Source organism: Dipteris shenzhenensis, chromosome 15, assembly GCF_047967505.1.
Source record: "Dipteris shenzhenensis isolate YYH24624 ecotype China chromosome 15, Dip_SZ_1.0, whole genome shotgun sequence".
In the NCBI taxonomy this organism is placed as follows: Eukaryota; Viridiplantae; Streptophyta; class Polypodiopsida; order Gleicheniales; family Dipteridaceae; genus Dipteris; species Dipteris shenzhenensis.
The window spans coordinates 52,151,064-52,223,152 of record NC_141610.1 but is presented as its reverse complement, the minus strand read 5'-3'; the positions used below and the strand labels follow the sequence as shown (position 1 = coordinate 52,223,152).

Sequence of the window (72,089 nt, the reverse complement as noted above, 5' to 3'; positions counted from 1 at the left end):
CATACCTAAAGTAAGAAGAAAGAGAGGGAGAAAGTGGGAAAGGCCAAGACGTGCTAATTTCTTTATGAGCTTGAATTCAAAAGAAGTGAGGTAAAGGTGGCACCAAAGAGGTGAACAAGAGAGGCCCGTGGGGATACCTCTTGATTGGGTCCAGCAATGAGAGCTAGCTTGAATAACACATGAATCAAGTAGAAGGTGGTTGTAGCTAAGAAAAGTATCAAAGCAGTAAAGGGATTTTACATCATCCCTTTTAGTGGAAGAAGGCTCCTCCATTGATCATCCAGTATGATTCCTACCTTTTCAATGATTCCTTTCTTTCACTTCATTTTGATGCAAAAAGATCACTGATACAGGCATTTTTTCATGAGCCACAAAGGGGGATTCTTTAAATGATTATACCTAGGCCATTATCAATTCAAATTACTACTTTGCTATAGTACTAATCCTCTGAGTAGTTCATCAAACATTAATCCCTAATAGATTGTTAATCCATCTCATAGGATAGCACAAAATATCTTTTTCCTTATTAAGCCATGTCTTGCAAACTACAGAGGTAAAATCAAAGTGAACTAGTCCAAAAGACTATCCATATTTTCAAAAATTACTTTTAATCCCAATGTTTGCATAGTGTAGAGTAATTCATATGCCAAAGGCACTCCTTGTTCCAAATTTCCAAATAAGTTCCTAGAACTCCAATAGAAACTGAACGTTTGTCAAAATGGAAGCTGTCTCCCAATCTAGCATTAGAACATCCTATATTAAGGGTATTCACATAACATTAAGTAAGAAATGGAGAGGTCCATCAAAGTATTCTAGCTACTTATTCTCTTGTATTTCTCCAAAGTGACATCAACGAGCTCCATTAGAAGTGTGCCTCCAAAAACCGTGAGGAGAAGTATAGGGACTCATGTGCCACCATCCAAGGAAAACAACAATAATTAGGTTCCCATGGGAAAGTAGGCTTCATAGCCCCTAGATAGTTGTTATCTAGGTCACCCCTCCAGATTCACAAAACACACTTAACCAACTCTTATGCCCATATTTAAACTATCCAATATATCAAACAATTCCAACGATGTAGTTTGAGCTCTAGAGAACCCATGCCATACACTACTTGTAACCATATTATTTTCATATTCATGTTGGTAGACTTTTGCTAAATATAGGTAGAAGTATACGTAGTGTCTAACTTCACAACTTGTTTCTGAGCTTAGTCAGAACAATGAAAACTGAAGTACATAGAACTTTAAACATTACCATCGAAACTGAATTCCATCACAAGTATTGGACACTCTTACTCTTGCTATACACAGTCCCATTACTAGCAACTACCCTTCGATCTACCTCTCTCCAAAGGGAGTCAAAAGATAACTGGGACATGTAGCCATCCTATAGTGGTAGCTAGGGTGGATATCCATTAACCCATAGCACTACCAAGGAGGATGTTTTTCTAGTGTGAAAGTCACATAATCTATAGTAGTTATATTCTATAGAGTTCAAAGGAAAACCGTCAGACAGGTAGTCACGGGCAGGATCTTCATATACGCCAGTCCCCGTGGCCAAGGCGAGGGACTCATTCTTATTATATGCTATGTTTCGTTCCAAGTCTTATGTTATCTAATGCATGTGTAGGAGGATCATAGCCCACCATCTCTGTCTTCCATCGGCATTGTAGTCCTGGACTCGTAGTACTACCCCGATTGAAGTCAATTATTGTGTTACAAACCTTAACCATATCCATACCTCTATTTAAATGAACTCCCAAGATCCATGTCCCTAAGCCATGGTCGTCCCTCCTCATAGCAATGGTTCTACACTACGTTCATGCAATAAAACCAGGGGGGACGAGTGCAGTCTTGTTCTTGCATGCTGTTAACCTTTCGCCGATCAAACATAGCTCCTTCATATGGTCCCGATACGAGGCCTACAGCTTCTCTGTTCATGTCGTGGATGTTGGCTATTAGACCTCAATCACACTGTAAACCATTTAATTGTGCTAGGACTAGTAGGAGCGATTTGATCAATTCTACAAATGCTACTACCATGCAACATTTTGTAATTACGATTCTAGCTCCGTATTGTAACATGTATTACCATAACAATGTAGCCTTTCTCTACCCCCTTATGCTTTGTACCAACAAAATCTACAAGTCTCAGTTTATGCAACACTTGTGCCCAAGATCTATGCACACTTGTTACACTATATGACTGGGGCATCCCATAGTCCCGATGTTCCCATAGCCTTTAGGGGTCGCCCTATAGAAGCGTTCCCCAATTGCATAGTACAGTGGTGAGAAGGGGTTGTTACCATGCATCTCCATGTGGGGGAAGTCCTAAGTTCATAGCCACATCGTGCTCGGCGATCCAAGCACTCGCTTGACAGAGCATATCCTTCGATTAATAGCAATATAGATACAAGCAACGAAAGAGGTAAACCTGAGACTTCTACTGGACTCGCAGTTCCAAGAATCTTCATGTATGTTGGTGTCTCGCCATGGTGCACAACTGCGTAAGCCTTTCCCAGACCTTTGTTTCTACGTGTTTTGAAACCATGTCCTACTCTCTGTAGAGCTCAGGGACTTAGATAGTCTCGGTGGTGGATGAGAAGCTTATCTGTCAACTCCCTGCCCGTCATGGGCTCCCATTACCTCGAGCATTTAGCAAGACACCAAGGGGGTAGCAAGAGAGCCACGTTCGGCCCATCCTATTGTGGTATTCTCGTGTCAATAAAGCAAGAGGAGGTGGAGGTTCAGACTGCAAGAACCTCACCTAGATCTCCTCCATATCAACCAAGGGGAGCTGGCCTTCGATGTGTCTCGCCGCGTAACACCAGACTTCAAGTCCCATCAGGCTCCTTAGTCGAGGCTATCAGTTGCACCACTCTTGGGCTCAGCTGTTTCCATTGGACTGTTCTCCACAAGCTCTAGCCTCTCTCTCCTAGTGTCAGCTCTTCAATGCTCTATCCACCCCTAAGGCCTCCCAAGTGCTTTCGGTAGGCATGTTGGAGCTAATGCCATGCCTGGCTTGATCTTTTTGGGCTTTGCACATTGAAACCTTTGTCTTCACCCAAATCTTGGCACTGAAATGTTGTACCTTCCCTTCATGCCTACCTTTAATGATGCAGGCTTAGCATTAGCCTAAAACTTGTCATGTTAAATCTCCAACAGGAACATCCTTATTGCTCAGGTGTCCTCTAGTATCCTTCGGATCATTCGCATATCTTCGTTTGTCCTTATCCTCGGTTGTCCTCGTTGGGTACCCATGTGCATGGGCTAGACACTCACATGAGTCATAACCAATGATGGTCAATTGTGCGTTTTATAATTTACACAACGTACCCATTCACTACTAGGGTGTCCTTCCCCTATGGTGTTGTAAGTTCTATGTGACTTTTTGGTTCATACAAGGGTCCATTAGGGATGCTTAAACACACACATTTTTGTACCTCCTCCCTAATCCCATATATCGGAAGCCACGGTCCCCAATATTCTAATGGTAGACTTTGTAAGAAAACAATACAATGTCTATGCTCAACAGATAACAGGATCTCTACGCAAGAGAGAAAAGCAGATAGTATGGAGAATCAAAAATTTGATTACTGTAGAACTGATACAATAGATGGCGTTGCCTCCCAGCCATGTGCTCTTGTGAAAGAAGCTTCGATGGCATGCTGGAAACAGTAGAGGATGGAGGCTGGATGCTAAGGAATCAGGGTTGCTGTAGCCAGTGATGAAATGGGCTTCACGGTCTTGCTCTTATATAGCCACCACTAGTAGTCAGTTCGACCCAATTGGGTGACCGACCCAGTCCGCCCAAAACGGCCGACTGGGGGTCGGTCCCGAAATAGGCCACTGACCACACAATAGAACCGGTGCAAAAAATACAACAACTAGCCTACAGTCCTCGTTCGGCCCACAGCCATCCGGGATCATCTGGGGCTCCAAACGGGCCCCACAACCTGAAAGTGGACTGCCCCAGGAAATGCTCTATCTACCCTCAGTGCAGTCAGTCATGGGATGCCTTCCCGCACTTGCATGTAGCCTAGTTGGTAGTGTGCCAACTCTATCTGAAGCCGTCCAGCCATCAGGCCACACATGGCCCCCATCTGGTGTCCAAACTAGGACCTACCGGATAACCGAGCTACTCAAATGCCTTCTCATATGGGGGGCTTACAAGTAGAGTTAGATGGTTCTTGCATAGTTACACGAGAGTGGAGCATTGATATCTAACACCCCCCCTCAATGTCCACCCACAAGTGAACTTACTTTTTTGGCCCAATGCTAAGTCGATGAAGATGCCTCTCTAGCAAGTCTCTTCCAAGAGGCTTCATGAAGATGTCTGCAGCATTCTCTGTAGTAAGACAGTACACCAAGTCGACCTCTCCCTCCATGATGAGCTCACATACAAAGTGATATTGAATCTCAATGTGTTTTGTGCAAGCATGGAACACAAGGTTCTTTGCAATCACCATGCAACTTTGATTGTCACATGATAACTGCATAGGCTTGTTCTACACTGCACCCATGTCCCCTAAAATCCTCCTCAACCACACTGCCTCACAAGAAGCAAAACATGCTGATTTGTACTCAGCCTCGGTAGAAGAAAGAGCAACTATGGGTTGCTTCTTATTGACCCATGACACAGCTCCAGAGCCAAGTGAGAAATAGTAACCTGTCATTGATCTCCTGCTATCCATGTCTCCTGCCCAATCCGAGTCACAGAATCTGGTCAAGATGTTGCCCTGGTATAGGTGATGCCAGGTATTTCAGCACCCGCATTCCTGCCCTCCAATGGTTCTCCTGGGGCTTATTGGAAAACCTACTTAGTACACCACTCACAAAACTGATGTTCGGCCGCGTGTTGCACAAGTAAATCAAACTGCCCACAAGCCTTTTGTACTTTGCTTTGTCCACTAGTGGTGATGAATCCTCGTTTGAGAGCTTCACATCAACCTCCATAGGGGTGCCATCTATCTTGCACTCAGCCATGCCAAATGCCTTCAGTATCTCTCCAGCATACTTCAGCTGTGAGGTGAAGATCTATTTTGGCTCTTGCCAAACTTCAATCCCCAAACAGAAATGCATCAGTCTGAGGTCTATCATTTCAAACTCTCTTCCTAGCAAATGCTTTGTCTGCGAGATCTTCTCTTCATGGTTTCTTGTTATGACAAGGTCGTCCACATAAAGGACCACGATCATACACTTGCCTCCTTCTCTAAAGATATACAAAGTTGCATCAAATGGGCTCCTCCTGAACTTGTTTTGTAGAAAGTAGGCATCAATCCGCTGGTACCATGCTCATGGGGCCTGTTTGAGCCCGTAAAGTGCCTTCTTCAGTTTATAGACTTTACCTTCTGAACTAGGGATCACAAAACCTGGTGGTTGTTCCACGTATACCTCCTCCTTGAGATCTCCATTCAGAAAAGAGGATTTTACATCCATCTGGAACATGGGCCAACTTCCCTAGGCTGCTAAAGCCAAAACACTGCGAATTGTGGTTAGTCGAGCTGTGGGAGCAAAAGTACTCTGATAATCAAAACCATGTACTTGTGTGAATCCTTTTGCCATGAGCCGAGCCTTGTACTTATCCAACGTGTCGTCGGACTTGTACTTGGTCTTGTACACCCACTTGGTGCCGATTAGCTTGCATTTTGGTCGACGATCCACAAGGTCCCAAGTGTTGTTCTTCATTATGGAGCCATACTCTGACTACATAGCCTCCATCCACCTATCATCACCTTGTGCCTCTTCAAGACACTTGGGTTCTTTAGCACGAATCACCTCTGTCATCAAAGCGTAGTTGACCAAGTGGTCCTACGCCCTTCTTTGCCCCCCTAATCTCTTGGACCAGTGGTGTTCGGATGGTTCCTCCTCAATGGTTGGAGGTTCTCTATCATCCAAAAGCTACTTTACCCACTTTGGGAATGGCCGTTGCCAATGCGGTTCTGCAAGCTCTTCTTCCTCTTCTTTATCTTGAATCCTCCCAAGCACTATTGGGGGAGTTCGATCAGCTGTTGGTGGTGGTACTGGATGGATATCCTGGTCCTTGTTGTCTGGGAAGGAAGCATCCTCCTCCAATTGATGCGGCTGTTCTGAGAACACCACATCGTGACTTACTATTACCTTCTTAATAATAGGGTTATAGAGATGGTAACCCTTCGCCTCTTCACTATAGCCCAAGAAAATACACTTCTGGCTCTTCGATTCCCATTTGGTCCTATTAGCATCAGGGACATGCACAAAACAATCACATCCAAAAACTCTGAAATGTGCAGCTGAAGGTTTCCTACCAGAAAAGGCCTACAGTGGAGTCATCCCATTCACAGCCTTTGTGTAGCTACGATTCAGAATGTAAACTACCGTGTTACATGCTTCAGCCCATAAAGTCTTTGACAAAACTTTCCCTTCCATCATACTCCTTCCCATTTTGCAGATGATGCGCATCTTGCATTCTGCTACTCCATTTTGTTGTGATGTATGTGGTGGGGGTTTTTGCCTCTTGATCCCGTGACTTTTGCAATAACTTTCAAATTTACTTAATGTGAACTCTCCACCTCTGTCTGATCTCAACTTCTTCACCTTCCTCCCCATTTCTTTCTCGACCATTACATGCCATTCTTTGAACTTACTAAAAGCCTCATCTTTAGTCTTCAGGAAGTATATCCATATCCTTCTACTGTAGTCGTCGATCAGCGTCATGAATTAGTAGGAACCACCCAAATCTTCCGTCTCCATCTTTCCATAGAGGTCCATGTGAACGAGCTCTAGAGGAGCCTTTGCCCTACTAGCCTCTTCAGGAAAGGGCTGCCAATGCTGCTTGCCCATCATGCAAGCTTCACATACATCAGGCATATCTGTAATTTCTGGTAGGTCTACAATCATTCCACTTTTATGCATCTCCTTTAAAGAACTAAGGTTTAGATGACCAAACCTCTCATGCCACAGCTTAGTGTTCTTCACATCGACTTGAGCACTGAAAGTTGAGAGTTCATAGATGTTGTTGCACCATGTACCTTTACCAATGACCTTCCCTTGAAGATCCAAAATCTGTGCGCCATTCTTATCGAATTGAACTTTGAGGTCCCGATCCGTGATCACAGAAATGGACAACAAGTTCCTCTTTATATCTAGCACATAAAGAACATTGGACAACTGTTTTACAACTCCATCTGACTTGAGAGCAATCGTACCTTTTCCTTTTCTAGACATTTTGCATCATTGCCGACTGCTACCAGGATGTTATTTCCTACCAAATTTAGAGAGGTATACCAATCCCTTCGACTAGTCATGTGGCGTGATGCACCACTGTCATTAATCCAAGGTTCATCCGTAGGTACATGAACTTCCTCCATGCAAATCTCCTCAATTAATACGAACAGCTCTACTGGTACTACCTGCGCACTGTTGCTAGACTCTTTCTTTACTCCGTTCTTCTCATTTGCAATATTCTTTTGACACTCATTCTGCTTGTGGCCTGCCTTGTTGCAATAGAAGCACTTGATCTTTTTCTTTCTCTTTTTATCATTAGAAGAAGATGGGTTACTAGAGTCCTTACCCTTACCTTTCTTTGATCTAGCATAGAAAGCCGAATCTTCTCCAATCCTCGTCTTTTGACGCATCTCCTCCTCCAGAAGCATTGCACTGAAATCCTCAAAGTTGAGGGGCAGATTTTTGTTCTATGTATTCAGTGCCATAACAAGACCGTCGTACTCTGGTGAGAGAATCCGTATGCACCTTCGTGCTAGATTCTCGCTGATGATGGTGATGCCAATCGCAGTCATCTGATCGCGCAAATTCTTCACCCTAGTGATGAACTTCTCTACTGATTTAGACTTAGATAGTTTCTCGTTCGCAAGTTGAGTCTCCAGATTTTGAATTCGCATCTGATTCGTGGTCTCATACTAATTTTTCAAGACTGTCCATGCCTCCTCCACTTTGGTGACATGTTGAATTAACACCATGAAAGAGTCACTTACACTGCAGATAATAGAACACAATGCATCTGCATTTCTTCTTGTCCACGCGAGAATCTCATCCGCAGTTGGTACTATCTATTGTCCTGCATTGGCTGGATCCCCGATCTCGCAACCGGCTTCATGTCCACCCCAGTAGCAGTGTCCCAAAGCTCATATGCACTTAGGATGGTCTTTATCTTGAACTTCCAAAGTGGATAGTTAGTGCCGTCCAACTTTTCGCTTTCGTCGAACGGTGGGATACGTAGTCTTACGGGCTGGGCCATCTCTCACAATCTGCTCACAAACAGAAACACACTACCAAATCTTCTTGCTAGAGTCCAGGCTATGATACCATGTAAGAAAACAATACAACGTCTGTGCTCAACAGATAACAAGATCTCGTATGCAAGAGAGAAAAGTAGATAGTATGGAGAATCAAAAATTTGATTACTGTAGAACTGATACAATAGATGGCACTACCTCCCAACCATGCACTCCTATGAAAGAAGCTTCGATGGCATGCTGGAAACAGTAGAGGACGGAGGTTAGATGCTAAGGAATCAAGGTTGCTATAGCCAATGATGAAATAGGCTTCACGGGCTTGCTCTTATATAGCCACCACTAGTAGTCGGCTCGACCCAATTGGGTGACCAACCGAGTTCACCCAAAACGGCTGACTAGGGATCGGTCCCGAAATAGGCCATCGACCACACGATAGAACCGATGCGCAAAATAGAGCAACTAACCTACGGACTCCATTCGGCCCATAGCCATCAGCCATCCAGGATCATCTGGGGCTCCAAACGGGCCCCGCAACCCGAGAGTGGGTTGCCCCGGGAAATGCTCCATCTACCCTCAGTGCAGTCAGTCATGGGATGCCTTCCTACACTTGCATGTAGCCTAGTTGACATTGTGCCAACTCTATCTGAAGCCATCCAGCCATCAAGCCACACATGGCCCCCATCTGGTGTCCAAACCAGGATCTACTGGATAACTGAGCTACTCAAAGGCCTTCTCCTCATATGGGGGGCTTACAAGTAGAGTTAGTTGGTTCCCTCGTAGTTACACGAGAGTGGAGCCAAGCCATCATGTATCCACTACCAGCCCCTCCATCACATATTCCTTACTTATCCCTTGGGGGCTATGGTTTACCTTGTATTTCATAGATTCCATGGTATTATACACTTGAAAATGTGATAGCCTATGTATTTATAAAATCAATGCTACCCTCAAGAGAGGCACTTCTCTCACACTCACCTTCACCACCCTCTACTGTCTCCATACGATATGGCGTTTCCTTGAATTTGCTTATTCTTTTTCTTGCAATGCCTTGTAACTTATCCCCACAAAACTCAAGGAAAAATGGTTCCATTATTTGGAAAGGGATACCCACATCATATCCTAAGGCCTCCACTCTTTGCCAAGCCTGATGTAAGGCTTGTATGGACCCATCAATGCTGTAATTCTCTCTTACTATATGTCCTAGTCCTTTTTGTAATTATGTTTTTAGTGCTTCGTTTACTATAATATTTGTATCCAAAGTCACCACGTGGCCCTATCCATTATGCATGAACTTTTCAAATTCTGTGTTCCTGCATTTGCATACATTACCTGTATAATCCTTGAATGTTTTTTTAGGTCTACAAAGGATGGCTGATAAATATTTTTTAAATGACCATCCAAATGACAAATTTTCATTTAATTCATAGCCCAATACACAGTTCCAATTACTAAAAATTCCTTGAATAGTGTTTTAATGGAAAAAAACTCCAACATGGGGTTATCAAATAAGACATGAACGAAAGTGTTATGGGTATCCCTATTACATTCCAACATCGATCTCCCATGAGGCATTAAGGAAACATATCTCTGCAGACAGACACATACCTATTAATACTTATTCCTTCTCATCATACAATAAGTGTCGAACTAGAAAACTATGGCCGCTCGAGCTCGTGTAGGAGACTATTTTGCTTCCTCTCAAAGCTTTATTGGTTCATACCTGAGACTCCGAGCTGTCCAGATGGACTGAACATTATATGGATGGTTGCCAATCAATGAGTCTACCACTAGTTTGGGCACATTGTGGGTATGGGGTGTTATGAATGTGCCCTTTGTTCATGCCTGTGTGTCCTACAAATCTTGCCTTTCTATTTGGGCCATAATCCCTCAATGGTTGGGCTTCCAGGGATCTGAGCATTAGTTCTCCATATGAGACAATGCCAGGAGAAGGCTAAGGTAATAGTGGTGCTTGGGGGTTCTTTTCCGAATTTTTCACTGCTGTCAAGACCAAGTCTCTCATATAATAGAAACTCATGGATGCTTTGCAAAATAAGACCATGTCATTTGTTTTCATGAATAAGAGGAAGGAATTGAATGCTACCTTTAGTGGATGATTAGGGGAAAAAATGTTATGTGCAATAAACCATATTGCATGGTCATACCATAGTGGCTGCGCCCGACATTTTATTCTCTCTTCCACACATCTACATTTCACATAAGGGCATCCCACATTGAAGATATCATTGAGGTACTTCAGCGTCCTCTTCTCCATCTCTGAGATTCTACTTTTACATCTTTCGAACACCCCTACCAGAGAAGTGCATCTTCCTGTAGCAAAGGCAGACATCAGGAAGGAGGCAAGTGGATAATTGTGTACAATGCTAATCTGAAAGTTCTAGGCTACTCTCCTTGCTCAGCCTTTACATTCTTTTCTGTGCTTATTAGATCTGCAAAAAATAGCCAGGTGTGCAAAGGGTGCCAATAGGTTCATGTCACTTAATTCAGCTTCCAAGACCCGAGGGGGGAAGAAAGGGTTCGTGTATGTTCTAGTGGAACTCTTCTTCGGAGTAACAGTAGTGGTCATCAACTGGTCAAAGTAAATGGCCTCCTTGTCCTCCTTGGACAGACCTTCCATATCACAAAAACTATGCTATGCAACACTAGTAGAGGACTCGGGCAGATAGAAACATTTCAAGCCCAAGCATTCTGGGGATAATGGGCCTGTAGGAGGCAGTAGATTAGAGTAGATAAACAAGTTCCTCATAGTGTCAGGGGTCTTTTCAGCAAAGGCTAGCAATGTAGTATTGTCGTGCTCCATCAATTGTTATAGATTGTTTGCCAATTGTTTCACTAGTGAAAGAGTTTTCTCCACACTTCCTTTGCCAAGCACTAGAATGTGGCACTAGTCATTGAAGGATAGTTGTAGGAGTAGCAACTTCATGGAATCTGGTTTTCTTTTAATTCTTGGGAGTCTAATTCAATGATGGTATCATGCACCGATTTGTTGAACATAGTTGATACAGCTTGACACCCAAGGGAAGGGGCTAGGAGGGGCTTTGAATAAACCCAACCCTCTCAAATCATGATGCCACGCTGAGAATTGCTGCAATCAACATGGCATCGAGCCTTCCATTAGTAACAAAGATTTTTGCTATCTCCAAATGGAAATGCTTGTGTGTGTGTTTAGCCCTACCTACCACTTGCAATGGTAAATACAAACAATGGACATTGCTTCCCTTAGGTTATACTTTTAGTCCAACAGTCATTCCAATCATGCCAAGCTAGTTAATGCAGGTGCAAGACCATCCATTTACTGTCTCTAATACCAGATATACCAAGGGCTCCTTTTTTATCCAAAAAATGCAAAAATACCTATTATTTATCTCATAAATGAAGGCTCCTCCATTGATCATCCAATATAATTCCTACTTTTTCAAGGATTCCTTTTTTTCACTTCATTCTGATGCAAAAAGATCACTAATATAGGCATTTTTTCATGAGCCACAAAGGGGGATTCTTTTAAATGATTATACCTAGGCCATTATCAATTCAAATTACTGCTCTGCTGCAGTACTAATCCTCTGAGTAGTTCATCAAACATTAATCCCAAACAGATTGTTAATCCATCTCATAGGATAGCATAGAATATATTTTTCCTTAGTAAGCCATGTCTTGCAAACTATAGAGGTAAAATGTGTGGGGTTAAAGGTCACTGTGCCTTAACCCCAGTTATGTACAATACTCAAACACATATATAAATGAATGAAAAAGAAGATTAGGGTGGTTCTGCACCCACCAAAACTTGTGTGGCTCTCTGTCTCTCTCCCTCTTCCGTTCTTGCTTCCGTTGAGAGCACTCTCAACTGGTATCAGAGCCCGGGTGATCTAGCTGAGCGTGCGTGAATGCTTGAAGCTCAGCAGCTCTGTGGGAGGAAGGAGAAGCTTTGTGGGAAGCTTTGTGGGTGACTTTACTTGCATCCGAGTGTGCAGAGACCTTGGAGGAACCTTTGGAAAAGTCACTTTGGCTTTGCGAAGTGGTTTTGAGAGCCTGTTAAGAGCTTTCAAAGAAAAAGTCGTTTTTGAGCTTTTCCCTGTTCCGTTCGATGACAGAGACTCCGTATTGACTTGTGGAGGCAACTATTGCTTGCTTTTGGTGTCCACATTACTTCAGGAGCTTGGAAACACCTTCATTCTTGAATCTGAGATCATTTCAGTGGATTTCTGACTCACTGTGTCAATTCTTGCGTTTTTTGCCCGGGTGTTGGAACTCAAGTTTGGAGCAACCATTTGTAGATCTGTCAGTTCCGGTGGACTCAGGAGGTCCTAAAACTTCTATGTTGCTCATCATTCGCACTTCGGTGGAGTTTACAGATAGCTCTGTTTCCAAAAACGTTTTTCAGTCCGTGTGTTGGACCCAGTGATTGAGACCACGGTTTCCAAAACCGTCTGTCCCATTGCGTTCCGGACGCCCAAAAACCCCTACCTATCAGTTCTTGCGTGATTCGGTGGAGGATTTTCAGAGTTATAAATCTCTGTGTATTCGATTTCGTCTCTCTGTTATGCATTTTTCATGCTAAGGTTTTGAAACCTTAGATTTATGCCACATGGCAGTGGATAAGTGTTGACTCCCATTTCTCATTCATCGGTTGGGATTTTGGAGTTCTGGCAGAAGAGAGATATTTGCAGATTTTCTTGCTGAGTCCGATTATGCAATGGCGCCCATGTTTTGAAGCATCTCAGGTTCTATTTTCAGTAGCGCTCATTACCGTGGGACTATGATTTCTTGAGCATACCTTATGCAGATCACTCTGGTTGCAGTTTGAGCAGTGTGCGCTCATTCGTGGTATGCATTGGGTTGCAGTGGATGATTTATAGGCCATTTGGATGCATTGCGGTCCTTGTTGGATGCACTGATAGGCCCAAATTGCCTTGTGGGATGCTATTTTTATGGACGCCTTGCACATGGATGATTAAGCTGAGGGATAGCTTTGAAACATTGCAGGTGATGCAGTGATAGTGCTATGCTCTCTTGGATGAGACATTATTGATTCATATGCCAGTGGACAGTGTTTATGCTTGAGTCATTTGGCACTTATTGGCATTTTCTTTTGGGCCAGATTTGCTCATATGGATGCATAGTATATGCACATGAGTCAGATGCATCTTTTGATGCTTTGAGTTTTGAGTTTTGGTGATATTTCACTCTATTGTGGCATACACATTTGGATGCACCTAGTATTTGGTGTGATTCTCTCTTGCAGGGACTAGCATTTGGGATTTTGTTTTATTTGCATCATGGCATCCTCTTCCATGCCTGAAAAGGAGTTTTTCAGCATTAAAAAGTTTGATGGGACAAACTTTTCTTTGTGGAAAGAACAGATAAGGGATGTGCTTATTCAAAAGAAGCAGATTAAACCCTTGGCAGGGATTGAAGCTAAGCCTGCAAATATGTCTGAGGATGATTGGAATGAGTTGGATGCATTAGCAAAGTCTACTATTAGACTTCATCTTGCAGAGTCAGTTTATTTCACAATAGTAAATGAGCAGACTACGGAAGATTTGTGGAAGAAATTGTGTGCCACTTATGAAAAGGAAACTGCCTCTAATAAAGTTTACCTCATGAAAAGGTTGTTTGAGCTGCAGATGAAGGAAGGGGTCTCCATTGCTTCTCACTTGAATGAATTCAATATTATTTTCAGCCAGCTTCAGGCTCAGAAAATGAATTTTGATGCGGAGACTAAGGCAATATTTCTCTTATGTTCATTGCCATCCTCATGGGATACCTTCCGTACAGCTGTCAGTAACTCTGCACCTGGTGGAGTACTGAAATTTGATGATGTTGTGGGTAGCTTGTTGGCCGAGGAGATTAGACGGAAGTCTATGGATGGCAACAAGCAGGATGCAGCCTTAAATGTGCAAAGGGGCAGATCACAGTTCAGGGGGAAGTCCCAAGAAAGAGGGAAGTCTCGTAGCAAATCCAAGGCACGGAACATTGAGTGTTACCATTGTGGCAAGAAGGGCCATATGAAAAAGGATTGCTACAAGCTGAAAAGAGAGCAAAAGGATAAGAAAAAGAATGCAAATTGGGGTGCAAATCAAAAGGAAGAGAGTCCAAGGGAGGACAAAGGAAAAGTGAAGATCGAGGAGATCAATGCAGTCACACATGATAGTGACAATGATGTTCTCTTCATGTCTACTTTATCTGCAGAGTTGCTTACCACTTCAGATGATGCATATTCCCAGGATTGGATTTTGGATTCTGGTGCTTCATTCCATGTTACTCCCCATAGGGAATGGTTCTCCACTTATGATAGTGGAAAGACAGGTTGTGTGCATCTTGGAAATGACTATGCATGTGACATAGTGGGAGCAGGTGACATAAAGTTTTCTTTTGCAAATGGGTCTGCATTTGTTTTGAAACATGTGAGACATGTGCCTAAGCTGACCAAGAGTCTTATTTCAGTGGGTCAGCTAGATGATGCTGGTTTTCACACCACTTTTGGCTTTCAGAGTTGGAAAATTCAGAAGGGCTCTATGCTTTTGGCTAGGGGTGCCAAGTGTGGGACTTTGTATCCGTTACATGTATCAGGGGTATTTGATCATGTTGTTGCAATAACTGAGCAGCCAAGCACTTCTTTGTGGCATTGCAGGTTGGGGCACATGAGCCAGAATGGAATGAAACTCTTATGCCGTTTGGGTTATGTACCGCATTTGAGTTTCTCTGATTTTGAATTTTGTGAGCACTGTCTCTATGGGAAGCAGACTAAATCAGCCCATAAAAGAAGGGGAAAGAAAGAGTTTGAAATGCTTGATTTGGTGCATTCAGACGTATGTGGTCCCATGCCTACGCGGTCATTAGGCGGGGCCGAATACTATGTGACATTCATTGATGATGCAACTAGGAAAGTGTGGGCTTATGCTATAGCTCGGAAGAGTGATGTATTCCAAGTATTTCAGAAATGGCTGGCCTTGGTTGAGAATCAGTCAGGTAGAATGCTTAAATGCCTACGGACTGACAATGGTGGAGAGTATCTCTCTCATGACTTTCAGCATTTCTGTGATACACGTGGGATTAAGAGGGGGCTCACATCCCCTTGTACTCCAGAGCAAAATCCAGTTGCAGAAAAGATGAATCGTACCATTCAAGAAAGGTTGCAATGCATGCTTTCCAATGCAAGTCTTTCTGGTGGTTTTTGGGCTGAGGCAATGAAGACTGCAGTGCATGTGATCAATAGATCACCTAGTAAGAGTTTGGATGGTGGTATTCCTGAAGAGGCATGGAGTGGCAAGAAGCCCTCTTACTCTCATTTGCGTATATTTGGGTGTGAGGCATATGCACATGTGCCAAAAGAGCTTCGAAAGAAGCTAGATCCTAAGTCTAGGAAATGCATCTTTCTGGGTTATGGTGAAAGTGGAGAGATGGGCTATCGTCTCTGGGATCCAGAAGCAAAGAAGATCATACGCAGCCATGATGTGGTCTTCAATGAGAAGAAGATGCATAAGGCACCCATGAGGGATGTGGAAATGAGGAGAATCACTTTCCAGGATGTGAATCCACCTGCATATGTTGATAGACAGCAAGCTGTCCATGCACCAAATGTGCAAGAAATGGTGCCACCAAGTACTCCCACAGGTATACAATCAAGGGTAGATGATGGATCATCTATTGGTGGAAATGATGAGCCAAATGTGGCTGATATGCAAGTGGGACAGCAAGCTGAAATGCCCTTGAGAAGATCATCTAGAGTGTCTAGACCACCTGATAGGTTTGTTCCAGGGGTAGACTATGTGATGCTTACTGATTGCGGGGAGCCTTCTTGCTACAGAGAGGCTATGATGCGTGAGGATCAACGCAAGTGGGAGTATGCTATGCAATCAGAGATGAGTTCACTTATGAAGAATAAGACTTGGGACTTGGTTTCTTTGCCACATGGAAAGAAAGCATTGCCATGTAAATGGGTCTACAAAATGAAGGTCACAGGTGATGATGTGCCTAGATACAAGGCCCGTTTGGTTGCTAAAGGGTTCAAGCAAGAGAAGGGTGTGGACTTTGATGAGATATTCTCTCCAGTTGTGAAGATGACCACACTTAGATGCATGCTTGGACTAGTGGCAGCAGAGGATATGGAGCTTATGCAAATGGATGTCAAGACAGCTTTCTTGCATGGGGATTTGCATGAGGAAATTTACATGGTGCAGCCGGAAGGCTTTGAAGAAAAGGGCAAAGAGCATTTAGTTTGCAAGCTGAAGAAGAGTCTCTATGGTCTTAAGCAAGCACCTAGAGAATGGTATCAGAAGTTTGATGCTTTCATTCGGTCCCAGGGTTTTAGAAGGAGTGAAATTGATCACTGCCTCTACACTAAAAGGGCTAAGGATAGTAGCCTGATAATCCTGGCACTATATGTGGATGATATGCTATTGGCTAGCAAGAATACTTATGAGCTAGATGCATTAAAGGCCAAGTTGCATGAGGCCTTTGATATAAAGGATTTGGGATTTGCAGGTCATATTCTTGGTATGCGCATCATGCGTGATCGGAGTAGGAAACTCCTTTGGCTTTCACAAAAAGAGTATGTTACAAAAGTATTACAGCGTTTCAATATGGAGGGGGGGAAGGCAGTGAGTACTCCATTGCCTCCATATGTGAAACTGAGTCATACAGATAGTCCCAAATCAGATGAGGAGAGGGCCATGATGGCCAAGGTTCCTTATGCATCAGCAGTTGGGAGTCTTATGTATGCTATGATAGCTACTAGACCAGACATTGCATTTGCAGTGGGAGTTGTTAGCCGGTATATGGCTAATCCAGGAAAGAGGCATTGGGAGGCAGTTAAGTGCATCATGAGGTACATGAAGGGTACCAAGGAGATGTGCATTTGCTTTGGTAAAGGAGACATGCGTGTACTTGGGTACACAGATTCAGACTATGCAGGGCATGTGGATAGTAGGAGATCCACTTCCGGTTATGTGTTCACCTTTGCAGGTGGTGCAGTGTCGTGGATGTCTCGTGCACAGAAGTGCATTGCTTTGTCTACCACAGAGGCTGAGTATGTTGCAGCCACAGAGGGTTGCAAGGAGGCTATATGGCTTGATCGGCTAGTGGGAGATTTGGGGATTCATACAGGTGTACCGACATTGCATAGTGATTCCATGAGTGCTATTCAGCTAGCACGGAATCCGGTCTTTCATGCAAAGACCAAACACATTGAGGTCAGGTATCATTTCATCAGGGAGGTACTTGAGGACAAGCGCATAGAGCTTGTCAAGGTTCATACAGATGATAACCCTGCAGATATGCTGACGAAGAGTCTACCTAGTCAGCGGTTTAAGTATTGTTGTGTATTGATGGGCATTGGATAGTATGCTCACTAGTTGTTCTCCCTTAAAGGCACATTGTCCTTTAAGTGGGAGATTGTGGGGTTAAAGGTCACTGTGCCTTAACCCCAGTTATGTACAATACTCAAACACATATATAAATGAATGAAAAAGAAGATTAGGGTGGTTCTGCACCCACCAAAACTTGTGTGGCTCTCTGTCTCTCTCTCTCGCTCTCTCTCCCTCTTCCGTTCTTGCTTCCGTTGAGAGCACTCTCAAAATGTTCCAAAAGACTATCCATATTTTCAAAATTTTCTTTTAATCCCAATGTTTGCATAGTGTAGATTAATCCATATGCCAAAGGCACTCCTTGTTCCACAATTTCAAATAAGTGCCTGGAACTCAAATAAAAACTGAACTTGTGTCAAAATGGAAGCTGTCTCCCAATCTAGCATTAGGACATCCTATATTAAGGGTATTCACATAACATTAAGTAAGAAATAGAGAAGTCCGTCAAAGTATTCCAGCTGCTTATTCTCTTGTATTTCTCCAAAGTTACATCAACGAGCTCCATTAGAAGTGTGCCTCCAAAAATTATGAGGAGAAGTATAGGGACTCACCTGCCACTATCCAAGGAAAACAACAATAGTTAGGTTCCCATGGGAAAGCAGGTGTCATAGCCCCTAGACAGTTGTTATCTAGGTCACCCCTCAAGATTAAGAAAACACACTTAACTAGCTCTTATGCCCATATTTAAACTATCAAATATATCAAACAATTCCAACAATGTAGTATGAGCTCTAGAGAACCCATGCTATACACTACTTGTAACCATATTATTTTCATATTCATGTTAGTAGACTTTTGCTAAATATAGGTAGAAGTATACGCAGTGTCTCACTTCACAACTGGTTTCCGAGCTTAGTGAAAACAATGCAAACTAAAGTAAGTAGAACTTTAAACATTACCATCGAAATTGAATTCCATTACAAGTATTGGACACTCTTACTCTTGTTGTACACGGTCCCATTACTAGCAACTGCCCTTCTATCTACCTCTCGCCAAAGGGAGTCAGAAGATAACTGGGACATGTAGCCATTCTACAATGATAGCTAGAGTGGATATATGTTAACCCATTGCACTACCAAGGAGGATGCTTTTTCTGTTGTGGAAGTCATGTGATCTGTAGTAGTTATATTAGAGTTCAAAGGAAAACCGTCGGACAGGTAGTCATGGGCGGTATCATCATATATGCCAGTCCATATTCCGTGGCCAAGGCGAGGGACTCATTCTGATTATATGCTATGTTTTGTTCCAAGGCTTACATTATCTAATGCGTGTGTAGGAGGATCATAGCCGACTAGCTCTATCTTCCGTTGGCATTGTAGTCTCAAACTCATAGTACTACCTCGATTGAAGTCGATTATTGTGTTACAAGCCTTTACCGTATCCATACCTCTATTTAAATGAACTCCCAAGATCCATGTCCCTAAGCCATGGTCGGGGCCCTCCTCATAGCAATGTGTAGGAACAAAGTGGAGACAGGTTGTGAACACAAGTGAGAAAGAGTGCACACACAAGAAAGCTCCAATAGAAATGTTCAAATGAAACAATACAAGTACTTGGTATATATAGTACCCAAGTACTATTGGTCAACCTATGGTTGACTTTATGCCTACAACACCATATCTTTGTATTCTCTTACAAATCCCCCCTCAAAGATATGGCTGAAAGTACCCTGGAAACATCTCAAGTGTAAAGTACCATGGTTGCACAAATTCATGCAGATGGATATGCAACCTATGGGAGTACATGAAAACAATGTCATTGTGAAGCACTTCACAACCCCCCTTGACATTGTGAGAATGTCTCTCATCCCCAAGCCATGTAGATGTCGTAAGAAAAGATCTGTTGACAGGGCTTTGGTGAAGATATCCTCCACATTGTCCTCAGATGGACAATAGATGAGATCAATGAAGCCATCAGAAATACAATCCCATACATGATGATAATGATTTTCAATGTGTTTCATGCGAGCATGAAAGACAGGATTGTTGGCTATGGCAATGCAACTCTGTCTATCACAAAAGATAGAGTTTGCTTCACCAATGCAAGTCATGCAAAAGCTTCCTTAACCACATTAACTCCGTAGTGGCTGAATTTGCAACTTTGTACTCTGCTTCACTGGAGGAAAGAGAGACTCGCTCTTGCTTCTTATTGAGCCATGAGATACAGGCTTAACCCAATGAGAAGCAATAGCCAGTAGTGGACCATCTGTCATCAATGTCCCTTGACCAATCTGAGTCGGTGAAATCACTCAGCTTTAGATCACAATCTGAAGCATAATGCAAGCCAAGAGAGAGAGTGCCATGGACATATCTGAGAACCCTCTTTGCTGCATTCCAATGTGTGATCGTGGGACAATGCATGAACTAGATCAAAAGCCCTGTGGCGTAGGCAATATCAAGCCGTGTGGAGCATAGATATATCAAACTACCAAACCAACTGCCATAGCAGCATCATGCTTACTCAATTTGAGTCCCTTTTCTAATGGAGTAGCCACAGACTTACAGTTCTCCATTTTAAATTTCTGCAACAACCCCTTTGAATACTTTGTCTGTGACATCGACATCCCATCATGGGTCTGCCAAAACTCAATTCCAAGACAATAGTGCAATAGGCCCGAATCTATCATGTCAAAGTTGTGACATAAAGCGGACTGCACTGCTGTAATTTGCTCCAAATCACTGCCAGTGAGTATGATGTCATCCACATATAGTACCAACATGACCAATTCTGATTTTTGCTCCAAAACATACAGATTTGGCTCTGTATGACAGCAAATACTGATGTATCTTCTGATACCATGCATGAAGTGCTTGCTTCAACCCATATAGAGTCTTCCTAAGCTTGCATACCTTGTGCTCTTGTCCCTTCACCTCAAAACCTTGGGGCTAATGTACATAGACCTCCTATTTAAGACCTCCATTGAGGAAAGCAGTCTTAAGATCCATCTGGTACACTCACCAACCATAAAATGCAGCAAGAGAGATGACAGAATGAATGGTGGTCATCTTGGCCACTGGAGCAAAAGTCTCCTCATAATCTATCCTGTCCTCTTGTGCATACCCCTTGGCAACCAAACGGGCTTTGTATTTCTCAACCATGCCATCTGAATGGTATTTCACCTTATAAATCCATTTTGTGCCAACCACATTTTTCCCAATGGGTGCATCAACTAAGTCCCATGTGGCATTCTTCTCAATGGATTTAATCTTAGCTTCCATAGCTTTCTACCATGTTGGATTATGCTGCTCTGAGGCTCATTTTTAGCTTCCATCACTGACAATTGAACTTTTTCTAATTTTTATGAATGTTGGCCTTGGTTTTCCCCAAAGTAGGCTGATCCTTAGCATCTTGAATGGTCAACCTTGCCCAACGTGGAATAGATTTCTCTATTGCACCAGTCGGGGCTGCATCAACATCTTTAGTGGTCTCACGACGTTGATAATGCCTCCAAACATGAGGCTATCTATTCTCATTAATTGGCTGCAAATCTGAAACATTTGAGGGAGAGCCATCCTCAACATGTGCCAAGCCTGAACTATGAGAAGTAGAAGGGGAAGTATCAAGAGACTTCATCTCATCATCCGTAAACTGGATGATGTCCAAAGGGCTGTCATCGTATGGTGGCAAGTTTGCACTAGCAGGCTACATGCACTCATTCTCAGCAAAGAGAACATCTCTGCTGATTATTACCTTCCTGGCAACGAGATTATAAATCCTAAATCCCCTGCTTTCAGTTCTATACCCCACGAAAATGCATTTGACACTCTTGTCTCATCAAGCTTTGTCCGATGTGCATCTGGAACCAAAGCATATGCCACTAAGCCAAAAACTCTAAAATGATTAACCTTTGGCTTAAAGCCATACAAAGCCTCAAATGGAGTCACATTAACCAAAGCTTTGGTAGGGCATCTGTTCTGAATATAAGTGGCTATCACAATTGCTTCTCCCCCCAAAAAGCCTTTGACACTCTCTTGAATTTCAGCATGCATCTCGTCATTTCCATGACAGTACGATTCTTCCTCTCAAAAATTGGATCATGCTGTGGTGTGTAAGGGCATGTCAAGTGATGTTTAATCCCATGTTGCTTCAAAAATCCATGGAATGCATGTGACATGTACTCTCCCCCTCTATTTGAGTTGTGTTCCAATTCTAGAATTGGTTTGGTTCTCAGCCATAGCTTTGAACTCTTGAAACCAATAGAACACCTCAGATTTTTCCTTCATGAGAAAAAGCCATGTGAACCTGGAGAAGCCATCTATAAAGGTCACAAAGTACCTTGCTCCTCTATGCATAGGAATAGTCATGGGGCCACATACATCACTATGCACTATCTGCAACACTCTGGTTGCCTTAACCCAATTCTTGCCTTATTTACAGAATGGCAAGCAATGCAATTTGCCAAGTGCATACCCCTCACACACTTCATTTGCTGGTTGTTGTAATTTTGGCATTCCCTGAGTAATATTATTGTTGTACAAGTAGGACAATGCCCTGTGATGGACATGTCCAAACCTAGCATGCCATAAATCAGCCTGGGAAGTGTTTGCTATAGCCAATACCTTCTGATCATAAGGCTGAGCATCAAGCTTGTATAAGCCTCTCGACTTCTAGATGTCCCACACATGGGCTATCATGGCATTGTTGAATGACTCTCTGCCTGAGATAGAACATACCAAACATCTCGGATATACTTAACTTTCCCATTATCGAGCTGAATGGGAATGTGACCAACTCCAATGATGTCTTGAGAAGCATCATTGGCACATGTAACCTATCTGCCGTGAACAAGTGTGATGCTCTCAATCCAATTCTGGCGAGGAGTCATGTGCTTAGTAGCACCATTGTCGATATACCATGTATCACTTGCAACAAGGGAAGCATCCCCTGATTGATTTTCAGCATTCAAATCCCCCCTGGCATCCATCTTCTCATTAAATGCAGCAAACACAAAATCTCTATCACCTTGGGCAAGATGAGCTTCACCATGTACATCTGAAGCACGAGTTTCAGTGGGGGCAACAAAATTACTGCTAAAGGTGTCCCTTTGCCTCTTCTTTTCATTGGCAATCCTTTTCTGACACTCTATAATGTAATGCCCTGGCTTCTTGCAATAATTGCATTTGCCCTTTTTCTGATTTTTGCTTGAACTGCTTGCATTCCCCTCCTTGGGCTGAGTTGTATGGCTATGTTTTGGCTCAAACTTTTTCTGAAATTTGCCCTTTCCACCCATGGCAAGCGCTTGCTCACCCTGACGAGAGGCTTTGGCAAAATTTGAGCATCTCTCCTTTTCCTATAACAAAAGCCCAACTAACTTATCAAACGAGAGTGGGGCTGCCCTGAGAACAATGGTCAATGAAGTGACAAATGTGCCATATGAGGGCGCTAAGCTATTGAGAGTAATAGAGATGAGCTTCTTGTCTTCTATTTCCTCATCAATACTTGCGAGCTGATCACGTAGATTAGTGATCCTAGCAATATCATCAATGATGGCCTGGCCTTCCTGCATCTCGAGATCCTTAAGCTAATTTGTCAAGGCAATGGCCCTTGACTCATTCTTAACATGATACATGTTTGCCAATCTTTCCCATGCTGCCTTTGCATCCTTGCACGACTTGATAGTTGTCATAATGTGCCTCTTCACATTTGTGGCAATCAAAAACATTGCTTGGGCACTACGGCGGTCAAACTTCTTCTACTCCTCTGTCGATGCTATGGGACTAGCAGGAGGGGCTGTAGCAGTCTGCTATCTACTTGTAGTCTGACCCAAAGAAGTTGTGCTAGATGTAGATGAGCGTGCTAGCCTCACCTCATCCCCACTAACAATATCCCACGAGCCCTTACCAACCAAGATGTTCTTAAGCATGAATGACCACAAGGCATAGTTTGCTCCATCCAGCTTGTCACCCTCAGACAAATCACCAAAACTGTCTAAAAGAGTCGACATGATGCAAAATGGGCTGCATATGTACCTGCAAAAAGAATTGCAAGTCCCAAAAGTGCAATTGGCTACAAATGTGTAGCAAATCCCAAACTAATACTGGCTGCAAATGCAAAGTACAACTGGCTGCTCTGAAATCCCAGTGACTGCACAATGCAATCACTGTAAAAATGGCATCAACCAATCACTGCATTGTGCTACAATCTAAAGTCCAATCCCAAACTAAAAATGCACAACCCAAATCTAAAATAGCGCACCCATGAGGCTCAAATGCATCCACCGGAGCTCAAAGGCATCCACAACTGTAAAGTAATAGCAAATACACCCAACAATGCAGAGTATCCGCAAATGCACCTAAGAGTGCAAGAGTATGAGCTACAAAAATATTCCTGAAGCAAAATACACAGCTCAAAGCACTTACAGAAAGTGCACCTTGGCCTAAAACACTTGCAAAACAATCCACTAACTGTGTGGGCAAGTTGGAGATGACAAATGAGCTAAAGTGAGTTGCTTGGAGCTGAATGAAGCTGTCGAGAGTACTTCTAAACATAATATACATGTAGAGAAGATCTTGGAGCTGCTGGAACACCCACGAGAGGCTAGAGCTTTAAAAGGTCTAGATCTAAGAAAAAACACCAAAAAACAGTTGAAAACTACTCGAAGCGCCTTCTAACAAGTCGTACGGACTCGAAATCAGGTTTTGACAAGTTGTACAGACTCGCGGCATTGTTGCGCAACTGTCCGGACCTGTCTGTATGGATTGTATGGACGTCTATACAACTGTACAAAAAAAACAAAAAAATTCACCTGAAATGCTGCGTGGCAGATTTATCTAAATGCAGGCAACTCCGAAATTTTGAAAAACGTCGAAAACGGACCTCAAAAGGTCAAAAAATAGCCACTGGACTATTGGAGCTACCTCAAACGAAAGCTGGAGAGCTGAATGTGAGAACCAGGAATGCGCACTGGAGCACCAAGCTTGCAGGAGTCTGGAAGCAAGCGCGAGAATGGGCTTTAGAGATGAAAACACTCTGATATTAAATGTAGGAACAAAGTGGAGAGAGGTTGTGAACACAAGTGAGCAAGAGTGCACACACAAGAAAGCTCCAATAGAAATGTTCAAATGAAACAATACAAGTACTTGGTATATATAGTACCCAAGTACTATTGGTCAACCATAAGGTTGACTTTATGCCTACAACACCATATCTTTGTAATCTCTTACATAATGGTTCTACACTTCGTTCATGCAATAAAACTAGGGAACGGGCACAGTCTTGTTCTCGCATGCACTTAACCACTTGCCGATCAGACATAGCTCCTTCATATGGTCTTGATACGAGGCCTACAGCATCTCCGTTCATGTAGTGGACGTTGGCTATTAGACCTCAATCACACTGTACATCGTTTACTCGTGCTAGGACCAGTGGGAGTGATTCGATCAATTCTACAAATGTTACTACCATGCAACATTTCGTAATAACGATTCTAGCCTCGTATTCTAACATTTATTACGATAACAAGGTAGCCTTTCTTTGCCCGCTTATGCTTGTACTGACAAAATCTACAAGTCTTAGCCTATGCAACACTTGTGCCCAAGATCTATGCACACTTGTTACACTATAGGACTGGGGCATCCTGAAGTCCCGATGTTCCCATACCCTTTAGGGGTTGCGCTATAGAAGCATTCCCCAACCGCATAGTACAGTGGTGAGAAGGGGTTGTTACCATGCATCTCCATGTGGGGGAAGTTTGAAGTTCACAGCCACATTGTGCTCAGCGACCTAGGCACTCGGCTGACGTAGCATATCCTTCGATCAATAGCCATATACATACAAGCAATGAAAGATGTAAACCCGAGACTTCTACTGGACTCGCAATTCCAAGAATGTTCACGTACGTTGGTGTCTCGCCATGGTGCACAGCTACGTAATGCCTTTCCCAGACCTTCGTTTCTACATGTTTTGAAACCACATCCTACTCTTTGTAGAGCTCAGGGACTTAGATAGTCTCGGTGGTGGACAACAGGCTTGTCTGTCGACTCCTTGCCCATCATGGGCTCCTATTACCTCGAGCATATAGCAAGACACCAAGGGGGTATCAAGAGAGCCACATTCGGCCCTTTCTACTCCGGTAGTCTCGTGTTGATAAAGCAAGAGGAGGCGGAGGTTCAATCTGCGGGCACCTCACCTGGATCTCCTCCATATCAACCAAGGGGAGCTGGCCTTCGATGTGTATTGCCGTAACACCAGACTTCAAGTCTCGTCAGGGCTCCTCAGTCAAGGCTATCAGTTGCACTGCTCTTGGACTCAGCTGTATCCGTTGGACTGTTCTCCATAGAGGCTCTGGCCTCTCTCTCCCAGTTTCAGCTCTTTAATGCTCTATCCACCCCCAAGGCCTCCCAAGTGCTTTCAATAGTCGTGTTGGAGCTAATGCCACGCTTGGCTTGATCTTTTTGGGCTTTGCGCACCGAAACCTTCGTCTTCACCCAACTCTTGGCGCTAAAATGTTGTACCTTCCCTTCGTGCCTACCTTTACTGATACAGGCTTAGTATTAGCCTAAAACCTATTGTCTTAAATCTCCAACGGGACCATCATTATCCTAGGGTGTCCTCTGGTATCCTCCAGATCATTCGCATATCCTGCCAGTCTCAAGGTTGTCCCCGTTGGGTACCCATGTGCATGGGCTAGGCACTCACATGAATCGTAACCAATGCTGGTCAATTGTACATTTTATTATTTACACAACGTACCCATTCACTACTAGGGTGTTCTTCCCCTATGGTGTTGTAAGTTCTATGTGACTTTTCAGTTCATCCAAGGGTCCATTAGGGGTGCTTAAACACACACATTTTTGTACCTCCTCCCTAATCCTGTATATCGAAAGCCGTGGTCCCCAATATTCTAATGGTAGGCTTGCCAAGCCATCATGTATCCACTACAGGCCCCTCCATCACATATTCCTTACTTATCCCTTGGGGGCTATGGTTTACCTTGTATTTCATAGATTCCATGGTATTATACACTAAATGTGATGGTCTATGTATCTATAAAATCAATGCTGCCTTCAAGAGGGGCATTTCTCTCACACTCACCTTCATCACCCTCCCATAGGAACGGGACGGTTGTGTGTGTGTGTGTGTGTGTGTGTGTGAAATTCCAATAGACAATTATACACCACATATAGCTTGAAAGTGCATGATTTTTAAATCATGACATTGAAAGCTACTTGAAAAAATCTATAACTTTGAGCAAGAGCCTAGTGCTAAAAGGGTCTTCTTAGCATAAGTTTCATATAGTATAACAAAAGTAAAAAGGATTTCTAAAATAGCCCTACTATTTTCAACCACATATAAACTAAGTGTAACTTCTCAAGTACCTTTACTAGCCCCCCTATAACACTATAGTAGATACCCACTATGTTGCAAAGTTTAATTATTTTATTCTGAGAGGAAAACACAATTTGAAATAAAATAAATCCAAGAAATTCCTTTGATTTTGATTCTAAATATAAGCTTTTCTCTCAATATCATAGACCTAGACTTGCAGTGCTGGGCTTTACTTTGTAAGTTTTTGGTAGGGGGGCTTTTGCTTGGGCAAGAGCCTTGGAAGGATTTCTTTATTCGATGCATACAAGCATGTACCCCTTCTTCGAACGGAGATTGGGTGGGTAGCACTGTGGATGTTTACTTCAACCCCCCTCAAGTCTCCTTCCTCTCCTCTTAAGGCTACCAATCCAAAAGCTTGGAGTAGCTTCACAAATACTCTTCAAAGAATTCCCCCAATTTCCTTGGAAGAGATTAATAGGAAGCCTGTCATGTGGAATGGAAGTGCACTCGATGAGCATTGCAGAGCGCTAGGCTATTCATAGTATATGCAGTGGTCAAGATGGGAGAGAGGCCCTACCTCCTCTATAGGATCCTAGAAAGCTTTCCAAAAGCTTGCAGAGGGCCGTAGAATGCAAGTAGTAAGTCATATAAGAGGAAGTGCAGGGAGGATTCAGAAAATTGATGTAGCTATTCTAGTGGGTTGGATTGAGACGGATGATATGGGTATTTCTTGCTCCACTTGGATGGAAGCCTTCTTAGGCTTGGGCATTCAACTTTAGGTTATTACTTTGCCACAATCACATGAATATGCCTTGGTTTTGGATGTCCAGATGGGAGGCAGGCTGTCTAGATCTTCAGACAATGTTCTTCTAGAGATTGCATTCCAATCTATCAAGGTCATTGTTATTGTAGAGTATGGCTCAGATTCTCAATCGTACCTAGACCCTAACCCATTTCTCTTGGCCTTGGGTTCATGGAGATTGTGACTCTATGGTGGGGTACCAATAAAGTATTTGCAATGGGACCCAAGGGAGTGGGAATGGATTGATGAAGGGCATCAAGAGAATGTCTTCCCCTTCTTTTGTTACATTGTAGGTAATGCTAAGAGGTTTCATATTAGATGCAGAGGTTGAAGGCCCTCGAGATCTCCCCATTGGGAGAATTTTCCAAATTTTGCTGATTTGCAAAAAGTTTTTTGGAAGAGGCTCTAGAAATCCCACAGGAATAGAAAAATCACTCTATTCTTTTAGCTTTCTATTCATGGTGGGTTTGCAGTGAACTTGTCGAGGTCCAGATTTGGGACGAACTCTATGTGTCCTCCTTGTCGCCCTACGATGGAATCAGTTCAACATTGCTTAAGGGACTACAGACAGGTGAGGATTATCTTGAAAGGGATTGCTAGGATTTTCAACACTATTGCCCTCCATCCTTTCTTCATAACTTGGGAGAGGCATGACTCTTCTTATGTCTTCTCAATTCAACGACACTTAGTTGAGTCATTCCCTCTGGATGATGTACCAGCTTTACCTTTTAGAGCGGTTACATGCTTCGGTGGATTCCTCTTGGGATGTTCTGGCTAGTATTTCAGTGTGGCATATCAGAATAGCCAGATGCACAGAGGCCTTAGACCATTCCCAAGTCCACCCTTCTTATACTTTGGCCAATATTTGGAGAAATACTTTACATACTTTGATGGGCCTCTGCTAGCACGACTGCTTTCCTTGGGGAATGGAGAGGCTTCCCTTTCTTCTCGAAGTCTCTATGAGGTTACAGTGGCATTTTCAACCTGAGCCTTGGATTTTTTCTACCTCTTTTTGAGAAGTTTTTAACATCTTGAGGCCTTATTTCATGCACTGCATGTACTTCTTCTTTGAGCTTGCTATGTGTGTGTGTGTGTGTGTGTGTGTAATTCCACACAAAAAAAAAGTGTGAGGAAAATTTGGGAAAATTTAAGAAAAGTAGAGTAAAATAGGAAAAATTTAGGGTGAAATTAGGAAGAAAGGGGAGGGAAATTAGAGTAAAGTTAGGTGAAATTAAGTAAAAAGGGAGAGTTTTAATTAATAAAAAGAAAATTTAAGGGAAATAGATACTAGAAAATTAGGAGAAAAAGACGAAATTTTTATTTAATAAATTTTAAAGGAAAAAGAAAATGAGGGGAGTAGAAAAGGGAAAAATTAAGGAAAATAAAAAGGAAACCAAGGGATATAAAGGGAGTATGGAAGGGAGGTGAGATAAGGATAGAAGTTAAGGGAAATGTTAAGGGGAACATTAATGATAAAAAGGGGAAATGGGGGGAGGGGCAGGAAGGGAAAAATGTAAAGGGGGAATGAATAGGAAGTGTGCGCACGTGCCTACACACACACACACACACACACACACACACACACATATATATATATATATAAGCTTTGCAACTGAATGAAATAATGAGAGATGAGAGAAGAAAAGAGTGGCTAACATAGGAATCACAAAAATATGAGCCAAAAGTGTGGGCATTGTAGATTTGGACTGAGCAAAACCAAAATCTAGAAATATGCCCAAATCATGTACAAAATTACATTATCCTTTGATTAAAAAGATGCCAATTAAGATGTTATGTAAGCTGATAAGCTCTCATTATTATAGGCAAAAGTACGCTACTACTCTACACATACATGCTACATACACATGCACTCGTAAATCTATCGATTGCTCCTTGTCTATTGCTAAGTCCAATGCACACAAAACGTTAATACTAGCTCCATCCTAATGCACCTAGACTAGAGAATCTACGGGTGTGGGTCATTAGTGCAACTACGTTTGTCTTGTTCTAGATTGACCGTCACAAGACCAACTAGAAGCAACCCCCACTTGTGTGCTAGTCCATTTATAAACAAGGTAGCCCTTTACACCCAAGTTCAGAGAACCCTTTACACACTCATGCACACAAGGACACAAAGTTGACAAGGCATTTAACATTGACAAGCAAAAGGGTGAAGAAGGGTGGGGGAGGCTAACACAGTTCTCAACTCTCACCAGGGCCACAAGAACAATGCAAGTGCATAAGATAATAAAAGTACAAAGTCTATCGAAAACATGGGTTGGATTGGAGCAGATATGTGATGGGATGCACATACACATAGGGGAGTGTTACTCTAGTTTTAAAGTCTAGGATTTTATTTTTTGGGCTAAATAAATGAATTCATTGATGTTGATGAACAATCATGACAAAAGACTTATTGCTTGTAGTTTTTTATCTTTTTGGATTAATAGGGCCCCAGTTTGAAAAAGCGGTTATTATTTAATTAGTTGTGGTGGAGGCGGGGGGGGGGGGGGTGGTGGCTTCATGCGAACGACTAAGGCAATGTAAAAATTAAACATTCTGGAAGGTTCTTTCGAAGGCACTGTCTCGAAGGTTCATCAGTGTCTCAAATTTGATGTAATACTGAGGGGAGGCTGAAGCAGGGTGAGCGGAGGGAGAGGGAAGAGAGGACGGAAAGGAGAAAGGGGGGCAAACAGCCGTCTCGACTGAGGCCTGCGATTGCGGGTCGTCCTTCTCGAGAGGTTGTGGACCTGTAATTCAGACGGAACTTCTTCTAGGAAGAAGTGGTTTTGCTTCGAACATGAATGGTGGTTATGAGAGCGTCGACTATGCCCCTGCTGTAGATGGAAATGCTACTGCAGGAGGGAATGGTGGGACTGCAAGTACAGCATTGACCGCCCCACCGATAGCAAGGGCGTTAGCGGCTGTAATTAGCTTTCAGTTGATGAAACCGTTTTCTGCTGTCAATGGCAGATCTGGAGATGGTGCTCGAGCGGGTGGCTGAAGAGAAGGGGAGAGGCGAAGGAGAGAGGGAGACAAACGAGTAGAGTGGGAGGGAGAGAGATGAGTATAGTGGAGGGTCAGTCGCTGAAGGGTGCGAGGGAAGGAGACGCAAAGGCGAGGCAGCGAGGCGAAGCGGAGGGCGTAAGGAGTCACGTTAATTGCATAAATTAGATGCCGGGAGGCTTAGATTAATTTGGCAGATTTGGCGACATGACTAAATAATTACTTAAAGGAAGCGAGGAGCCATTAGGAAGTGGTGTTGCACGAGAGGAGCTTAATGGAATGAAGTAGATAGATAGGTGGGTTGCCCAATAGGCATAGATGTGTAATCTCAGGAACGATTCAAATGGCTATAAGAAAAGATTTAGTGCAGAAGTTAAAACATAGAGAAAGATTGTGCTTTAACTTCCGAAGGTATTTGGTCTTGATAATAGCCTTGCTAAAAGAGGGAAGCTCCCTCTTGACGATTTACACTACTAAGCCAAGAATAGCAGGCAATTTTTCGCCACCATTAAGGTATCAACCACAATATTTGCGATAATAGGTCGATAGCCCAGTGCCAATGTAGATGACCTGTAGGTCTGAATCAAGTTGTTCTTTAAATTAAATCTCCCTCGGTTTGCAGTTGAATTCTTGCAAATCTTCCATTTGCATATAAGAGCGTGCAATTCCAGTTTGATCCATGCATTATTACGAGCATGTTTCGTACCATTTCCATCATGATATATGTAGAAAACAGATGCACACAACAAATGACAATTTTCTGCCAGGTATTTGAAGCCTCATTCAAGGCTATTACTTGGCAGTTTGCAGCCTTGACTGAAAAAAAATCGACAATATAAAAAATAGGAGGAACACCCTTACTCTCTGATATCGGCAGCATCATGCAAAACTGACGACTTTAAAGTTATCATGCAAGTAGCTCTTTGGTCTTTGACCAAATCATATTAAACTATAATGATACGAAGTTACAAAAAATAAAGGTGTAGCACACCCTCTGCAAAAACATTTGTTTCATTTGTTACAACACCCAGCCCTCAAGTGTCACGTAAGAAATCAACTGGGCTTGCACCCAGTCCTCCACTTAAGGTCACGTAAGTGGTCACGTTACGTAAACAAAGGCAGCATACTTCTCACATTTTCCTTTAGTTTTCTCTAAATCCACTGCAGCATAAATTCAATACGTTCCTAGCAGTCATTATAGCTTGGTCAATCCAGTTGATGCCAATAACAGCTCCAGATCTGGCTGATTCAAAATGAAGCGGAACAAAGTAGGCCCTCCCTTACATTTAAAAGAATGGCAAAATCAGAAAATCTGAATAGAGCATCAGTTTCTAAAACCCACCATTTTCTAAGACCAATATTTGGCCCAACTGCAATGTGCAAACAGATAAGATCAAGAAGCCTTATTTGCATACCATAGCTTAATCTTGATACAAACCTCAACACTCTTCAACTGTAAACAGTAAAAACATGCATTCTTTCAAGGTTTGGCTACACAAGCCAGACTCAAACATAATTTATGTCGACATTCAAATATAATCCACACTCCCTTTCAGGATCTGGATGACATATTTCGTAATTGAGGCCATGACAGGAGACTAAGAGATGCTGCCTTGAGTAATAGTTCACATAGCTTCCCTACAAGTCAAAACAATAAACGGAGTTAGGTCAAGCCTGATTACAAAAACTGATATGTGATTAGCATGCAAACTCAATTCAGCTTAGTAGCACTCACCTGCACCCACCGAGGTAATAAGACAAAATGATGCACTTTTTACAGAACCACCCGCTATCTGCAGCTGTTTCAAAGCTATTTGCATCAAGAAAACCAGCTATCTACTTCTGTGCCGCTTGTTGTAAGCTGCACAATCTGGGCAGTACCATTTGCCTTTGGGCCTTTCCTTGATGCCCACACATTCAAAGTGAAACCACTCAATTTTACACTGCAGCAAGACGGAAACAGTTAGAGGAAACAATACAGAATGCTCACATAGGAAGGCAGATAATGAGTGTCATTAAAAATCCTTGCAATCCTGAGTCTCTTTCCATTCCTTTGTGGTTTCTTTCTTGGACTAACATGGCGCACTCTCCTCTGGAGGATTAATAAAAACTTGGGAGGGGAACCAATCTTACATCAGGATTGTCACATGCAACCATCTCGCCAAAAGAGACCTGGTTGCAGTAGCAATAGGTAGGTTCATTTGGATCTATTGGCAGATCAAGGTCCATGCTGACAGGTTGCTCCACCACCTGCCCTCTGCAAAATAGTCATGTCAGGTATAAACAGATATGGATCAGCCATGCTCATAATCCTACCCATTCTAGGCAGACACAGTAACCAACAAGAACATCAGGCAAAGGCCATGATTCATGAATTGTAATCTTTAAGTGTAGAGAAGACTAATGAGGTTAAAGATAACCGTACTTTTTGCGTGTGGCTTTGGTATCACCCTCCTTTCCAACCCTACCAGAAGCATCAACCCTCTGTTCCAGAGCAGCTGGACCTCCTAGGAGCTCACTCTCTGAAACCGACAGTTACCAAACCAAGAAAAATCAGCTCATTCTTCTAGAAGACGGACCTCGTTTTTGTAAAATGATTAATTACCAAAACTTGACAGTATAGTCACACAAACTGGACATTGGATTGTGTCCATGATGCGTGTGCCCATGGGCATAGGCATAGGCATAGGCATAGGCATGGGCATGCAACATGTGCGTGTGTGCGCGCGCGTGTGTGTGTGTGTGTCTTTTCACCCCCAAAAAAATATGTGTGTGTGTGTGTTTTTTTGATGGGGGGGTTGGGGGCGGGCAGGCAAACTGACAGACCACGTCTTAGTTCTTCATCAAACTTCTTGAGGTACTTATCCAGCCGTTGTATATGGCTATCCACCTGCAATTTTACAAAACCAACACCATTGTGAAGCTTGACGTATTATAAGATTCATAGTATGATAACAGATTAGAATGAAATAAAGTCCTCACTGCGCTAACTCACAAATTGCAGGTTCAGATTGAAGTCCCAAAGTAACTCTCTACTTCTCAAAATCTGCAGCCCAGTATAAGGCACCCTTAAGTCCAAAATCCAATGTCGGATATGAGGATGTGAAATACATACCATGCTATAGGTTTGTTGGGCCAATGCTATCTTCTCATTGGCAATATCTTCACAGGACTTATTTGCCACAACTACTTTGTTAGAGAACCTCAAGGCAGAGCCATCTTGCAACATGTTGTCAGACTCCAATGCATTTTTAGCATCCTCCAGTTCCTGCTTGCATTGCTCCTCTAGCTGCTTCTGGCATTCTATTGACCACAAAAACATGTAAGTTGCTGCTAGTCGTAGCAAATAACAGAATCTCATAAGCATGTGAAAACCAGAAATCAAGATTTGCATTGCCTCTGACAAAGAAAGATGCTTTATGGAGTTTTCAGGGGCTTATGTGTAGGATAAGAAGGAATGAAACAATTGGAAAACGATGCAAAAAAGTGGACTCTGGCCTTTTTTAAAATGTCAGCTGCAATAATCAGCAGTCACAGGTTTTGAAATATTAGGAAATCCATACGCGTGTAAGTCCAACATTAAAAGTTCTAAAGGTCAGAATTTTGATAAATCCAGGCAACAGGCTGTACTTAGTGCTTCCTTTATACGGATCCATACAGACTCAGAATGAAACAAGCGATCTATAAGAACTTGAGTTTCTAGAATTTGAAAACAATAGCCATGGAGAATTTGTGATCTTGCATAGAATGCAAATACCCATCACAAGGGTTGTGATGAGATCCTTAAGAGCAAGTACTCTATCCTCCACAAAAACTACGGCTGTGCCTGACATGCTAACATCTGAACTAAAAAGACCTATGACGAAATTTAGGTATCAAGCCACACCTTCCCTGCTAAAACGATACACCAGTGTGTCGCACTCCGTTAGCATAGAGAATCTCCAACGAAACAAAAAGTACACTGCTCGTAAATTTAGTTATTGTGAACTATGCTGCAACCCTCCTTCCTTTTTGCTATTGTCCATCCCACTCCTCACTTTCAAGAGGTCCAAGGTTTTTGAACGTAAATTCAATTACGTTAGAATTCACGTCCTCCTGACAAGAACGGAAAGGACACATGAGTCTTAAGTCTAGAAACACCCTACAAACACAGAAGGATTAAAAGAGCAAGTTCTTCCTTAGCACTTCTCAACAAGTACCATCATCCAATAAGATCCAACACAACTCAAGGCTGGCTCTAATACCAATGTAAAAGGTCTCTGCTTTCTCTCCTTCGTGTTGCACTAGGCACGGAAGATTGGCATAGAGCCGGCGTCCTCCCTGGTACACTGTCGCACGGACACGGACTACTCCCCCCCAAACCCCCCTCAAAGTCACAAAGGCAATTTTTTTGGAACAAGCACCTCAGCCGCAGTACTTGATTCTTTGGCAAGAGTTGCAAAGGTCGGTACCTAATCCTTCGACAGCAGTTGCAAAGAATAGTGGTAGGGCGAGTAGTGGATTTCCTTTTGATACAAGAGCACATGTTCTCAACATCAAACATCCTGCGTGCCATCTCCTTCTTCCCGGGAGAGGCCCCGGAGGTGTGTCTCCTACCATAGGACGGAGCAGAGGGGTTTGCATCTTAGTCTCCTAGGCGATGGCCCCAGAGTTTACGATCAAGATGAGCTTATCCCAGGGCGGGCAATTTGAATGGGAGTCAGGATGGGAGAGTCCAGGATCGGGATCGTGAATGTGTATGCCAAAGGCTGACAAAGTGTCTGCCAGATGTTGACTCCTAGATCATTGGAGGAGACTTCAACGTGGAGTTCAGGGAGGAAGCAGGGGGGTGCCTCCTTTTCCGAGATGCCAACATCAAAGCGGAGCGCATGGGAGCAATTCATCTTCACAATCAATGGTAGAGACATGTGGAGACAGCCAGAGTTCAGCAAGATACCTGGCAGCCTTTGCTTCTCATTCAGCCAGAGGAGACATGATGGACTGCTTGAGAGGCTGGATCACTTCTACATTGGGGACTGGGCATTCCACAGAGGCGGCTCTACTGGGATTCTAGCAGGCACCATGATGTCAAACCACTCTTCGGTAGTACTCTACTTAGAGCAGCCCTGTCGGGGTCCTCCTCAAAAGGGGGTCCGCATTCTAGAGGACCTCTGCAAGATGAGGAGATTCAACAGGTTATGGCAGAGATTTGGCAGCAAGCAAAGTCAGCATCTCACGAAGGCTAGGGGCTTCGTGGGTGGCAATTGCGATTCAGATGAGCAGTGAGGAGTTGCAATCTCACGCCCTTAGACGCACGAGGGCTCTTCAGGAGCACAAGCGTGCACTGCAACCAGACCTCGCCTCCATAGAGAGGGTCAGGGAGTAGGACCCAGGATCCCAGTGGCGTAGTAACAGATATGAGAGCGCGCACCTTGAGCTCCAGGACAAGGATGTTCAGCGGGCTGAGTTCTCCTACCACTCCACCCGGGCCCGTAGGGTACAGCAGGGGAACAGGATGACGAAGCAGTTCTTTCACACCACTGGACCTCAATCGGCAGGCACGCAGTTGTAGCATTTACGGGATCAGTAGGGCATTATGTACACCGATCCACATGAGATTCTAGAGCTGACCACGGTTTTCTACAGCCGGCTCTTTTAGGCAAAGAGAATGACTCTAGCATGCCTTGTTTCCTGTGAGACAGTTTGGGACCACGTTCCGACGGTAGGAGTCCCGAGGAGCCTTTCACAGATGAGGAGCTCTGGGAATCCCTCAAGGCCCTCCCGACCTAAAAGTGTCCTAGCGAAGATGGCTTCCTTCTTCCGAAACTTCTGGAAGATCTTTTTCACCCCTTTTCACTTACCTTTCCAGAGGATCTTCGACAAGGGCTCCCTTCCTCAGTCCCTAAGCATGGGGTGGATATGTTTGAACCCGAAAGGGGGAGACAAGTCAAACATTCAGCACTAGAGACCGATCAACCTACTTGACACCGCATACAAGATCCTAGCCAAGGTCTTGAGTTTGCGATTACAGCCTCATCTCACCGACATCATCCATGACATGTAGACTGGCTTTGTTCAAGAGCGCAGCATTCTGGACAACATTTTCACGTTCTGGGAGGCAATGGATTGGGCCCGCGAGTAGTCGTAGTCTTTGGCCATCCTTCTGTTGGACTTTGAGAAGGCAACGTGGAGTGGTCTTTTCTGGAGGGCACTATGCAGAGGTTGGGTTTCTCAGATAAATGAATTAGAGGAGTCGGCACTTTACGCGGGCAAGGCCTTTCCTCTCTCGCTCGGTCCGTCAAGGCTGTCTCCTAGCTCTCTTTCTTTTCCTTTTTGTGGTGGAGGCATTGGGCTACTACTTGAGATCACAGGTAACGGGCCTCACAGGGTTGAGGCTCCCAATCAGACAGGAGGAGGAGCTGCTAGACTTAGAGTTTGCAGATGACACAGCCTTACTGTGAGGCCAAGTCATCCTCTAAACTGACCTCATGGTAGTCTCATGAGAGGGAAGATAAGAGGGAGAAGTACAAGGGGGAGAGAGTGAGAGAGAGTGGTGACACAAAAGATGCGGGTGTGAAGTGATGAGCCACACCACATGTCACCACAATGTAAATATCCTAAGTCAAAGTACAGTTGACCATTTATTTGATCTTAATTAAAGAATGTTATATGTGTTAATTACGGTCAAAGAGTCATTTTAATGGTCAAAGGATTGACTACGGTCAAAGATACTTGACTCCAGTCAAGTAAACCTGACTACGGTCAGAGAATGTTGACTTTGGTCAACAAGACTTGGCATGCGCCAAGAGGGTTAACCCCGGTTAACCAAGATGTGCCAACTCCGGTTGGAGAGACTTGGCTATAATTAAGGCGCCTTGACCTTTGGTCGAAGCTCTTTAATTATAATCAAGAGTGTTGACCTCGGTCAACCAGAGAAAATATATATATATTTTTATTTATATATATATTTGTCTAGATGTGCACATGTGTTCAGTGGGGACGCCCACCGTGACTAGGATTAGTCCACAGTGTGTTATTTTGCATGCAAAGCGCTAACAATTAATGGGTACCATGGTGGTGCGCTTTAATTAATTGTTGCAGGTACTAGGAAGGATTATTTTCCTAAGCGAGATGGGAGCCTGACAAGCACCTAGGAAGCGGTTCGTGTGACCGAGAGCCTGGAAGACTCCAGAATGGCCCTAAGTGGCTTGTAATAAGAGTTAGTCTAGATTGTAGACAAGTGGCATGTTGCCAATTTGAATGGGGTTTGAAGCCCTTGTAAAGAAGGATTTTCTTTTCACGTAAGAGAGAGAGACTTACGAGACAGCTTGAAGCTGAACTTTTGTAACAGTTTTTCTAAAAGTAATAAAGACCTTCGGGGGGGTCCAGCCCGACAATTTGTCCTGGGCCCTAGTGTTTGTCCAGAGAGAGAGAGAGCTTTGGAGAAGGGAGAGCTGTAGACAGTTTTAAATTCAGTTTTTAGAGCTGTGGACAGTTTTAAATTCAGTTTTCGGTTGTATTGGTATCAGAGCGAAGGTTCATAACCTTCTCAGGTTGTGACGATTCAGCACGAGAGAGAAGATCCAACGTTGCCCCGAAGAAAGGATGGCGTTGCCCAGAGAGGTGGCAGTTGGCAGGCTTGGGGCTTCAAATTGGACGGGGCAAGACCAGACATCGATGAACGGATTACAGGGACTGATCTCTGTACATCGACTTTCACGCAAAGCATGAAGGTGGACACGCCTTTGCGATGGGGGATTCCGAGTTTGTGATGAATGTGTACGCCTCTATTGCGCCACTATCGGGGGTCCCGTGAATATCCGACGGACGGACAACGTGAGGTATCATCCGCTGTCTAACAGAGCTGTCGACGAAGACCTTCAGCGCATATTCGTGAAGGCTTAGATCAATCAACAAGGCGCGACGCGCGATGATTCCTGCCTAGCCAAGGTTTGAAACCTTTGGCTGAGCTGACGTGGCCAAGGTGCCACCTAGGCAGACACGTGGCATACACAGAGCTGACGTGGCAGGCACGCGTGGGTGCTGACGTGGCAGCATGTGCAGGCTGATGACGTGGCAGTACACGTGGCATCCAGCTCAGAGCTGACGTGGCGTGGGACACGTGGTGCAGGACACGTGGCAGAGGTCTTGCAAGATGCTGACATAGCAGCCAGCCTGGCAGACCAGTGGTTAAGTTAACCCTGGTACAGTTAAACCCTGGTTGGTTGACCTGTGGTTAGTGAAACCCTGGTTAAGTCAACTGCAGTCAGTTAACTCTGGTTAGTTGAACCAGTGTCCAGTCAGTTCAACTCTGGTCCAGTTAATCTGGCCTAACCAGATCAGTTTGGTTGGTGTAACCAGAACCAGTTAGTCTGGTTAGACTAACTAACAGTCACTCCATCTGGTTACTGTTTTCACCCAAAAAAAAAAAAAAAAAAAAAAAAGAGCCTGTCAGGTTTTTACTGTCAGAAAAGTAGCAGAAAACCAGAGAAAAGCAGAGAAAACAGAGATTTGCAGAAAAAGGAGAATGCATGCCTTTGAGCAGTAAAAAGAGGGAAAAACAGATGCCTTTTGAAGCCATCTGCAGCAGCCAGAAAAGGGCAACATAGTTGATGATGCTTTGGCAACTGTGTGGGTACATGCCTTGAACTGACAGCCAGTACTGGCATAGATTGTGAATGCAAAACACCTCTTGTTGAGGTACCTTTTCTGTTGGAAAAGCAAAGGTAGTGTGCATCAGTTACCCGCACTGTGTGAGAAATCTGCAGATCTCAGAATATGGATCAATCACCTATCCAGTGGGATTCTCAAGATAGGGATGAGCATCCAAGACAGAGGAATGTGCCACAAACTCAACAAGAATTTGAACAAATGGTACGCACTCGTATACAAGAGCTGGAAAATCTTAAAAGGGATCCCAGGGCTCAGCATTTGTTTCCAGCAGAGGCTATGCCTAATCCAGTATATGACGTGCCAATGCCAGAGGCACACTCCCGTGTACAGTCTGAGAGAGAGAGATCTCATAGATCTCATAGGAGACGGTCCCATAGTAAAAAGAGATCGAGGCATCGTCACCGATCTCCTAGTCCATCACCGTCTACCTCGAGTTCGACTTCTGTGTCTTCTTCTTCCTTATCAGATAAACCATCCAGGAAAAGAAGGAAACACGAGAAGTCTGGGAAGAGAAAGTCTTCCAAAGCGACCAAGGAATTTAAAGAGGGAGGAAAATCTGTCAAGTTTATGACCTACAATGGACAGTATGGTCATACAGACAAAGCATTGCAGTTTATCAGACAGTTTGATGCTGCATTTGGTACAGAGAAATTTTCAGAATCCTCCAAATTAAGAATGGTCAGCTTACACTTAACAGCAACGGCTAGTGCATGGTGGAGTGCACTGACTACAGATGGGTCAGCCCCAAGAAAGTGGAAGGGCTTCAAGAAAGCCTTCTACCAGCAGTTCATGCCTAAACAGTTCAGAGACCATGTTCTTCAAGACTGGGACAGCTTGCACATGGATGCAGGAGATACAGTGGATGGGTACAACCAAAAGTTCTGGGATGCTTATTTGCAGGTTGCACCGTTCAAAAAGATCTCCAAAGGTACCCAGATGAGGAAGTACAGAGCAGGTCTCACTCCAAGAATTCAGGCAGTAGTGAATGCTTTGGGGGCAAAGAATATTCAAGATCTTATGCATTCAGCCTCAGTAGCGAGTCTTGTACCGCTACAAGATCCATCTACAGTGCCATCCTTGCATGCAGGACGTGCTGATAAAAAGAAATCTGATTTTCAAAAATCAGAAAAGAAAGAGTCCCCTAAGGCTGAAAAGAAAGGGTTTCAGTCTCAGAAGCCGAGGGGTACTCAGTTCTCAAAGACCTATAAAGGCAAATCTAATTTTACCCCTGAACAGATAGCGGAATTCCGTAGAGATGGGAAATGCTTCAGGTGCGGTAAAGAGGGGCATGTGGCTGCCCAGTGCCCAGAAAAGCCTTCATCATCGAAGGGAAAAGAGGCAGAGAAGCCACGAGGACCGCAAAAGCCAATGGCGGGGGGTATTCCTGATATACTGGGTCATGCTTTGAACCCAGAAGAACGAGAATTGCTGCTATCATGGGGCAAAGTTAGAGACCAGCAAGCGCTGATTTTATTTGATCCAGGGGCTACTGATAATTTCATATCAGAGGATCTAGCCCTGAGGCTGGGAATAAAGACGGAAGAGCTAGGCAGGGCTTTGGATGCCGATCAAATGTTTTGTGGGAATCCTGTGCCAGTTACTCCCTTGATAGGGAAGCTCCGTCTTCATATTCAGAGTTATGTGGATCAGGAAGACTTCTTCATTTCTCCACTGAAACATTATGATGTAGTTTTGGGGATGCCTTGGTTTCATCGTAAGGCAGTGAAGTTGACTCTTCCTGAAAGAGTGCTGGAATTTGTACATAGGGGGAAAAATCAGCGTGTAATTGCCAGGAATAAAGGGGATACTATTCCCATTGTATCTGATGTTTCATGCGGTAAAGCAATAAAGTCTGCAATTTCTGCGTACATGGTTTTTGTAAAAGAAAAAGAGACTGATATGCATGCTGAAATGAATGATGCAGACAAAGATAAGTTTCAGTTTTTGGTAAACTTTAAAGATTGCTTTTCTGATGTTTTGCCAGGGGAGTTACCCCCAGAGAGACCAGAAGATCATCAGATAGAGTTAATGCCTGGTAGTGAGCCACCAAACAGACCCCCCTTATAGAGTCAGTGCGACTCAGAGAGAGGAGATTATGGCTCAAGTACAGGACTTGCTGTCCAAAGGCTTGATTCAGCCCAGCTCGTCTCCTTTTTGTTCCCCTGTACTGTTAGTACAGAAGAAAGATGGTTCATTCCGTATGTGCGTCGATTATCGCGCACTGAACAAAATGACCATCAAGAATAGATTCCCTATTCCGCGTATTGATGATGTCTTGGATCAGCTAAATGGAACTTCAGTTTTCAGCAGGATAGACTTAAAGAGTGGCTACCACCAAGTGAGGATACAGCCTCAGGATGTGCATAAGACAGCATTCCGCACAACATTCGGGTTGTATGAATACTTAGTGATGCCTTTTGGATTGACAAATGCTCCAGCCACGTTCAATAGAATGATGGATCGCATCTTCCGGAAGTACAGGCATTTTACGGGTACTTTCTTTGATGATATCTTAGTTTTTTCTAAGACAGAGGAAGAGCACAGAGAACATCTTGCTATAGTGTTTCAAGAGCTGAGAAATCATCAGCTCTATGCAAACAGCAAGAAAAGTGAGTTCTTCTTGGAAGAAATCCACTATCTGGGGCATATAATATCCAAGAATGGGATACAAATGGATCCAGCGAAGATCCGTGCCATTCAGGAATGGCCAGAGCTGAAAACTGTGCATGAAGTTCGAAGCTTTTTAGGCTTGTGTTCTTACTACAGAAGATTTATCAGACATTTTGCTGATATCGCAGCTCCATTACATGACCTCACTAAGAAAAATGCAGCTTTCACATGGGGATTATCACAGAAGAAAGCATTCAATACACTCAAGGAAAAGTTGACTACAGAGCCTATTCTGGTAGTTCCGGATCTGTACCAGTCTTTTGATGTGGATTGTGATGCTTGTGGAGAATGTGTTGGGGCTGCATTGCATCAGAATGGTCATGTAGTAGCCTATGAAAGCAGACGACTTCGGGATGCGGAAAGATATTTAGGAATCTATGAGAAAGAGTTATTGGCTATAATTCATGCTATCCATACATGGAAACACTATCTTTTGGGTGCAGATTTTACTGTCAAAACAGATCACCAAAGTCTGAAATACTTTTTGACTCAGACCAAGCTTTCAGAGAAGCATATGAAATGGGCAAACATGCTGTCAATGTATCATTTTCAGATTGTCCATACTCCAGGAATTCGGAACAGAGTGGCAGATGCCTTGTCCCGAAGACCCCAGGTCAATAATGTAACTATTGCATATCATCAGGACCTGGAAGCCATGAGGGAACAATATGCTCATGATTCTGATTTTGGTGAAATTTTACAGCAGATGCAAGCAGGACAATCTACCAGTCACTATTCCCTGAAAGATGGGTATTTAATGAAAGATGATTGCCTATGCATCACCCAGGAGATGAGGAAAAAGATTTTGGGGGAATGCCATGCACCTCCCTATGCTGGACACAGAGGAATTACAGCAACAACTCTAGCTCTAGAGAGGTATTTCTTTTGGCCAGGAATGCGGAAAGATATACATCAGTTTGTTACTGAATGCCTTACGTGTCAGAAAATGAAGTATGATAGACAGAAGGCACCTGGCCTACTTATGCCTCTTCCCGTGCCTCAGGCACCATGGGAAAATATTACAATGGACTTTATTTTTGATTTGCCGAGATCAAAGTCAGGGAATGATGGGATTTGGACTATCATTGATAGATTCAGCAAGCAAGCTCATTTCCTTCCGGTTCGCAAAACCATAAAGGCAGATCATATGGCTAAGTTGTTTATGGCACAGATCTTTAAACATCATGGTATGCCTAAGTCCATTGTTAGTGATCGAGATCCCAGAATGACCAGTCTATTCTGGAGAGCTTTATTTGATAACATGGGGACGAATCTGAATTTTTCTTCTTCTTTCCATCCCCAGACAGATGGTCAAAGTGAAGTAGCAAATTCTACCATTTTGGATATGCTGAAATGCTACGTGGGTGACCAAAGTTCAGATTGGGAAAAGTACCTACCGTTAGTAGAGTTTGCTTACAATAATACAGTACATAGCTCTACAGGGAAAGCCCCTTTTGAAGTCATATATGGGAAGGTGATTTTGCCACCTATATTGAAGACTAAAGATGGAATATTTGCAGCTGATCAGTTTGTAAGAGACCTCCAGACAGCTTACAGCCAAGTCCGGACAGCAATTGAAAGGTCTCAAGAGAAACATAAAAGAGCTGCAGATAAACATAGGAGACAGTTGGATCTCAAGGAAGGGGACTGGGTACTTTTAAAGTTTGAAAAAGCTAGGCTCCGCAAGTTTAAAGGCAAACAGAAAGTGTATGCAAAGTTATCTCCCAGATACTATGGCCCTTTCAGGGTTACAGAAAGAATAAATGAGGTTGCATACAGATTAGCATTGCCAGAGCATTGGAGGATTCACAATGCATTCCATGTGAGTCTTCTAAAGAAATTTCAAGGACCAGAGCCTACAGAACCAGTATCAGAAGATCCACCAGAAGTGGATGAGCTGGAGGAAGTCCTTCAGCCCGAGCAAATTGTGTACCATACTGTACGTAAAGGCCCTCAGGGTAAGGAATTTTACAGGTATCTTGTAAAATTCAAGAATTATACGGCATTAGATGCCAAGTGGATGGACGAAGACATGTTATCCGATCATCCACAGCTTTTGGATGTTTACAAGGAAGCTTTTCAGTTGAGGTCAACTAAATAGAAGCCGAGGGGATGTCACCACAATGTAAATATCCTAAGTCAAAGTACAGTTGACCATTTATTTGATCTTAATTAAAGAATGTTATATGTGTTAATTACGGTCAAAGAGTCATTTTAATGGTCAAAGGATTGACTACGGTCAAAGATACTTGACTCCAGTCAAGTAAACCTGACTACGGTCAGAGAATGTTGACTTTGGTCAACAAGACTTGGCATGCGCCAAGAGGGTTAACCCCGGTTAACCAAGATGTGCCAACTCCGGTTGGAGAGACTTGGCTATAATTAAGGCGCCTTGACCTTTGGTCGAAGCTCTTTAATTATAATCAAGAGTGTTGACCTCGGTCAACCAGAGAAAATATATATATATTTTTATTTATATATATATTTGTCTAGATGTGCACATGTGTTCAGTGGGGACGCCCACCGTGACTAGGATTAGTCCACAGTGTGTTATTTTGCATGCAAAGCGCTAACAATTAATGGGTACCATGGTGGTGCGCTTTAATTAATTGTTGCAGGTACTAGGAAGGATTATTTTCCTAAGCGAGATGGGAGCCTGACAAGCACCTAGGAAGCGGTTCGTGTGACCGAGAGCCTGGAAGACTCCAGAATGGCCCTAAGTGGCTTGTAATAAGAGTTAGTCTAGATTGTAGACAAGTGGCATGTTGCCAATTTGAATGGGGTTTGAAGCCCTTGTAAAGAAGGATTTTCTTTTCACGTAAGAGAGAGAGACTTACGAGACAGCTTGAAGCTGAACTTTTGTAACAGTTTTTCTAAAAGTAATAAAGACCTTCGGGGGGGTCCAGCCCGACAATTTGTCCTGGGCCCTAGTGTTTGTCCAGAGAGAGAGAGAGCTTTGGAGAAGGGAGAGCTGTAGACAGTTTTAAATTCAGTTTTTAGAGCTGTGGACAGTTTTAAATTCAGTTTTCGGTTGTACCACAAACTCATAGGTTTTATTAGGATTAGGTTTTTTCCCCCTATGACTGTCTTAAGACAGTCATAGGTGTCATATCTTTAATAAAGGAGTGGCAATGTGCCTTTACCCCAACAACCTCCCACCTAAAGGGCAATATGCCTAAAGGGGAGAAAAGAATAAAAATTACAGCAATATATAGTTACTGTATACAAGACCATAAAATAAGAGTGGTCTCATCCTAATCCCATGATGTGGCGGCAATGTGCAAACCGCTCTGTAGGCAAGCTCTTAGTGAGCAAATCTGCAAGATTATCATCAGTATGCACTTTCACAAGCTCAAGTCGCTTGTCTTTCAGTACCTCCCTGATGAAATGATATTTCACATCTATGTGCTTGGTCTTTTGATGAAAGACCGGATTCTTTGCTAACATGATAGCACTCTGACTATCACAATGCAAGACTGGCATATCTCCTGTAATGCCCAAATCTCCCACCAGCCGAGTAAGCCATATTGCTTCCTTGCAAGCCTCAGTGGCTGCAACATATTCAGCTTCAGTAGTTGACAGTGCAACGCATTTCTGCAACCGAGACACCCATGATATAGCACCTCCTGCAAATGTGAAAATATAACCGGTAGTAGACTTCTGGTTATCTGCATTCCCTGCATAGTCTGAATCTGTAAAACCATGCACCAATGCATCCTGCCTACCATAGCATATGCACAAGTCTTTGGTACCCTTGAGATACCTCAAGACACCTTTCACTGCTTCCCAGTGCCGCTTGCCTGGATTTGCCATATACCTACTGATGACTCCCACCGCAAAAGCAATATCCGGACGAGTGGCAACCATGGCATACATCAAAGAACCAACTGCAGATGCATACGGAACCTTGGCCATTTCAGCCTTATCATCATCTGATCTGGGGCTATCCTTACTGCTGAGTTTTAAATGTGGAGGCAGCGGGGTACTAATAGACTTCCCCCCCTCCATTTTAAACCTCTGCAGTACTTTGTCAATGTACTCTTTCTGTGACAGAAACAAAAGTCCCTTGGACCTGTCACGAGTAATCCGCATGCCAAGAATATGATTTGCAGCACCCAAGTCTTTCATGTCAAAAGACTTATGCAGGTGTTTCTTCAAAGTACTAATCTCCTGCTGAGATTTACTGGCAATCAGCATGTCATCCACATATAGAATGAGTAGCATCAAACTGCCATCCTTTGCCCGTTTGGTGTACAAGCAATGATCGGTCTTACACCTATGATACCCTTGGGACTGCATGAAGGCATCAAACTTCTTGTACCATTCTCTTGGCGCCTGCTTGAGTCCATACAAGCTCCTCTTGAGCTTACACACAAGCTGCTCTTTCCCTTTAACAGCATATCCCTCTGGCTGACTCATATAGATCTCATCATGGAGATCTCCATGAAGAAAAGCAGTCTTCACATCCATCTGACATAAATCCATGTCCTCATGAGCAACAAGAGCTAACACTGCTCTCAAAGTAGTCATCTTAACTACAGGGGAAAAGATCTCATCAAAATCAATGCCCTTCTCCTGCTTAAATCCCTTGGCAACCAATCTGGCCTTATACCTCGGTAAAGCATTTGAATCCACTTTGACTTTGTAAACCCACTTGCATGGCAAAACCTTTCTGCCTGCAGGTAGCTGCACCAAGTCCCATGTATCATTTTGAAGTAGGGAGTCCATTTCTGACTGCATGGCTTTCTCCCACTTCCTTTTCTATGTTCTTCCCATAGCTTCCTTGAAGCTGGAAGGCTCACCACAATCTTTCAGCATAATAAAATCAGCCACATTGTTGGCTCCTGGAACAAACCTGTCAGGAGGCCGTTGTACACGGGTGCTCCTCCTAACAAAATGTTCCGGATTAGGCTGCTGTCCAGCCTGTTCGTCATGCATGACGGGTGGCTGTACCACCATATCTGGCTGTTCTACAGCCCCATCTGCTGGCATATCCAGAGGTGCATCATTGGCAAAATTATCTGGCTGATTTTCAGCCTGTATACCCTCTTGAACAGGGTTATCTGCAGCAGCCTGCTGCTGCATATAAATGGGCATTCTTTGCTGTCCAACATCATCATAAATAACCCTCCTGTATTCCACAGGTTGCACGGGTTCCTTGTGTACACTATCCTCTTTAAAGATGACATCATTGCTGCGTATAATCTTCCGTTTAACGGGATCCCATAACCTGTACCCCATTTCACCTTCGTCACCATAACCCATAAAGATGCATCTGAAAGACTTTGGCTCCAGTTTGGTGCGCAGTTCTTTGCATATATAAGCAAAGCACTCGCAGCCAAACACACGTAAGTGCTTATATGAAGGTGGCTTGCCAGACCACACCTCCTCTGGCACTTTCAACTCCAAAGCCTTGTTTGGCGACCTGTTAATAATGTGAACTGCTGTTTGCACGGCTTCTGCCCAAAAGCCATGGGGCAATGCAGCATAAGATAACATACATCGAACCTTCTCCTGAATAGTTCGATGCATCCGCTCACTTACACCATTTTGAGATGCATTATGAGGGGCTGTGAGTTCCTGTTTAATGCCCTTAGCTTCACAAAACTGTACAAAAGCATGTGACACATACTCACCCCCATTATCGGATCTGAGGCATTTCAGCCTACGACCTGTCCGATTCTCAACCTGAGCGACAAACTTCTTGAAAGCATCTAAGGCATCGCTCTTATGCTTCAAGAAATTGACCCACACTTTGCGTGTGGCATCATCAATAAAAGTAATAAAATACTTTGCACCCCCTAGTGATAACTGTGGCATCTCACACAAATCAGTGTGCACTAGATCAAGCGGTGCTCTATTCTGGGGAGTTCTCCTCTTATGAGGAGTCACAGAATGCTTGCCAAATATGCAATGATCACAAGTAGGCAAATCTGAAAAAGAAAGAGACGGCAGATAACCCAAACGTGACAGTTCTTGCATTCCTTTAACAGACATGTGTCCCAACCGGCTATGCCACAATGAAACCTTTGACAGCTCGGTTATGGCAACAACATGATTACCCACACTGGAAACATAAAGAGGGTACAAGGTATCACTCTTATAACCCTCAGCCACTACAACCTGGCCATCAGTAATCACCCATTTGGAATCCCCAAATGTGGTGTGGTAACCACTGTCATCCAACAAGCCAGTGCTAATCAGATTTTTCTTGATTTGCGGCACATGGCGGACACCATCAAGCATAAATATGCGTCCATCAGGGAATACTATCTGTATACTGCCAATCCCTGCAATCTGACATGCATAGTTGTTCCCAAGATGAACAACTCCATGAGTACCTGTGTAGGAAGTAAACCACTCCCTATGAGGAGTAACATGAAAAGAAGCACCTGAATCCAAGAGCCAGGTGTGCATGTCATGGCCATCAATAACCAAAGTATGTGCAATTACAGCAGAAGAGCATAAAACATCATGTCTGTCACTGTCACTATCCTCTGCTGCAACATTCACTACATCCAAGTCATCTGCCTTGGCCTTGCCTTTGCCTTTGCCTTTGCTTCCACTGCCTGCATCCTTTGTTTCAGCCTTCTTGGCTTTCTGATCCCGTATGAACTTGAAGCACTTAGACTTCACATGTCCCTTCTTGCCACAATAAAAGCATTCAATATCCTTTTTGCCACGGGACTGACTGCGGGATTTGGACTTACTAGCAGATCTCCCCTTCTGCTGAGTCCTGCCTCTATCCTGTACCTGCAAAGCATTTGAAGACTTGCTGCCCATATTATTTTTCCTGCTCATCTCCTCCATAAGGAGAGAGCTCTCCACATCAGCATACATAAGAATGACATTTGAATTTGACAGGTGGTCTTGAAAGTGTCCCAACTCTCAGGGAGGGTACACAACAAGAAGGTAGCCTTGAACTCCTCATCAAGATTCAAACCCTGTGCAATCAGCTGTGTAAAGATGGCATTGAACTCACTCAAGTGTGAGGTCATAGTTGTACCTTCCTTCATGCGAAGATCAACCAGCTTCTTCAACCAATAAACCTTACTGGCTGAACTCTTTTGGGCATACAACTCTGCTAGCCTCTGCCATAGGCCATAAGAGGTCTTTTCAGCCTGAACATTGAACACAAGAGTATCAGAAATAGTAAGCATGATAGCTGCCCTTGCGGACAAATCAAGCTCTTCCCATTCATCATCTGCCATGTCAGATGGCTTGACACCCTTTACCCTTATGGGCTTAGAAATCTTCTTTAGCAGAAGTACATTCAAACACTGTTCTGCCCATAATGCATAATTGTGTACTCCTTCCAATTTCTTTATGTTCAGAATTGAAGATTCACTTCCCCCTGATGCCATATCAAATAAGGAAAGTTCCTGACTCCCTGTAAGTCAAAAAATGACTGAATAAAGTTCTGATTTCTCAAAAAAAAAAAAACCTACTCAATCAAGAGCCAGAAGCACTCACAATAGTGCTGTTTTTTTTTTTTTTTAAACTGTCAAAAGAATCTGCAGCAAAACAGTAAATTTCCCTCCAGTTACTGTACCTTCTGACACACTGTACCATGCTCAAATAGGCATAAAACAGTAATTTCAGAATGCTGCAGCTGTTCCACAGGTGCTTTAACAGTGCATCATCATCTGATGATGCATAAAACACTGCTGTCCTGATCACTTCTCCCACCTCAGATGAGGTATTGCACTGATTTTATATGCATAAACCACTTGTCATACACTGTTTTGTTCACTGTAAAAGAGGCTCCAGACACTTCAGCCTGTCACAAACCTGCAACAGAAAATGGGACAAATCCCAAGCAATCACCCTTCTGCCAAAGGGATAAAAGGCATCTGAAGGTCTCAAACAGTAACCCAAGTGCTCTCAAGCAAAATCTGGGCAAAAGCCCCTTGATTTGACACCTGTACCAAGTGAAAAACACCTCAAAACTGAGGTAGCATACAAAAAAGTAGCGCTCTCCTGGCACTTTCACCTGACAATGCAATGCATAAACAGCCCTGTGTACACAATAACAACACAGATCCCAACGTACAGACACTGAAGAGAAAATCTTTTGAGCACTGTCAACGATGGACAGTTAGGGACCGAGTAAACTAGATGCGCCCCGGCCAAGCGTGGCTCAACTGAGATTTTCCAAGGTGTCGTACACAAAATGTGACCTGCAAGAAATGTCACTGAATACACTGCGGAAACAAGACCAATGTGGGCTCCCTGGCTCCACACTACCTCAAGGCATACACTGCATAGACTTCCAGGCAAAAGCCCTTTGAAAATGTCACCCAAAAGCTGAGATTTGCACTCAGCAAAAGCATAAAGGTCCTCTGCAAAATCAAGGCATAGCAGTTGAGAGGGAAGATAAGAGGGAGAAGTACAAGGGGGAGAGAGTGAGAGAGAGTGGTGGCACAAAAGATGCGGGTGTGAAGTGATGAGCCACACCACAAACTCATAGGTTTTATTAGGATTAGGTTTTTTCCCCCTATGACTGTCTTAAGACAGTCATAGGTGTCATATCTTTAATAAAGGGGTGGCAATGTGCCTTTACCCCAACATCTCACACAAGGTTTGAAACGATGATCTCCATCACACAGATGACATCCCCAATGTCATCAACACCCAATGACGAATGCAAATCATGATGATCGACTGCTCTCACACATACGAATGTCACAGGTCACAAATCCCATTTAAGCATAGAAGCAACCTTTGTAATCAAAAAGAAAGAAACACAAATATACAAGGTAACCTAGACAACATCATATACCAAATATATCATTTCTACCAAGCGTCAACAAAATTATCATGGCTTTCAAAATAAACTACCTTGAAACCGTTGATCTAGCTCTCGCATCAGACTATAATTCTTCTTCAAATCTTGAGGAAGTGATGCGATACCTGCTATACACACAGCAAAAAGAAGGCATTATTTACTAACAGCCCTTACAATTCAAGGATGAGTAATGGACCAATAATCCTATTCAATGCAACATTCTACTACCCAAATAACAAAAGAAATAATAAATATAACATTCCTGTGAGCTCCTGGGCATTACTATAAGTCTTCCACTGTGCGTACCCTCTGTTGGGTCATTTCTAACAAATGGGATGCTGGCGTCTATCAAGAGGTGCAGTGCGTCTCGGTCTCTTGAAAGAGGCTCGACGCAAGACCAGAGCCACCGTGACTCCCGTGGGACGTGTCCCGGGTCTAAACAATGACGAGAGGTCTCCAAGAGTGATTTGTGTGTCCCCTCGATGCCTTGTGTGTCATGCTACGGTCGTCAAGTCGGGATCTCTATCATGTCTATGGCTAGAGACTGGACGATCAATATCACTCGATGGGAAGAACTCTGTGATCCTGCTCTGAGAGGTGTCTCGTGGTGTGGCCAAGCCCTGTCGCCTGAGTAAGTACTCTCTGTGTTGGACCCCCTCGTGAATGAAGGCCGTAAGGCATGTCTAATCTAGGTAGGCGAGGAATCTGGAAAGGGATCCGAAGCCGTCTCTGAAGAGACAGTGGTAGCGACGTCGGATCTCGGAGTACATTGGGCACCTAAAAATAAAATGCTCCCACGACTCAACCTCCTGGTAGTCACACAATGTGCATATGCGATGCTCCCTAGGGATCCCCTCTGCTCTGCCGCTCTCTATGCGGAGGCAGTGTGATGATATCCGAAACTATCCGATGGAGATCCGTAGTGAGTCAGGCATGTGTAGCTTAGTGTACCCCGGTGGTGTGAGAAAATAAAAAGTTGTAGGATTAATCCCTTGCCAGAGGAGTAGGGCTTCAAAAAGCTTCTCAAAACTCCAAGTCTCTCAAATTGCAATTGATAAGAGTTATCTTTTTGTCGCTATTCCTACATTTTGATAAAATACCATGGAGAGAGTTAAATCTCACAAGCAAATTGAGAAAAGATGGGCAATACAAAACAAAGTGCGCTCAATTTGAATCATGCAACCAAAGAGCAAAAAAGAATAACATTGGATTGAACATCCCTCTTTATAAGAGAGGCAAAGCACTTAAAATATTGGTAAAAGTAATCCAAGGAAAAAAACAAAAATAACGAGTGTAATTTTACAAAATGATGAAACCACCTAAGCAACAACAAATACCTAAGATGACAAATGTCTTGTCTTTCAAGCATCAAGGAAGAAAACCAGTGATGGATCGTTGATGATGCTATCCAAATCCCTCCCTTCTCTTCTTATCTCCCCACTACGAAAAGAGAGGATATGGCTACACTCCTCATGTGAGTGTCCACCCGGGGTCGGGCCTCGAGAGTTGTATACTTTGGCTCGCTACTACATCTGGCACCTTGCTATCCCTAGATTAGGTCACCAGAGGAAAACTGTGCTCTACCTGGACCCTGCTGGTCCCTATTGTGCTCACCTTTATGCTCCTATGAGCTAATCTCTACATCTCTAGGCCACAAGAAGAAAAGTAGCCACACGTTGTTGATCAAAATGTGCTAGGAACTCTCTGAGTGGGTGAAAATTGTTGCTTAATAAACAATGACGTCATCCACAAATCTCATAGCACACAGCCTAATGGTTTGGTAAACCCCTTCTCTGAGATACGCAAACAATGACACCTATAGAAGCTCAGTTTTACCGAAACCTCAAGAAGCGCCAGCCAAAACCTGTACCTATGGAAAGGTAACAAATCCTCTCTGACGACCTACATAATCCCAAGCCTCCAAACCATCTGCATGTCCAAGCATACTAGCTCTGCTAATCTCCCTCTGCCTCCAATGTGATAGATGAAGTCAAGGATAGCCATGGCTATCTACACCGTTACCAAAGTCTCTGACTCTATGGAGATAAGTAACCACCTAAAAGACTACAAAACCAAAATCTACTAGCAAAATATGATGCGGGACCAATGGCTTGCACCGGATCATCCGAGCAAGAAGCAGTACTTATAGTCTCTCTCTATACAAGACCATCCTCTCTCCGATAGATTTGTTCCCCAAAAGGGACAACCGTACATCTCCGTTGGACACAAGCGAGTCAAAGAGAGAGACTTGGTTCTGGATCCTGAAAATATGAATTGATGCTCAAGTGTGGCTAGTGCGGCATACTCTCTACTCAAACAAGTTTGCATAGCTAGTCGCATCATGAAGACCACACCTAAAGGGAGCTACCATTCGAGATGTGTTGAAGATCATGACCTTGGTTTTATCCAACATGTTAACCTTCAAATCATGTGTCTCACAGATAGACTGAAGTGCACACTAGAGGCCTTAGCTGAAGAGGAGAGTAGGACCACCATCATCCAAGAATTTTGAAGTGATAGAGCTTGGCACATGGGCACGCTTTTTAGGTCCTTTGATATTGTAGTATACCTTGTCTTTATCAGACCTGCAATTAATGCAGTATGGAATCTATACGGACCTGTCAGACAGCATTTAATGCAGTGCGGGTCTGCCTCAAGGTGTGTGCCAGCCAGTTCGAAGATTTCCCAACACTTTGGAGCTACTTCGTGAAGCATGCAAGTATTTTGGAGCTGTCTCGAGCTGCGTGCCGGCTGTTGAAGATTTTTGGAGGTTGTTGGAGAGATCTGGAGGCCTCTCCTTGAGCCCATTTCTTTTCATTTGGCTTACCTTTGCCTCAAGCTGCGAGTACCCCTCCATTGGATCTCTCTCTTGCTGGCTGTTGAAGATTTTTGGAGATTGTTGGAGAGATCTGGAGGTCTCTCCTTGAGCCCATTTCTTTTCATTTGGCTTACCTTTGCCTTGGGCTGCGAGTACCCCTCCATTGGATCTCTCTCTTTTCATTTCTAAGTGCTCTCCTCCTCGTGGGAGCACTTTCTCTTGCTGTAATTCTCATTTCCAGCCCTCATTTTCTCTCATTTTCACCTCTACTTCAAGGGTGAATCTCTTTGTTCACATTCAGAGCGTTTACATTACTGTCCTTTCGGGCTACATCATTGGGTAAGCCGTTGTTGCATTGGTTCTTTCCAATTTCTGCTTCATTTGCATTTTGGAAAGGCCCCGTGTTGCCTTGGAAGGCCTTGTGTTGCCTTTCGGGAATTTTTCTTGTAACAGGTACACCTTGAGACAGCAGAGTCTCCTGCAGGCATAAGCTTTGAAGCTTGAGCAAAATTTTGTCACTTGATTTGAGAGGTTGCCTTTCTCTCATTTGCTTTGCCAATTGGTGCATTTGTCTTGAATTTCAACACCATGACTAGCAGCAAGGGTGATTTGTTTGGGATGCTTGGGGCTCATGACAAGCTTGATGGCACCAATTATCCCATGTGGTCATACATGATGGGACATGTTTTGGCTGCCAAGAATCTATGGCATATTGTTTGAGGTTCTAAGGCCAAGCCTACACGTAATGCCACTTCTGGTGCTGCACCTACTGCCTAGGGTTCTTCTTTAGGTGATGGGTCTTCAAGTGATGGTTCTAATGCTACTTCTAGAATCCCTGCAAATACTGTTACAGGTGCTTTGCCTCCTACACAGGAGCAAATTCAGTGGGATGGTTGTGATGCTAAAGCACATGCCTTGATTGCTCTTTCAATGAAACAAGTTATTATCCCTCACATCCGGTCTTGCAAGACAGCTAAGAAAGCATGGGATCAGCTAGCATCTTTGACTCAGGTGCGGAATGAGGCGAGGGTTGCCTATCTCCGCAAGCAATTGAAAGATTTGAAGCTTGATGAGGGTGGAAACATGGATGCCTATCTCACTGATGTAAAGGATTTGAAAGAGCAATTGGCCAACATTGATGAGATTATGCTTGATTCTCACCTTGTTTCTAATACCCTTGATGGGTTGCTTCATTCTTATCAAGGCTTTGCTACTACATTGAGGTTGGTTGCAAGGGGTAATGCCAATCATTTCTCATTTGACCAGCTGGTTGCTCTTATTCTTCACGAGAAGTAAAGTCGTGCAAATCGCAATGCTTCTATACTAGTGATCAAGCCTTTGCTGCCCAACACAATCACAAAGGCAAAGGCAAGGTTTCCGCTGGTAAACCCCCGCTGATCATTCACAGGGTGCCTCTTCTTCAGGGGATAATAAAAAGAAGAAGAGATGTAACTATCACAGGAAACCTGGGCATGATATTTATGAATGCAATAAGCGCATTGCATCAGAAAAGAAGAAGAAAGACTCTGGTCTTGTAGTATCTGGCTCTTCTAGTGCAGAGGATCGACATGAGTCCACTAATTTGCACAAGATCAACATTGGGCTTTCTTGGTTTAATCCTGATGTTCATGATGCTTGTATAGTAGTTTCAGATGTTCATGATGCCTAGCTCTTTGATAGTGATGCTAACAAGCACATCACTTCCTGCCGAGAGTTATTCAGCTCATTAGAGCATACATCTCAGGGGGGGAGTGTCACATGTGCCAATAATGCATCATATACCGTGACAGGTATTGGGCAAGTTGATCTTACTTCGGTCTCTGGTGGTATTGTCACTCTAGAGCATGGGCTTTAAGTTCTAGGCATTCGTAAGAGCCTCATTTCTATTTCAGCCATAGCTACATGTGGCTTTCATGTTCTTTTTGAGTGGTGTTAGGTGTGCATTGTATGACTACACATGCCTTTACTATGGTCTTGACTGACACATTGACTAGAGGTCTTTATAGACTTGATGCTTATGACACATGTTTGGATGATGATGCTGCACTTGTAGATGCACATGCCTTTGCTCTTGATTCTACCATGGCAAATACTCATTTGTGGCATGAGAGGTTTGGACACCTTAATTTTGGAGCCTTGGTGAAGTTATATAAGGATAGTATGGTTGTTGATCTTCCCAAAATGCATATGCCTTCAAAGCATGTTTGTGAATCATGCTTGCTTCGTAAGATGCACCGTGCTGCATTTCCCAAGGATGGGAGAGTTGGTGCTTCACGCAAGCTTAATCTGGTTTATAGTGATGTTTATGGACCCATGAGGGTTGCAGCTCTTGGGGGCTTCTATTATTTTGTCACTTTTATTGATGACTTCACCAGGTACACTTGGATTTTCGCCTTGAAATCCAAATCTGAAGTTTCTTCATGCTTCAAGCACTTTATTGCCTTGGCTGAGAATGCGAGTGCGCTGCATATATTGCTCATCTTAATACAGATAGAGGGGGTGAATACATGTCAAAGGAGTTCGCTGTTTTTTTGGCTTCACATGGCATACATCATCGATGCATGGTGCCTTATGCTCCTCAACAAAATCCCATGCCTGAGCAGAAAAATAGGTCAGTGATGGAAATGGCCAGGTGCATGTTGAAAGGCAAAATTTGCCTAACAAGTTGTGGTTGGATACAGTCATGTGTGCTAAATATATCTTGAACAGATGTCCCACAAAGGCATTGCAAACTATCACACCTTATGAGGCTTGAATGGGTCGTAAGCCTCGCATTTCTCACATGAGGACTTTTGGATGCTTAGCTTATGTTCATGTGCCTTCACAGACACGCACTAAGTTGGATGATAAAGCTATCAAGTGCATTTTTATTGGGTATAGCTCAGAGAGAAAGGGCTATAAGCTATATCAGCCCCGCACGGGCAAGTGTTTTGTCAGTCAGGATGTTGTGTTTGATAAATCTTCCACTATGCCTTTGCTGGACTGTCAAAAACAGCCCGTTGTTGATGCCCCAAACATTTTTAACAGTTTGATGCCTTCGTTTCCATCCAATGCTCGAGATGATGTTTCATCTGAGGTTGTACCTCCTCCGTCTATTGGTCATTTGCAGCCACATGTGCAGCCAGATATTCGGCCTGATATGCCTCTCATTGATCAGGACCATTTGCACAGGGCTCTTGACCAAGAAAGAGCTGAAATTCAGGAGCCCAAAAAGGTACCCCGTTGGCTCCTTGACACATTAAAAGACAGCAAACAAGATACTCCTTTGCCAGCCCGTACCAGAGCAGCTATCCGGAAAGAGCATGCTAGTTTTGTTGCTTATGCTTTGGTTGCTACAGCATGCAATGAAGAGCCCTTATGTCATCAAGATATAATTGTTGGTTGAAGGCTATGCAAGCTGAATTGGATTCTATCCATCAAACTAACACTTGGGAGTCGTGTGATTTGCCTCCTAGCAAGAATGCCATTGGAACTAAGTGGGTTTATAAAATCAAACGGAAAGCTGATGGTTCAGTGGACTGTTACAAAGCCCATCTTGTTGCTAAGGGCTATGCTCAGCAGCATGGCATTGACTTTGAGGAGACTTTTGCTCCCACTTCCAGGATCACTACTATTCACATTGTTATTGCCTTTGCTGCCCACTTTCATTGGCAAGTACATCTGCTTGATATCCAGACAGCTTTCCTTCATGGACATTTCTATGTTTCCCAACCTCCTTGTTTTGAGGTTGAAAGTTTTGAAAGCAAGGTATGCCGCTTGAAAAAATCCCTCTATGGATTGAAGCAAGCACCTCGGGCTTGGTATTCCAAGATTCATACTCATTTGCTCACACTTGGCTTTCAGAACAGCCCTATAGAGGCTACCCAGGACAGATTTGCTGATTTTAGTCCTTTATGATGTGGATGACATGCTTGTGACTAGGACACATGCTCAACAAATTGCAGATTTTAAACTTGATTTGCAACAGACATTTGCTATGTCTGATCTTGATCTTTTGAAATACTATCTGGGCATCCAATTTGCTAGAAGTGAGGGGGGCATTTTGATGTCACAATCCAAGTACATTGGACAACTTTTGCAGCGTTTTCAGTTTGAGGATTGCAAACCAATATCCACACCATTAGAGCCTGGTTTTCACTTGTCTTCTGAGGATGACAGCAATACATGTGATGTCACTCTCTATCAATAGGCAGTTGGTTGTTTGATTTACCTATGCCATACGAAACCTGATCTACAGTATGTTGTCTCACAATTGAGCAGATATATGCACAGGCCATCTATGCACCATTGGCATGCCGTGAAGCGTGTTTTCAGATATCTCAAAAGGCACACAGCATTTAGACCTTCTTTATGGGGCTGATACTTCACTTGTCATGCATGGATTCACTAATAGTGATTGAGCTGGTTGTTCGGACACTCGTGTGTCACACAGTAGCAATTATTTTATGCTTGGTACTTCATGTGTTTCTTGGTTTAGCAAGAAGCAGAGTACAATTGCTACTTCTAGCTGTGAAGCTAAGTACAAAGCAACTTTTATAGCTAGAGTGGAGTGTGTTTGGCTTCGGAAGCTACTTGTAGATCTTTATGCACGTCAGACTGCTCCTACTGTCATCTTCACTGATAGTCAAAGTGCTTTGACTGTTGCGCAGAATCCTGTTTTCCATGCTCGCACAAAGCATATTGAGGTTCACTATCACTACATCAGAGAGCGATTATCAACAGGTGATATTCACTCGTCTTATGTTCCCACTGAAGACAACTTGGCAAATCTTTTTACAAAGGCCCTACCTCTACCTAAGTTTGAGGCTTTTCCGCAAGCTTTAAACTTAGTACCTTTTGTAACTTGATCTGTTGTACTCTGTACAGCCATAGATTGCTATATCCCTACAAGACGAACATGAGCAACCCTGACATTAGATATTCACCTATCCTAAATATGTCCAAGATACTTCATCCCATACCATGGAGAGGGGTTTGTAGGCCATTCTATGGGCTATCCATAGGTGCCACTTATTCCTTGGTATGTGCCTTGCAGGCCTAGTTATAGTCACTTAGGCCTATTGGTACAGTTAGTACATGTACCACCTAGGTTAATTAGGACACTTAGTCCAGTTAGGACAGTTAGCCCTAGGGTTTTGTTATGTTGGCTCCCTCTTGAGCCTCCACTCTCACTTTTGCAGCAATCTATTACAGCATCTCGTTTTTCTCCTTCTCTCCTCCATTTTTGAGCTTCCAGTGCTTGCCATAGCCAACACATTTGGTCTCTATCTCAGTCAAAACTGAGCTCAATGCCAAGACTTACACTCATCATCGTACTAACTATTGTGGGGGACTCGATATCTGGGTATAAGACCAAGTATGGATATGCCTCTCTATCGTCCCAAAGCCCCTTGGCAAAATGTGAGGTCTCTAGAGCAAAAGAGCAAACTGTGATGAAAGTTCTCTTGATTATGTGCTCTTGATCCGAATCCAGACGAACCTGGAATGTGGATCCTGTCTCTCCACGGTGATCATCCACATGAGACATGATAGGTACAAAACTGCGACACAGAATCCACGTACTCCTCCGACTTCTCTAGTCTCATCACTCCAAGAAATTCCATAGTTCTAACCATAAGGTTCCATTACAGTTTCAGATGATGTAGGTCAGGGTCTCGTTCTTGCAAGTCTCACAAACCCAGCCACTTTTCCTCCTTATGCATGGCATCCCATTGCCATAAGAGGGCTCGCCCTTCCTCTACTTGTAGGGGCAGGGAGAGGGAGGGGGAGAGGGGGGGGTGGGGGAAAGGGGGGAACCCTTCCCCTAAAGCTAATTGAGGGGAAGGGTGGAACCTTAAGCTAATTGAAAGGGGCCTAAAAAAGATGATGGGCCTATATAAAATGTTTTTTAAAGCCCTAACTCTCATTATTCGGTGGCAGAAGTGAAGAACACTGCCAAGCCAACAAGACATCGCCTCTAGATTTCTTCCTCCAACTCCACGACCTCCATTGCACCGCATACATGAATCTCTCTGGGGACACAAAACCCTCCAAGGACCCAAATCCATCCCGTGGCATCTCCCATGAGTGCTCCCATGAGGCCTCTCCTAACTCTCATGAGCCCTCCCCCTGCTTGTGGGAGCCACTGCTAGGGTAGGCTTTGGGAGTCGATCCATTGGCTTTTGTCATGAATAATCCTCCTCCTTCCCAGCACCTGAAATTTGTGGGCTGTAGTTTTACTTTTGCACCTAACACCTCTTGTCTTTTTTCTATTCTTATTGAGTCCTTTTTTCCAAAGATGGTTTCAGACATGTATGTCATCTCTCATCATGGTAATATCATGTGACGTCATGTGTCATCATGATCTTATGGCTAGTGTGGCCCTTGGGCATTGTGCCTAGGACTCCACACACACACTCACACATGGGCCTATGATACTAGGCACCCCAACGTGTTCCGATGTGGACCGACTTGGGATGAGGGGTTTATATGATGGCCGACCTGGCTTATGCCTAGTCTTTTGCTGGACGACTTGGCTCTATAGCAGCAGAGTTGTGTTGTGGGTGTACATTCCACCGTGTGAACCAACCACGGATGTCAAGTGCCCATCCTGATGACATCTTGCTCTTGTGATTCTTTTGGAGTCATGAGCTAGCATCCCATGCTTTTCTAGGAAGTCTACTACCATAGAGTGGTATGAATGGGGCTGCTTCAGAAACACACTTCGCAAAGTTCCACCCAGAGATTCAAAGACAACCAGTCGTGTGAAATGACTCAATTTTAGATCATCATGGCAGGCCACTTGGAGTGTCACATTATATGCAGTGGTCTAGATGGAAGAGGAGACCTGCCTCTACTGTAGGCGCTTGGCAAGCCTTTATGAGACTTTCAGAGGATCAGAGACTTTTAGCAGTTGGCCACCTCAGAGGGAGTGCACTCACGATACAGCAGATGCAGGCAACCATTCCACCAGAGTGGATTGACATAGATGACATGCCGCTTAAAGAGTCCACTTCGTGGGAAGCATTCTCAGGGACAAGCATTCCGCTACAGGTCATTGCATTGCAAGATGCACATGAGGATACCCTTGTCTTTAATGTTCAATCGAGAGGCATACTTATCAGATATACTTTTGGAGGTTGCATTTCAGCCTGTCAGGATTGCAAGATTGATGGAGTGGGGCAGGGATTCACAGTGGTATCTTGACCCTGATCCTATTCTCCTTGCGTTGAGGTCTTGGAGACTCTGGCTGTATGGTGGTTCCCCTATTAGGTTCTTGCAACGGGACCCAGGGGAGTGGGAATGGATTGATGAGGGGCATCGAGAGAAGAGCTTTCCCTTCTTTCACTATACCGTTAGAAATGCCCGAAGGTTTCAGCTCAACGGTAGAGGTTGGAGGCCCTCCAGAGCACCACACTGGGATAGTTTTCAGATTTCCACAGCTGTGCAAAAGAACTTTTGGCATAGGCTCTAGAAATCCCTTAGGAATAGAAAGATCACTCTTTTCTTTTGGCTTTCTATTCACGGAGGGATTGCAGTGAACATGTAGAGATCCAGGTTCGGGGCTGACCCTACTTGTCCTCGTTGTCACATGGCAGTTGAGTCAATACAACATCGCCTTTGGGAGTGCAGATAGGCGAGGACAATATGGAAAGGTGTTGCTAGGATTTTCAACATCTTTCATCCAGCACCTGTCTATATGACCTGGGGTTCAGTGGCTTAGTTATCTCTTACTGGCCCACAGGTGTTTTTCAAGGGACATGATCCAGATCCAGCTTTCATTGTACGGCGACATTCAATGGAGTCTTGTTCCCTCCAGGATGTTCCCCTCACTCCTTTCAGAGCTGCTCATGCCTCAATAGACACATCTTGGGAGATTTTGGCTAGCATTGTAGCTTGGCATATTTGGAGAGCCAAGTGTACAGAGGCGATGGAGGGTATCCAGGTTCACCCTTCCCAGAGTATGGCCAGTATTTGGACTGACACAGTAGACACTCCAATGGCCATTTGGGCGAGTAGGCAAGGATCCTCCAAAGCAACCACTACCAGGAGAGTTACTTTTTCCAAAGTTTGCAAAGGATATCCTTTCTTCTCTGAGTTTCCTTCAGGGTTGAGATGGCATTTTCAGCCTCTGCCTTGGTTCTTTATTAGCTCACTTTAACCTGTTTTTTCCTCATGCATTGCATGATGTACTCCCGCATTTGAGCTTGCTCTCGCGGTTTTCATTTATACTTAATGAAGTAATTTTCTTGAAGAAAAAAAATAGAGTGGTGTGAAGACGTGGTACGAGTAACGTCCACGTCCATGTGAACCTATGGAGGGTTCTCTAGAGATGCGTGTTTGCACAATGCTGCTAGTCAAGCCGGAGTGTCTTTAAAACATATCACAAGAGGCTGATCTCTAGTGAGGTCTTGTCTGGCCCGCCACACTCCCTCAATACCATGCTTTGGAGCCCCCAAGGTGGAGATCACAGAGGTGGTAGCGTATGAAATGGATGATTGGTACGTGGTAGGCATCGTATGGGCTGAAAAGAAACCAGGCATGGTTTGGTATGGCATGGATATCTGAGGAGGGTGTGACCTGGGGGGAGAGGAGACATTGTGGGAGTGGGAGAGAAGACGAGATCAAAGACTGGGGTGGATTGAGAGGGGCTATCTAAGTAGCCTTAGGGCCGGGTGAGTTGCCAATAAGTGGAATGAGCAGAGATGTAGTGTTATCCGCCTGGTTCCCACTACCAGTGCTACCTTGTGTTGATTTGGTCCTTGCTGTGCTCCACCTTTCCTCTTTTCCTTTTCTTTCTTGTCGTTTTCTTTCGGCTTCTCCACTTTGCCTTTGTCCTTATCTGTAAATCGAGTACAAGACTCCTGATTAAGGATGAAGTGGGGGGGGGGGTGAAGTCCACTTATCCAAACTGTAAGGATTTCAGCTCACCATTGAGAAATGTAGCTATACTAGACAGGGCTGTGAGGCATGGACGCAATGGGAGAGGCATGAAGAAGCTGCAGTTGGGTGGCAGGGTCAAGAACTACAGCCATGTGCCTGGTTGGAGCGCTGAGAGAGAGGTGGGAAAAGAGAGCAGAGGAGGGCAATGTAAGGAAGGAAATGGGGGCTGTTACAGGATGCTGGTGGAGCAAAGGGACAGATCGCAGCAGGCAAGCAGTGAATCGCTGATCACAGAGGCCCAGGCTGAACTGAAGTGGTGTGGGACTAGGACAGCAAGGAAGCAACAGATCCCTGATCGCAGAGGCAGTGGTGTGGGACTAGGGCTGGGTGCTGGAGCACGTAGTCAAGGCAGAGCGGTGTGCATAATGCTGGAGCAAAATGTTGGAGGTCAGCCTCCCCTGATGTACCATGGTTAGGTTAGGGTGTAAGTGACGTTGTTGTGGGTGTGCCCGCTCCCTATGAGGGTAGAGTAGAATGTCCGTCATGATTTTGCAGACTTCATATTGATCCCCTTGCGTCCAACCTAGGGATCCTGCAGCATGAGGAGGCCAAGACCATGTCTCAGCTGTGGGACCATGTCAATGCGAGGGTAAGGTTGTTCATATTCCTAAACTGTACTCCTCAGGTGATTAATCATGTGAAGCATATGACGGTGGCCAAAAGTATCTGGGAGCATTTGGCATCCTTGTACAATAAAAGCTCTCCCATGAAGATGGTCTCTTTGGAAGTCCAGATGAGATCGTTGAATCCCACTAGTCTTCATCGATGTGGGAGCCGATCAATAAGTTACGAAAACTTCAGCAAGAGATTCTTCAGAGGGAAAGCAGATATCATCTGAGGACATGGCCATAACATTGCTGTCCTACTTGTCTTCTCAGTACTCTGCACTCTTTTCGTCCTTCATAACCAATGGAAGGATTGAATACATTGACATGGGAGGAATTGGTCTCGATGGTGCTCAATCAGGAGAGATTTTTGGATCATAATTATGACCTTCCCTCAGAGGCTTTGTCAACTGAGCAGAAGGGAAGGAAGAAGTTGGCAGCTGAGGAAAGGGAAGCTTTGAAGGCTTCACGTACTTGTAACCATTGTGGCTAGAAAGGTCATGATTGGCAGCAGTGTCCTCAAAGGATCAATGTGGGGACCAGTGAGCAGAAGGAAGGTTCTGCAGCCATCACGTCAATTGTTCCAACCTTCAAGTAGCATGAGGCAGGATGTGCTGCCAGAAAGCTTTCTGGTTCCAGATGGAAGATTGCTTGCTGGCAGCAAGACCTACCAGACAGGTGCAATGGTGAAGGAGTCTTTGATTCAGGCAGGCAGAACCTCAAGCCATGAGGAGTTGTTCCCGTTGACTCAGATGGCAATATGTGCATTTGTTTGGGCGTCATGACCTGGCAGATCCAATGGGGGTTTCTTTGAAGTGCTAGAGATCCAGATGAGTCAGATGATTGCCAGTGCAGGAATCTAGACATCACAGATTGATCCTAGTGAGCAGTTTGATGCCCATTGTTTCTTTAAAAATGTCAATGAAGAGGACATAGGGGCAGTAGGGTTCCGACAGCTGGTTGATAAAATTCTTCTATTGTTAGTCATGTGCTGCCTCATTAGCTATTATCTTTATGATTTTTTGGCTTATGAGACTAAACTGAAATGCCGCCATTTCATAGCCCTTGAAATCAATACTTCACATCGGTTTAAGTGCTAGCCTTCGTCATGATGGAGCCCTCCCTTGACCTCCAGAGTTGTGTACATGTGTCTTGGGGAAGTGTATTGCATGTAACAGTTGATAAAAAAGGTCATCAATGCAAGACAATGGGTATTAGTTTTAAATTGTGAGCTTATTAAGAGCTCGGTAGTCAATGCAGATGGGCATAGACTTTTTCTTTTCTTGTACAAGGACCACTGGAGAACCAAATGGAATGTGCCTTCGTCAGCCGACAAGGTGGTAACTTGTGTGGTAACTCCTTTGGGAATATGTCTAGATAGGATTGGAAAATGGTTGGTTCAAATACTGAGGAGGTGTCTCATCAACTGAGTGCAATGTCAACTTGTGCTTGCAAAGTTCGAACCCACTTCTTTATTTACAAGAGATAACTAGTGAAGAGACTACAGTATTTGGGTTTAGTCTCTTACTTTTTTATACACACCGGTGAAAAACCAATGTAAAGTATTAAAAAATATCAAGCCAAATTAGTCGCAAGGGCAAGGGCTATCAAAAGTAGTTCCCATTACCTTTATCCAAGCTATAATGCTTGTGACCCCAGGGCACTCCATGGAATCCACCCTCGTTTCAGTGTCAAAAGCCACGCACCTGGAAGGCACTCCATGCTACCCTTCACCTTCACAAAGGCATTTGACTCCTCGTCGACCCACATCTCAATGTCAAACATCATCACCGTGGTTTCTAGGTCGGCATATATGACCTCAGTAACACTAGGAGATGTCACCAGGAATAACTCTTCGATTACCACATTTGCTTTAGCCCTTGTATCACCCTCTGAATCTCAGTGAGACTCCTTCCTTTTGTTTTTTTGATCCGCCTTCTTCTTTTTGCAATCCTTCGCAAAATGTCCTGGCGTGTCACAATAGAAGCACTTCTTCTTCTGCTTTCTCTTGGAAGTATCCTTGTCATTAGAGTCGTCTTTCTTAGACTTGTCACCTTTAGGCTTGCCCTTTCCTTTGCCAATGTAATCCTTCGCCAACGCCTTGATGTCTTTGTCATTGTTATAGAGCAACGCCTTAATCCATCGCCAACAACGCCTTGATGTCTTTGTCATTGTTATAAAGCTTCTCCCTAGCTTCTTCTTGTAGCAGTAATGGACCCAACTCCTCAAAAGTCAGAGGTTTGGTCCTCTATCCTGCTATCACAATCGTAACAAAGCTTTTGAAACTCTGAGGTAGCCTCCTTAGGACCATCAAGGCCAAATGACACGAGTTCATCTTCTGACCAACTAATGCAAATTAATCCCTCACCACCTTGATCTTTGTCAAGTGGTAATGTACCGAATCTCCCTCATCCATATCAAGGTTGTAGAGCTGATGCTGAAGAAGCAGGATCCGAGATGTGTTGTCTGTCTCGTACAGATCCTTCAGAGTGACCCATGCCTCTACTGACGTCTCGACCATCTAGATGTGAGGAAGCACGGAGTCTGCCGTAGTCCCTATGATCAATGCCAAGGCATGGGCATCTCTATCTTCCCAGGCTTCGAGCTCCTCTCCGTCAACTGCCATGAGTATATTTTCGTGTCTGTCCACCATGTCCTCCGCCTTCGCCTCCACTCCCATTGTCGATTTCCACAGCTTCCGAGCCATTAAATGACTCCAGATCTTCACCTTCTAGATCGGGTAATTTGACGCATCCAATTTCCCAGACTCAAACATTGAATGTGTTTACATTATTGCCATGATGATTGTTGAAGTGGGTCTTTGCTTCAATTGACAAACACATGTGCCGCTTGCTTCCCTCAATCACAACGGAGAGAAAACATATTGCAGCTCTAAAACATTCAAGCTGTCTTCTTAATTTTGCATGCATGCATGGGTCACGTAAAGAACTTGCTACATGACATTTGAAGCATAAAGAAATTGCTTACATGAAATGACCGGCAAGTAAGAAAGATGCACAAGCACAAGGGGCCCCTCTCCTTCTTTAGTACTCACCCAAGAGGGCAAACTACGCTTTTCCTAAGGGTGAAAGCCTAAATCAACATGTGATGGAAGCTGCTCCTCACTCCTATGAGTTAGAGTGATTGTTGCTGCTTGAGGAGTGCTCCTGCTTCACCTTTGAAGAATGAGCAGTCTTTTTTGCGTTTTGGTTGGGGGGGGAGGCTATTGCATGAATTAGTCTGACTGCTATTGCAGGACCCACCAAGTTATGGGATGCAAGCTGCACTACTTGACTGACTCTGTCTGTGGGCACATTTGTATGGCCAGTTTGCTGCTGCTATGGCTGCATGGCAACCCTGGATAGGCTAGACACAACCAACAGGAAGGAAATATATTCCAGGTACAGCGTTTCATTTCGTTTCCACTTCAACAACTGTTGTGATGGCAATGTTGCCTCAGCTTATAAAAGAAGTCATTCAAACAGTTTCCTTTGCAAAGTATGATGATTGTCCTTTCTAGGTGGGTAATTGTGCTTGTTACAACTCATCTGCTGAAAAAGATTCAATGACCCCAAGAATACCTATCTCTATCATGAAGAATTCCAACTATACCCACAAAGCCATGCTCTACTTCAACCATTCAAGTAAATGGTTAAGAATTCAAAGGTTCGCTATGACCATGACGTTCCAACGTAGCACCTAGAATCACTGTGCCCCAGACTTTCTTGTCCATAAGGAGAGACCGTAAACAGCTCACCAAGATGCTCGAAAATTTTACATAAGAGGCTCGCTACTTTTTGAAAACAACGAAAACTTGGTCTTAAAAGTATACAGGTGCAAGATCTTCTTATGATAACCTCTACACCGAAATAGGAGGCAGCTATACTTTCCGTCTCCTATTGAGGCAATCGGCTACAAAACCTTCCCGGCCTTTTACTAATCTCCAGATTTACAAACTTAAGGTGGATCTTTGAATCTTTTCTTGAGATCTTGCAGGATTTCAAGTGGGAACAATTCCTCTCCTTCAGTACATACCTAGAAACAAGGACAAAAGGCCCAAGTAATTACGCGTCATACCTGGCCTAACTTCTTACAGAAGAAAAAGTTGCTAACATTCACAAATCCAATGAAGCGTGTGCATTCTTTGTTCTCCATCATCACTGAAAGAAGGATTAACATCTTTAGGCGCGTAGCTGTCTTGACTCCCTATGAAGAGATCGGTAATCTTTAACATTAGCTGAATATGCGAACTCAGATCCATATGTAGGCGCAAGGGATGAGAGAATAGAAGAGGGGTGCAACACGGCACTCGTATCCTGACTGCGAAAAAGTTGTACGAAATTTTGGCTTAGGCAACCACACTCATCCGTAGTACATGCGCGGGAAAGAGCACCGGCAATTTTTACCAAAAGGACATGGACTACGAGTTGTTTCCTAATGAATCGACAACAGCTGGGAACTGGTTAGCAGGACGCACTATGTACGAAGTCCTCCAGGTACGTCATGCTGAAACAAGACCGCCACAACAAGAATCGAAACAAGAGAGTGAGCTGGTCGGCAGATCTCCAATTGGGGAATGAGCTCCACGCAACGTAGCCCTAAATCAGATCTTATCTTATATTATTATATTATATATTATTTAATACTACAAGGGCAGCTTTTCTAAAATGGCCACGTGGCTGAAAGTTCATCTCGCGCAACAAACGAATGAAGTAACAACTTTAGGCAAAGAGAATATCAACAATAGTCGTAACTCCTAATGTAACAAGGTGAATGATATTTTAATCATTCATAAGCCTGCCCAAGATCAAAAAGAGCAAACCAAAAGGAAACAGTGTGGAGAAAGACTATAGGGAGAGAGACAGGGGGCGGGGGGAGGGAGAAAAGGTGACGAGATGATGCTGGGGGAGGAGCTCAGGAGGAGAAAGTTGGCTATAAACCACAAAGTTATGTTGCCTCTTATTCAATGTGACTGACTGTATTGCTATTTTGTGGATCAATTAATGCAGCAAAATCAGGACATGTGGCAGATTAGAGAACAAGAGCCTGCCATGTGTCCTAAAGAATCTCTTCTCTTCTCTATCTCTAGCTCTTCTCTTCTCTTCTCTATCTCTATCTCTACATTTTTCATTTCTAATAGAGAAGGGTGCCATGTGGTGAGCAATGGCACCACTCTTTCTTGCAAGCGGCCTTCCACATGGCATGCCCCCCCTCTATTTTTAAATCACCAACCTAAATTCCCTCACACATTTAATGCCCGTGCAAAGCACGCATCTGAACTAGTAATCTACTAACCACGGACAGGAGGGAGAGAAAATGGGGACACATGGCAGCCTAGAGAACAAGAGCCTACCATGTGTCCCAAAGAAGGAGCTCCTAGATGGAGGCTTTGAGAGCTAGGGGGAGATGGAAAGACAAGAGGACAGCTTTGAGTGGAGAGGAGGTGGAAAGACAAGAGGCAACTTTGGGAGGAAGGAGGATATGGCAGGTCAATGGAATGCAGGGAGGAGATGGAAGGACTTAGCCAAGCCAATCCAAGCTTCTAACGACGATCGACAGCACGCATCACGATCTTGAAGAGTACGCCGATCAACACATGTGCCAAAAGGAGTTTCAAGTGTTTAAAACATGCATTTGTTTCGGCCTTGGCCATTTTTGAATTGATTTTTCGATTGATCCATATCCTTGATTCCAGCAAAGCGGACAATTAGATCTAGACAAAAGGAAGCAAATTGGATTTCTAAATCTAGCCCTAACAAAAGAAGCTAGAACGGAATCATTCAAGATCTAGGGGAGAATGAGGCCTACCTTGCGGCATTTAATTTATAAACCACCATTGCCCGGAACTTTTCCAATATAATTTCTAGAAGAATAGAGTCGCATTACAGATGGAGCGATTGATATGCGTGCTTTTGCACAAAGTGCTTGATGCACTCTGCCTGATGTTGAGATGATGGTCCTCTTCCAATGCAAAAAGTGGATCTCTTGCAACCTCTTGCATTACTCTTAAGTCACAGCCAGTTATGAGAGCATTTAAATAAGAAACTGATTGAACGATGGGAGTGTGACCTCAGTGTGACTCCCTGAAGCAAATGCTTTCTACTAGCTGGCCGAGGGAATTGTCCACCTTCACATTAGGAGTGGTTGAGGATGGTCGTGTATCTTTACCCACGCAAAGCACAGGTTCAATACTCATTTTTTTCTTCACAAACCACAAAACTTGCACCTTATATTAACACTCCATTGTGAATCTCCACTTGTAATTTTTAGAACAATTAACTAAGTTATTATGTTTCAAATTGCCATTTATAGAGATCATCCTTAAAAATATTTTCTTTTAATAGCCCAACGCGCTATTAAAATTTGTTTTCTCTTTTACATCTAAAAGTGCTTGCTTTAACACTATACTAAGAGGAAGTGCTGATGCTCACTTGTGCACTCTTGTATTTTTTTCCCATCCCCCGCCCTAAGGGGCAGGTGAGCGATGAGTGCGACGAGCAAGGGAAAAAGGGCGAGGGGCCTTAAGATTTTGAAACTATGATATAACTACATACCTAAACATTTTTCAAATTTGAGAAAATACAATTTACAAGTAATTTAAGAAATACGGACATTCACTGTATAGAGTTTCACAGTTTTCTCACATAATGGAATAATTTAAGTTGAAAAGCAAACAAAATCGTACCTAGTAGCATTGGCAACTTTCCACCCCACAAAGTACTCTAAGGATCATTTCCCTTCATGGAAATCCTAAAATTGGCATAGGTTGGCCTTATAATATACCCAACTACATTTAAAGAAAAGAGTGATATATTCCATTCAAAACAAAACCCAACTACATTTACAAATTTTGGAGGTACCCTCTAATCACAACCTAGCTTTTTATTTAAGTTGAAAAGCAAACAAAATCCTACATGAGCCTACCTAGCAACATTGGCAACTTTTCACCCCACAAAGTACTCCAAGGATCATTCCCCTTCATGCAAACCATATAATCGGCATAGGTTGGCCTTGCAAGATACCCAACTACATTTACAACTTTGAGAGGCACCCTATAACCACAACCAAGCTTGAGTGCTTTAACATAATTTTCTGTAGCTTTATAGTTTTTCAAATTATTGTTCACTAATTTCCTTTAAGTTATTATTTTTAGAATGGCTTTTAAAGCCATACTCTCTCTCTCTCTCTCTCTCTCTCTCTCTCTCTCTCTCTCTCTCTCTCTCTCTCCCCATCGGCTCCTTTCTCTCAGTCAGTCAGTAGCTTTGTTGGCCGTCTGTAGCTCTCAGCCCATCGGCCCCTCTCTCTCGACACTCAGCCTGTGGGCTCTCTTCCCCCCCTCAGCTCAACCCATTGGCTCTCTTGCAACCCTCTCAGCCCATCGGCCCTCTTTCTCTTAGCCCGTCGTTCCGTAGCTAGCATGTCATTATTCAACCCCTTTTGTAGCAAGCACCAATTTGCCTTGATCACATTTTGTTTCCACTGCATCTCACCTCAGGGAGGTAGCTCACCTTATCTCAACCCTAAGCTAGACTAACCCCCCTAGCCTAGCCCAAGGCTTAAGGTATAGCATGGGGTATTCTAGCCAAGGTCACCATGGAAGAAGAAACTTCTTACCTCTGCTCCTTCAACAAAGAAACTATCATACTTAGCTATTGCCTCGACACCCTTCCACCCTCCTCCCCCCTATGCCCGGACTTTCCACAAATATCAGAGTAGGCTCGACTCCCATGAGCAGATTTCTCTCATGCAACAAGAACTTAGAGACGCAAAGCTCCAAAATGCTTCCTTGGAGAAGCAAGTCCTAGACATGGACAATAAGGGAAAGCAAGAGGTAATCAAACAGGTTGTTTACCAATGCACGATAGCAGCATCGACACTGCAGCTTGTGATTAAAATTTGTGATTAAAATATAGGAAATAGTTACCACCCAACTCAAGTCCATAAAGGAGGAGCTCACAGCCACTGTGAGTTCTAAGATTGATAAATGTGATGTCTACAAGGAGGTAAAAGGGCAAGAAACCAGGGTTGCTAATGATCAGATTGTATGCATAGGAGGGCTACCATAGGGATGGAGTGGGTGTGAGGGCAACATAGAAACCAAGCTCAGCAATCTCAAGAAGGCAATCTCTCAATTCAAAAGATATAGATTATATCATCCAAAAAAGGATGCAAGTAAGGGTAATCTTCCAAGATAAGCTAATAGGAGCCAAGACATGGGTTTCAGAGGAGCTCACCTAGAATTAGCCAAAGTGAAAGACGTTGGGAAGAAGCCTAGACCCAAAGAGTCTCAGTCAAAAAATTCGGTATTGAAGGCCAATTAATAATAGTATTAAAATTTGGCAGTATGCCAAATAATTTGAGTTGAGAATCCTTGTGCACTCCTCGACTCTCTCTGACATTCAGAGATGTAAGGGCTTCTCCTTTGATGTGTATTTTGTCTCATAGCCCCACGAGGGCTCGTGCAACGTTAATACATCTCTCTCTCTCTCTCTCTCTCTCTCTCTCTCTCTCTCTCTCTCTGTGCGTGCTCATGCGCTCCCTCCCTCCCTCCCCCCCCACACCTCCCTCTCTCTCTCTCTCTCTCTCTCTCTCTCTCTCTCTTTCTCTCTCTCTCTCTCTCTCTCTCACACACACACACACACACACACACACGCACGCACGCACGCACGCAACTAAAGATGCTTTTGATAATAATGGGCCCACAACCATTTATGCTCTCCTATGAGCATTGTCTCGTAGGAACATCTTATAGGAAACTACTAGTAGGGTAAACAATAGGAAATTATCCATCTCTCCCCTCTCTTAGACTAGTCAATTATCGGTTAAATTCAAAGTTTAGGCATTGGTATTCAAAAGGTTTGTGTATAAGGATTGTGTTTGAAAGATGTGTGCCTGCTCTTGAGGGGTATTTTGTTTATCTTTGCCATCATGCACATTTAT

General features: G+C 43.7%; 1 protein-coding gene across 3 annotated transcripts; it reads right to left on the bottom strand.

Annotated features, from left to right (window-relative positions):
• Positions 1–32,148: 32,148 nt before the first annotated feature.
• ING1 (RING/FYVE/PHD zinc finger superfamily protein) lies at positions 32,149–67,767 on the bottom strand. Of its 3 annotated transcripts, XM_087385917.1 has the most exons (9): positions 67,627–67,738; positions 67,227–67,309; positions 50,858–50,929; positions 33,810–33,997; positions 33,521–33,584; positions 33,120–33,216; positions 32,828–32,951; positions 32,430–32,637; positions 32,149–32,332 (listed from the first exon to the last, which is right to left on the bottom strand). In XM_087385917.1, exons 3-8 carry the CDS (start codon positions 50,883–50,885, stop codon positions 32,527–32,529), a joined length of 612 nt encoding a protein of 203 aa, XP_087242043.1. In that variant the 5' UTR covers positions 50,886–50,929; positions 67,227–67,309; positions 67,627–67,738; the 3' UTR covers positions 32,149–32,332; positions 32,430–32,526. The 3 variants fall into 3 exon arrangements, with proteins under 3 accessions (XP_087242043.1, XP_087242042.1, XP_087242041.1); XM_087385916.1 differs by lacking the exon at positions 67,227–67,309 and having other exon boundaries at positions 67,627–67,767; XM_087385915.1 differs by lacking the exon at positions 67,227–67,309 and having other exon boundaries at positions 50,858–50,932; positions 67,627–67,723.
• Positions 67,768–72,089: the final 4,322 nt, after the last annotated feature.

Coding starts and splice junctions, on each gene's coding strand:
- ING1 (XM_087385915.1), bottom strand. CDS start 67,654: ATGACGTACCTGGAGGACTTCGTACATA. Junction 33,998..50,857: donor GCTAGATCAACGGTTTCAAG/GTAGTTTATTTT, acceptor TGTGGTCAATAG/AATGCCAGAAGCAGCTAGAG. Junction 32,952..33,119: donor ACCAAAGCCACACGCAAAAA/GTACGGTTATCT, acceptor ACTATTTTGCAG/AGGGCAGGTGGTGGAGCAAC.